Source organism: Trachinotus anak, unplaced genomic scaffold (genome assembly GCF_046630095.1).
Source record: "Trachinotus anak isolate AG129_WGS33_773 ecotype Australia unplaced genomic scaffold, CSIRO_AGI_Tana_v1 ptg000013l, whole genome shotgun sequence".
NCBI classification, from domain to species: domain Eukaryota; kingdom Metazoa; phylum Chordata; class Actinopteri; order Carangiformes; family Carangidae; genus Trachinotus; species Trachinotus anak.
Window position 1 is genome coordinate 4,282,269 of NW_027273864.1, and position 72,089 is coordinate 4,354,357.

Consider the following 72,089-nt stretch of genomic DNA (forward strand, 5'->3'; position numbering starts at 1 on the left):
TTGTGATATTTGAGCAGAGCCTAGACAATTGTATTTTTAAAACATGTGGGTACAATGTGAAAAAGTTACATATTACATATTTAACAGTTAGCTGAAAAGCTCAAAGGTGGGTAGGGTTGGGCATAGTCAGAAATGTGCACCTGCACCCACATGCAACAATGATGTTGTTGTGCATCACAGCAAGAGTTGCTGTACACTCATCAAAAGAATAAAGGCTATAATTACAGTACCTTAAAGTCTGTTGGTTATGACGCACAGGAAACAGCAACAATACCACACTACCTTTCTCAGTTTTTACTCAGAATCCCTTTTTCCCTGTTTCTCTGTTCTGCTCCACTGTAACAGAGAGAATCCAAATCTGTTTCCTCTTGAAACCCTCTTTTGGCTCTTCCAAACATTTTAGTCTCTTTACTCTAGAACAGACACACTGTACACATGTTTAGTTGCCACAAACAAACCAGTAGCCCCTAACGCTGTATTTCATTTTTTTAATGTGTCTTCACATGGCTCTCCAGAATGAGACTTCTGGTCTTAGTCACCTGACTTGGCAAAACGGAATTTACTTGAATTCTTGCGCTCCATTATATACACTTACATGAATGTGTGCTCATAAAGACATCACTGTACAACCATAACCAGCAAATGTTACAGGCCGTGTGTGTGTAAGAGCTGAGACGTCTTTATGTCAGCATGCATGTGTCTGTGGGATGATGATTGATGATTAGCATGATGATAAAAGCAGTAATCACCCTGCCAGGGAACTGAAGGCACAGTGGTTGCTGTTTTTAAAAAGTGGCATGTTCTTGTGTGTGTGTGGGTTCACAAACGGATAACAATTTTGTGTATCTCTCATCAACACCCCCTCGCCCAGCTGTCTATCAATCAAGATGTTCTATGGCACAAGCCTGTGTATGTGTGTGTGTGTGTGTGTGTGTGTGTGTGTGGCCTTTGGACTGTGGCAATGTCGCCTGCTACTACAGCAGCAGTGTGTGTGTGAAAGGCTTGCGTACGTGAGCTACCAAGTATGTGTGACATCTTAAATTAGACAACGGCCCTGGCCGCAAAACCGCTCAACCCTGCCAAACACAACGCAGACAGCACCATTCATGTGAGGCAGACTATGATGACAAGTGCAAACACACACACGCACACACACACACAAGCAGACATGGTGAGTCATACATCTTAATTAAAAGCTAAGCAGCAGTGTGTTAGCATTAGGGAGGAGAGGCGAGCCTGTCACCGCCGGCAAACGAGAAGGGGCACGGAAACATGCACAGACACACACACATTTATGCATGTGAAGCAAATGCATGGCCCAAAGTCCAATTACCTGAAGGATGCTCAGATGTGTGTGCGTATGTGTGTGTCCAGGACAGTTTGAATGCTTTACTAAAGTCTCAGGAGAAACACACCATTAGAAACTTTTGGAAAATGTGACACAGGAGTATAAAAGAAAAGTGAACAGAGAATCTGGCTGCGTGTGTTTGTGTGTGTTTGTGTGTGTGGCTTGTAAACGCGCTGTAAAGCCAGCACTCCTAACGCGATCTGAAAACCTTACCAAGACCCTGTTGTTTGGTTCAATTGTGTCACTGGTCAGTGGCATTTGTCGGAGTTCAGGAAATACACACACACACACATACACTTGCACACACACACACACACACACACACACACACACACAGATGGTGGCATTTGGTCAGAGTCATGTGGGGGTTTAGGGGGTGGGGTGGTGCTGGTGGAGGTGAGGTGTTCACTGACGTTCCTGTTGCTACGGGGACAAACTGACCTTAAGCAGCCTATAGTGAGGGAGGCACTGAGGAGTTTCCGGTGGCTGATCAGCTCACCTTAACGTCAAACACACACACACACACACACACACACTAACAAACATGTACACTATTGTTTAGCCAGTTATTCTAACCATCAGATAGATACCTCAACTCTATCCATAACAGGTTAGATCATCCACCATCCATCCCTCCAACCCTTCTCCATCTTCAGACCTCCTTCCACTTCACTTGCTGTATTTTATCTTCCTCCATTCCTTCTCCATCCTTGTCCTCTGTTCTATCTCCTCTTTATTGTACATCCTCCCTCCATCTGTCCCTCAGCTTTCATCCACCATTGCCTCAGTCCTTCCTAAACTTCAACCTCTCTTTCATCTCTCGTGTCAGTCTTCTTTCCTCCTTCCATGTTTTGCTCTTCTATCCATACATCCCTATCCCTCCCGCCTGTGTCTCTTTAATCTCTCAGTCCAGCCTCATCCCTTCCTCCAGCACATTTTTCCATCTCCTGTATGCACTCCATCTCATCCCATTCACACGCTGTCATTAATTGTCACACTTGTGTAGACAACTGTATATCCCAACCAGTTCTCCAACCTGAACAATCATACAGGTTGTTTTCTTCGACCCTCTGATATGGATACCCATAGGAGATTCTCCTGAAGTACCTTCGTCACCATGATTACTATTACAACTGTCATGGCTTGGTTAGATTTCGGAAAAGACTGTTAAAATAAGTACATCATCAACATTACACAATCTTTGTTGTCAAGGTTACAATAATAATAGCGACATGGTTAACTTTGTCAAACGGCCATGGATAATAGAAAAATCATAAACTGCTACTTTCACGTCGGTTGTTTTGTTGACTCATCCATCCACAGCCACTAGGTGTTGCCTAACAACCAAATGTAACTATGTGTAACAAGGTTGTTTTGTTTGTTTGAAGTTTGTCAAAATTCACAATGTTCACAATGTTTTGTTTATTTTTGGTTTATTTATGCAAGGCTTCCTTTTATTTTATTTTGGAGAGATATTTTACTTTGACGGATGTGGTTGGTTTAGTTACCAGAAGCCAGCAGCTGGTTCCTTTTGTTGCTTGGACTTCCATGTTATGGTATGTAGTGCACATAGCTCCGTTACTTTTATGTTTTAATCTGCAATGCACAAATGTCACTGAAAACAAAGTATATGTTGAGTGATATAGACATTGTTGAACTGTTTTGCAGCTGTTAGTAAGTTGGTATTGTGTAGTTAATTCTGTGTTTAGACTGAGCGAAGTTGCTAACTTGTTAGCTAGTACTGTGCAATAGTGACAATGTATTGCACAACTGACGTGGCTTCATTGTGCATGTTGTATGTCTCTTCTGGTGCACAGGGGCAGGAGCTGTGTGTGTGTGTGAGGACAACGCCAACCACACTATTGTGTTGTTTATCTGTTTACACAGGCATGTCTTATATTAAAAAGAGAAATGTTTTAGTTTATCATTTTATTTATTATTTTATTTATTGGTGAGAGCCTTTGCATATGATTTTTGTATTTCATTTTTTATATTCATTGTTATATTGTGTTTGGGATAAAAAATTCTTAAAAACAGGTTCATGGCTAAAAATAGTTAATGCTGCGAGAAAAAAAATTCATGAGTTCATGTCATGTTAAAATAATAATAATTCATGTTTGTGTAAAAACTATACGATCACATTGACTGTCTTAATCACGCAGCCCCTTTTGCTGCTTGGACTTCCATGTTGTGGGGCCGGAGCTGTGTGTGTGTGTGAGGACAACGCCAACCACACTATTTTGTTGTTTATCTGTTTACCCAGAGGATGACAATTAAACGCTGTGAACCAGATCAAAGCCAGTCTCATCAGTCTGCTGGAGTGAGTCAGAACATAAGGGGTTACATATGGGTCACAAAAACCTGCTGCACAAACGATCTACTGGCTCATTTTTTACAGGACAGTCTCATATTTCCCCCTTAAACATGGTGACACTGCAAATGCAATCCAGCTACTTGTTTTATTGATCCTGAGAGCTGGACACCAGTGTCCTGCATTTGAAACCAAATCTCAAGTTTGTCTTTGACAGCTCCTCTGCAACTACAACATGCATATCTGTCATCCATTATAAAGGAGTCTGCAATTTCAGGGTTATATTTGACTCCAGCCTTTATTTTGTCTCACTTGGAGCTCTCTTTATCCCTGCTTAAGCCATTAGTCAATTGTTTGCCTCCAGCTTATCCAAAATATTGCTGCTCAAAATGTTCAGATTCTAGGAAACAGGCCACATCACTCATTCTTGCCTCTTTGCACGGGCTCCCTGTGACTTTTACAGCTGATTTAAAATTTTTCTCTTTTTGCTAGGGATATCATTGAAAAAAACGAATTGGATATAACATGCTGTGCAAGATACAAACAGCATCTGAATACCTTGCAGAATATATAGAGATAGAGCTGTTCTCCAGTCAATAAGACCATTTCCAAATGGCAGAAAGGAACTTTGATTTAATACCTTTTCGAGGTATATGCACTGTGCTGCCCTATGCTCTTTTTAATTGATGTTTTATTTTGGTATCAGGATCATCAATTGTAAATGTCAGATACAGATAACCTCTGCTTTGAGATTTTGCCGGTGTGGGAGACTGGATAGATCCCAAGTGTTAATAGTTTCATTGCTCATGCTTTTCCTTCATTGACTGTGACAAAGGTCACAAGTTTCTTTATGATGTAGGTGCCCAGTGAGGTGGCATTAAGCTGCACCATAGTTGGCGGGTGAGAATAACACAGAAGTGGGATAAAACAATTCACTCTTCTCTCTGGCTTTAATAGACTGAGACAAACCAACTGTGCCCTTTGTATCTCTTGAAATGTTTGAATGCTGTTTCAGGGCTTTCCTTTATCGTTGAGTACTCGGGCTGTGCTGTTCAGGGGACTGGCTGTTTGAGTTGTCTTTTACACCTGCATGCAGATAAGTGCCACACTATACTAATGGTGCTTTTGCAGTGTTTGTGTGTTAGCATGCTAACTTCAATGGAAGAAAAAAAACATGATAGAGACAAGAATTAACATTGCCGTTGCTTTCCACCACTGGAGACAGCTCTTGGTGAGTAATGGAAGGAAGTTTGATGCTGAACTCACAATGTTGCTCTTAGACTGGTCAGTAAAAGCTGTTAATAAGACAGCCTTTATTAGTCCCACAGTGGGGAAATTGACATGATGCCAATGGGGGCCATGCAGCAATAGCAAAACTTACAAATAGCTCTTTTGATGGTCCCATATTTACATCTGGTGCCTTGATATCCATAAGAAGATATCTTTGTGGTTTTAAGTACAAGAACATGGTGTTATGTGTCAGTCTATGAACCTCTCCTCTGATTGGCTGACTCTTTTCAAAGTGACACATGGCCAGGCCAACCCAAGTAATGTATTATAACCTACTACTGTAGCTTGGAAATGGAGATGATCACTCAGCGCTGAAATGAAGCAAACAGACAGTCAAAGTTAGATTAAAATGCTTCCTGACACTCAATGATTGTGCAGCATTTTCTCAACATCTTTCTGTCTTGTTGCTTGCTCGCTCAGCAAAGGTGTTGTGATGTGAATGAAGTTTGGAAGCTGGGTCCGGATGGGTCGTGCTGGGGGCATAGATGAGGGTGGTGACTGTATAGTTGTGACATCACAAAGTTACAGAAGTCCTGATGGCTCGTTTTTAGGCCCGGTTTCTTAACACAGGCTGTGCACCTTTCTCTGTATTTATATAGCACCTAGACTTCTACAATAAGTCTCTTTCATTTAAATTTAGGAACAGTTTAATATTTTTCTTTTTTTTTTTTTTTTTAACATTTTTCCTGGAACCAGCTGGAATTTTTGGATCGTAGTACTGCTACAATTGTTAATATATTTGTAATTGTCATCTTATTTTGGTATTTTATCTCAGTACAATAAGGTGTTGACTACAATAAAGTGTTAAAATAAATGTAAGTGCAGTCCATTAACTAGGTTTCTCTACATAATTTGGTAAGCTTGCAATTTACAAATGTATCTCTGTAGCTAACTTGGTTATAAAATTAGCCGTGGGTAAACACAAGTTGAAGTGTTGTTTAGTCCCCTTAGTGCTTTATCCACCATTCCCTCAGGTCACACTCAGATCTTGTCTCATAATCATCAGATTCAGATGTTTCCTTCTGTATCAAAATTCAGTATCCACAATGCAGATTTACCAAAATGTAAACAAACTCTGGGGCCACCAGCTAAAAACATGGTGACATGGTTAGTTTTAAGGTTAATATTCAGGCATTTAATGAGGTTCATCCTGAATAACGTTGGGCAGTGCAGGATAAAGCTTGACAGACATTGCAAAGGTGTTAATACCTTGGAACGAGCTGTAGTAGATGAGCTTAAGTGAGGGACTGTCTCTAAATTGCATTAGAATAGCACAAAATGCAAATGCTCAAGAGAGCTTGGTAAAGATATTTGTCACAGTTTTTTAAATTTTCCATAAAACTTATTTATCTGGACCTCTCACTAATACATGTGCAATCTCCCTAAAAAAGATTTTTTGACAGTAGCATCCTAATTTTTCCTGTGAACATTTCATACCAACTTTACATTTATCTGGACTTTCATTTTAAAGAAAAATCACACAATATGGCTCAACTCGTTGACTTATATTCTCATCACTGCTTAACCCCCCTGGTCAATCTCCACTGTTCATACCAATAACAATAAAAGTAGCCTTTTATTGTTATTGGTAATTTTAAAGTTACCTTTACTTCCTCTTCTTTCTAACAGTTTAGTAAGTGGGATTTCACATACAAATAATGCTTCATAATTTAGTTATATTAGGTAGTGGTTAAAACGTTCTGTTTGTATTTTGTATATTTTGTGAACAGTTGCACTACATGTGAGTAGTATAATGATACAAAAACAACTGACCACATAAGAGCAGCCCGTTGAGACGACTGACAGCTTCTATTGCATTGTTGAAAAATTACTCCCCTCTCAACCGGAGCGCAGTCAGAGATCCTTGGGCAAGAGTCTCGTGGGTCCCGAGTTTATACAAGGTTGTATTTTACTCTTCCACTCTGGTCATTTTAACCTGTTTTTACTTTACTGTGTTCTTCATTTCCTCTTTCATTCTTCTTTCTTTGTGTCCATCTGCTCTCACTACCTCTTCCATACCTCCGTCATTCCTCCATTCCTCCTCCATCTTTGCCCCTCTGCTGTCCATCTCTTCATCTTTCTTCCATTCCTTAATTTGTTATTTCTTCATCTGGTATTGATTCCTCTTTCCCCTCTACTCTCTTATTCTCTAACCTCTATCACTCTCACATTACTATTCTATCTCACAGAGGTGAGATGTCCGTCCGTTCCTCCCTACTCTGACCTTCATCCACCCTTTCTACATCCTTTCTTTAGCCATATTGTATCTCTCTTCTTTCCTTCTCTCCTTCCTCTGCTTTAACCTTTTTCTTCGTCCCTCCACACATTGGCTATTCACCCATGTTCCCACCCCACCCTCCTCCACCCCACCATCTCTCCATCCCCCTTTTTCTCCACTGATGAGCTGAGATGAAGCTCCACTCATCAGATTGCCTGTCTCTCCTCCCTGCTTTCTTTAACACTTGTAGAAATGACCTGACACATCCAATCCCAGGTTATTACACAGATGTGCCAACTTTCTCTCTCACTCTCCTACACACACACACACACACACACACACATTCAGACCAAGAAGAGGCACATTCCCTGCGGATGCTACACACAAACACACACACCCTATTACAGGAGCACAAATGAAAATGAATTATGCATTCTGTCCTGCCACTCGTAACAAGTATATGATACATCCCCTGTTTCCACACAATTGGGCACACAAACACATGCAGAATGGGAGAAGTGTTTTTTTTTTTGCACGCACGCACGCACGCACGCACGCACACAAACACACACTCATGAACACACAAATACACACAAAAGGTGGTATAAAACAAAGGCAGGAATGTATTATTGATGCTAATCTCAAACAAGCATGAGGTCGTCATTCACAAACATGTTGCATCACTTTGGGCTGACGAAACACCTCACGACCGAATATTTGATGTCGGTGTTAACACTGAATTCTCTCAAATTGAACGCACTCACACACATTCATAGCCACACAAGGCCATCATTGTTTGCAGCGCTCATGTTTACTGCAATTTTGAATGATGTGCCACCCACAACAAGCTCATCCTCCTCCCGCTCCACCCTCTCCTCCCTCTGAGTCCATACCAAGGTCGTTGGCCTCCCTCCTGGCTTTAGCATTCCCCTCATATCCCCCATAATCCTCACTGTTTAAGCCTGAGGTACAAATACATTCTATTCAACCCGCACCAAGGGGTCTGCTAATACCCAAAAGAGTGTGTGTTTGTGTATACGTGTGCATACTCCTGTGCCGCTGAGTAATGTGTGCTTACATACACCTCCGTGTATGAGTGTGCGCACACACCGGCGTCTGTGCAGGGCTTTGTGTTTAACACCCATCGGTGCTTAGTATTCTCCCCGCCACGCGTCCTTGCATCCCCATGCTTATTCTTTCCCTCTCTGTTCTCCTCTTTCAGATGAGAATACCAACGGCTGATGGAGAGAGGAGGGAAAAGGGTTTGGGGGGGAAAAAAAGGGCAGACAGAAGGAAACGGGGGAGCGAGGAACTCAATGCAGGTAGATAAAGTTTATACAGCATGACGGATGTAACCTTGGTGCTATAGCGTTCATTAACAGACAGTTAAAATGGATGCAGCTGTTGGGAGGCTGAATATGACTTTATATGTCAATACACAGCAGATAATCCTACGCATCTTGACATGGGTGTAAGTAAGACAAAGGGATGTAGTGCAAGATAAACCAACCTACGCTCTGTTAACCCCCCCCCCCGTACATCACAGAACTGAGTTTATACCCATATAAACCCATGGTTCTTATCACAATAAACTGATACACATGCTTGTGTTTTTAGCCTACAGTATGCTTAGTAATCACAGGCGATTAGCATTATCCCAACAGTGAGAAAATGGGAGCTTGTAGCAGCATGAACACCAGTTTACTCCAAACAAAATCTAATTTGCTTCGTTCACCGTCTGCTGCTGAAATGTGTCCCCGCCAGATGGTGAGGCTTGCAAGTCATGGTGGGAGCAGAAATGCCTTACAACGTCCTCAAAGCGAAAAGTACAGGCAAAACAAGTAAAGTTAATCCAACATATACAGCCTCAAAATCAAACATGCCACATTGCTGACAGCTGCACGGGAAGGAGAACAAAGCTGTGGGAGAGGTTTGTCTGCTGCGCCTCCTCCTCCAGCGCCCGGACTCCCCAGGCACCTTCAGCAGGACACTCTGTGCACCTCAGCTCTGCTTTTAAGACCATCCAAAAGCTTTTGATCAATCCCATAGACTCTCATGTTAAAACTTTACAGCAGAAAGTAAACACGTTTACACTCTGGTACAGAAAACAGTTTTGGTCTCTATAGCTAATTTCCCTCTTGAATTTTTATTTAACTTACCAGTTTAAATTTTATTGAGGCCTAATTCATGCATACTTGAGGGCGAGGCCTCTTTGAGTGACAGGTAGGTGAGCGTATGGTTACCACAAACTGGCATTTTTGGATTAACTGGGAGTGAGGTTTGCCAAGATGAGCAGCCCAATTAAGCTTTGGCCAATATAAAGATAGGTGGTGGTGGTGATGATGAAACCTCTCCTGTGTGGAACCTCTAACACAGCTCAGACATGGCTGAAACTGATTAGTAATCAATCAAATACAATGTGTCGGATGTCTGAAAGTACAAACGGGAACACGTGAGTGAAACCTAACTTCAAACCACAGAGAGTCAAGTGGGCGCTACTGAAGTACTGACAGATGAACAGGGACAGTTGGAAAATCTCTCAGCTGAATCTCCCTGAACATCCTGACCAATTGGCTCAAGAAACATGGGCAGAAAAGTTATTATGCTGACATCAGAATTTGTGAATGAAAGTGATTCTGACAGCATGAGAAAACAGAAGTGATGGAAGCTATTAAAGCAGAAAAAATAAAGTTTTTCCTTACTCAACTTTCAACAAACCTTCATTGTGGAGATCAATGCCAAATGGGCCATGTTTTAATGGTTACAAATCTGTTAATCATATTTGCCAGAATATTTTCCAATTTCATTCGGAGCACTGACAGATTACAGGATCTAAGTGTGCATGTGCCCTCTACGGTGGCCCTGAGAGCTGCACTCCAACTTAAGAAGACACACATATAAAACACAAGCAAATTCAGAAACCCTCCTCATCAATTTGACAACATATGCACTGCAAATACTCATGACACAACCAAATACAAAAGTGCACTGCAAGTAGCACAGATGACAAGAGAAGAGTTTCCAGCTTGGATACACTTCTTCGATGCTTTTAACTTCAAAAGTCACAAACCTTTAAACAACAGGTGCGTCCCAGCCGGGTTCATCACTTTTTCATGAGACTGTCATCCTGTTAAAAATGAGCCCATGGGTCGCCTGTGCAGCAGGTTATTATGACCCATAGTTACGTTTTGTTGTTAGGCGACATCTAGTGGCCAAAGTACTGATGACAGGAGCAAAGGGAAAAGTGCGGTGACGTAGTTTATACAGCGATAAAGTCCACGTCAGGAGGAGGTTGGGGTGGATGGATGGAGAGCGGTGTTCAATTCCCATGTGAAAGTAGCAGCTTATGTTGTTTCAATTGTCCATGACTGTTCGACAAAGCTAACCACGTTGTAATTGTTGTTACCATGGCAACAAAGATAATCTAATGTTAAGGAAGTACTTAAATCACCATGTTTTCCTAAACTTAACCAAGTCATGGCAGTTATTATAGTAACCATGGCGACGAAGGTAGGTGCGCCAATTTTGGTATAGTCCGCATGCCTATTATTGTAGCCATGACAACCAATGTCTGGTACGCCTGCAACTGTAGGGCGCTATTTCGGTAGACACTCCTCTCCTGTGTGTAGGGATGAAACACTCCTGTTGTCATCTGCAGTGCATGACTGTATTGGGTTGTGCTGTGTGCGTTTGCTGCACGTGTTTTCAAATTGATGAAGATTTTTTCTGAATATGTTTGTGTTTTGTCTATTTGCATGTGTTTTCTCAAGTTGCAGTGCAGTGAGCTCTAAAGGCCAACGTACCCTCGGCCTCAAGAGTTTTTAAGTTGATAGAAACGTAAGTGAAAGACATTGGGATAGGGCATCACATAAAAACACCTAATATCATTTTTCGCTTACATGGGTGTAATTGCATCATCTGCTCTGCAGGAATGAAGTAACGCTAATGTCAAGTGTCAGCGAGACTCTTGACATTAGCTTCTAGTGGGTTGGTGAAGCTCAAACATTAAAAGTGTTGTAGACAAAGACAAAGTGTAACAGACAGAGTTACTGACAGAGTCCTCTGTTATCCTTTCGACACACACAGCTTCATCAGAACAATAAAAGCAGTGTTGGATTGTGGATTACAGTCAACATGTTCTAATGTAAGACTCTGATGTTTGTCAGTAAGTACGAAGGAGTGTGTTGCTTTTTCTGAAATGTCACGGATAAATAAGCGATGAAACAGTGTCCTGTCACTAGGTGTACATTGATGCCGTGATCGATGACTTCTCTTCACTGAAAGCTGGAGGTGTAAGTCGAACATCTTTCACGCCTTTGTGCTGTGTTCGGCCGTGTGATTGTAGCTCTGGCTCTGCACTACATATGATATGTTTTAGTTTTAGTTAGTAGGGTGATATTTTTATTGACATTATTCACATATTGTTTCATGTGGTTTTGACCCTGAAAGATAAATAACATATAATATACATGTTGTGCATACAGCAAAGCAGAATTCAGATGTGCTTAGTATAGACCAAAGAAATGCAAGTAATTGTAACATAAAACATGGTGTCTGTAGGTTAGTGAGTGATGGGCACTGGGTCAGGGTACATGCTGCATGTGTTCTTGTATAGTTGTTAGAATATGTCCATGATCCATAAAGTATGTGGATAACTTAAAGCTAGATGTTACACTACTTCCTGCTGACTCATATATTGTTAGGGGAGTGGTAGAGCAGAAGTTACAAAATGAGAAAGGAAGAAATGTCTAATTAGACATTGATTGTAAATTGTGAGTTACACTGGAAAAGTTTCTGGGAAAAAAAAGTTATTTTTAGAACTAATGACATAAAGTGACAGAAGACAAACTAACTCTGCAAACAGCCTCAAAATAGACACTATAGGCTCTATTTTAACAGTCAACCGCGCAGGTCTACGGTGTGCGGCGCAAATGCATTTATGGTGTGTGCATCTCACTTTTGCTATTTTAACAGAGGAAAAAACTGTTGCTGCTCCAGGCGCATGGTTCAAAAGGGCTGAAGGGTCCTAATTAACACGTGTGTTCTGGACGTAACATGCAATAAATCAATCACAGTGCCATCTTCCATTCCCTTTAACCGCCAGGCGCACTTGCACCTTGGCGCACTGTTATTATAATGGTGCAGTGTTTCACACAGAATTAGATTCTATTTGTGGTGAGTTGATTACATGTTGTGACTGACCAGTGAGCCCAGGCCTGACACACACACATGCAGCAGCTCTGTGTGCACCGAGGGGTGAGGAAGGGCTGAGTGAATCAATGTGCTGCACACAGCTCCACATAGAAATAACAGAAATATTATAGAAATAATTAATATTAATAGAAATATTTTGTTATCTAACGAGAGGTGTAAACAAATCTCCAGTTAATTATGAAACTGTGGTGGACCAGTTTAGTCTAGGTCATGATTGCACCTACAGTGCATCTGGAAAGTATTCACAGCGCTTCACTTTTTCCACATTTTGTTATGTTACAGCCTTATTCCAAAATGGGGGTAAGAATACTTGGCTATGAATACCTATGTACATGTGATTGTTTTTGTTTTTATTTTTAATATAGTTGCAAAAATTTCAAGCAAACTTTTTTCACTTTGTCATTATGGGGTATTGTGTGTAGAATTTTGAGGTAAAAAATGAATTTAATCCATTTTGGAATAAGGCTGTAACATAACAAAATGTGGAAAAAGTGAAGCACTGTAAATACTTTCCGGATGCACTGTATTTAGGTGCATATTACTCTCTTAACGATGGGCCCTTAAAACAGTGAAATACTGTGCCACTGACTTCATACCAAGTTTTTGTTGGTCAGTTGCTTAATCACTTTCCGTTTGCCTTAAGATAGCAATGTGCCAGCGATGCGTCTGACCACACCTCGTTTTAAGACCAACATACCCACGGGCCCTCAGATGGGGGGCAAGTGTATTTGCTATTTAAACAACATGGGTGCAGGACGGGAAAATGACAACTGTGTCAGTCTCATACTACCAAGGACACTTGCATCTACACCAGGTTTAAGAAAAGGCCTTGTAAGTCTCTTTAAAGCCAATATTTTAACCTTAATCATTCCTAAAACTATCTGCGAACTGCCCCCGCAGTGTGGTTTAACATGGCTGGGGTTAGGAATTAATTGTTGGTCCATGGTCTCCAGCATCAAACATATCATGCTCTTGCCTTTTACCACACCACACAAACTTGTGATTCTTGTGTTGGCACTGAACACAAAGACTGGATGTAACTTTCAGCAGCAACACTCAATACGAATGTTATTCCTATGCAGACTGGGCCGTATAAATAAGAATATGATCAATTCCCTTCTGTCTCAACCCCCTGAGTCTCTGGCTCAGTCTCAACTCTGCTCTGTCTTGAGCCTTTGTGTTCATGCTCATATTTTTACACACTGAATCACTCACAAAGGGCACAAATGCATGAAAATAGATCTCTCTCAGATTTGAGCAGTTCAATCAACTGCTTATATTAAATGATTTTACTGTGCTACCAGACAATACACAATGCACAAAGTAATCATAATTCTGTGTAGAAGAATTGAGTTTTTATTATATTCTACTCTGGTATCATCTGACCACCTCTAAAGGTCTGGAAGCAAACAGATCAACTGCAGTATTTTGTGACAGTTGTTACGCCCCACTAGTGACTCAAATCAACCACAGAAGACACCTCTAAAACAACACAGTCCAAAAATATACAAAACTAGAATTACTGCCTTGTGATTGTTTGCCTCTGCCACTCAGACTAGTTTTCAGATGATCTCCTTGTTTATCCAGAGTCGCTTAAAATATTAACATTTGTGTGAAATGTCATAATTGCTGTGTGAGGTCTAGAGTAAAGGCTGAGAAGTGTTTTATGAGGTCACACTGACCTTGACCTTTGACCTTTGACCACCAAACTCGAATCACTTCGTCCTTGAGCCCTAGTGGATGTTTGTATCAAATTTGAAGGGATTCCCTTGAGGAGTTCTTGAAATATTGCGTTCACAAGGCCAAAATCGTAATTTGTGAGGTCACTGTGACCTTGATCTTTGACCTTTAGCCACCAAAGTCTTGAGTTCAAGTGAACATTTGTACCTAATTTAAAGGTATTCCATTCAGGTGTTACTGAGATATCATGTCCACGAGAATGTGACGGACAGACAGACATGTGGACAGACAGTCCGGAAACAATACGCCTCCAGGACACTAAACCAGAACACAAAATCAAAACTATGAAAGACAAAAAAACAGAACACAGCAGAAACACAAAGGCCCAGGCTGTGGGGCAGCAAGACCAGCAGTCCCCATGCTACAACGTTGTAGAAACCTCTCCCTTCAGATGCTGGCACCAGAGGTGAGCTTTGAAGCATGTCCTTCCCAGGCCGGGTGCACCTCATGGAGGAGTGATCAGGAAGACAGGAGAGGAAAAAGGTCTCAAATCAGTACATATGTAGTTCACTGTGTGCACAGTATACTCACTGCAGGGTAGTGTTGCCCCAACCCCGGCTGCTTTGCTCACTTGACTTAAACTGAATGTTTTACTGTCCTGTGTCTGTGTCCACGGGCACCGACAACGTGTCCGTCTTCGGTTGCTACTCTCACAAGTTTGAAAATATGTTGGTGGACCCTTTCTTTCCGCCAAGATGGTGACTGTTGAGGGTGAGACGTGTTTGGCCACTTTGAGTGCACCATCCGGGTACTTAAAGTGCACTGTATGTTGGCGTGCTTGTCAATGTGAACGCACTCATGCACTCAAAATAGCAAGTGTGAGTATGGAAGAACACACAACGAGACACAGCAAGAGTAACACAGTAGAGAGTTTTGACGTCCTGTATGGGCTCCAGCTGCAGTCTATACTATTAATGCTCACAATCACTTCATTCATTCTCTTTGGTGACAACACATAAGGTTCAGTGAAGTGCAGCATGACTTGCCATCAGTCAGTGTGTGTCCCTGTACAATGATGATGCAGGGTGTTATCACTAACACTGTGGAACAAATGAACACAACAAAAACCGTTAAATCTTTTTTTTCTCAGTCTTACTTTATCCAAAAAAACCAAATTACACCTTTGATTAAACTTTGAATAACCCCCTTTGTATCTTAATCCACTGTAGCGCACCACAACAGTGGATTAAGATGATTAACACCTCCCACCCTCCACACATACAATTCTCCTCCTCCACACTTGACCACGGACACAACCTCAGAAACACAACCAAGTTCGCTTTGACTGAGAATAATGGGAGGACAGCCAGTCAGTGGTGCCATGAGCCAAACGCTCACATCCGCCACAGCTATAGACACACAAATTACATATGTAGCAATTATCTAATCACATGTCAGGGGGCCCGGAGCAGCACGGGGCCCTGGAACATCCCTGGGATTAAAGATATTTAAGTGAGCAGGGTCCAGAATGTGTAGCAGCACCTCTGGAGTAAAGTGACCGATACACCAAACTATCAGAAAGTACATTAAAACATTTAATGCAGTTTTTTATGCATATGAGTGGTGTCTTATAATGATCCACAGATGCAGTGCAGTGTGTGCGTGTGTGTGTGTGTGTGTGTTGAGGTGGTTACAGCCTTTATGAAGCATGTTATGAGCCACATAAGTGGCTGGATGGATGGCTCGGAGCTGATTGATGCTGGCTGGACCGGCTCTAATGCCGTCTGGCTTGTAGCATACAGAATGTGACATTGGTTTGGTCTGGAGAATATTGATCTAGAATGGTTCTTGCCAGGCGTAGATATGGAGGGCTGTATTGATGTTCACCTTGGCTCTCATTTCAAGCTCATCTCACCCTCTGTGCCTGTGCCTGTGTGTGTGTGTGTGTGTGTGTGCAGCAGCAGCAGCGCCGGAGGCTACTCAAGTGTGAAATCGTGTGACGGTTTCTCCATTGCGCTTCATTTAGCCACACATCGCCCATCTCTCATTCCTGACAAGTTTCTTAACTGCTCCAAAATGCAAGTGCCTCAGGGCGGGGTGGCAGTGTAGCCCTGTCAGTGTACAATGAGGTGTGTGTGTGCGTGTGTGTGTGTGTGTATGTGTGTGTGTGAGAGAGAGAGAGTGTGTGAGCATGTTTGTGGGGCTAAAGTGAGAATCTAATAAAGCCAGCAGCTGCCATGGAAACCAGGGCAGAGGCTAACTCATCCTCTTTGTCTAGGGACCCATCAGGGCCTCGGCCATGGTACAAACACATGCATGTACACGGACACACACTTGCACACACACAATCGTGTAGCCAAGGCATGGCAAATGACTCTTAGAGGGAGGCCTCTCATACACGCTCACATACAAACAGCAGATGAAGGGCTGTGAAATAAGCTGTGGCACCACAAAAAATAGGGGAGCAAGCTGCCTGTTCAATAGCCACTGTGACACTGTTTCCCCACACACACACACACACACACACGCTATACTAGTGCTCCAACAGCACGGTATGGGAGTCAGGATGGCTTAAAATGCTCAATATCCAGCTGTAATTCTCTTCCCTTCCTTATCATATGTTTGTACTTGTGTGTGTATGTGTGTTTGTGTGTGTGTGAGAGAGAGAGACTGTGTGACTGTGTGTGCGTGTTTGGGTGTGTGTGTCTGTAAAGTAGGTAGATAAGAGTGACAGCTCGCTCAGGTTGACATCACGACAGCAGCATTCACCATGTGACAGGTTTATTGCATTTCTAATCTCTGTTTACATAAACCCTCGACATCCAGCCACACACACACACACACACACACACATATATACATATACATATGCATATGCACTCACACAAACATCCAGACACACACACACACCTCATCATCCCTTCCCTCCCTGTCACTCAGACAATGAAAAGGGCAGAGGAAGCCAATCAAAATGATCTTTAATAAGAATATTACCCATCAGGCTGTGTGCGTTTGTGTGTGTGTGTATGTGTGGGGGGTTAGATGGCTTGCCAAGCTTCATCTGACATTTACAAAATGAATTGGAAGCTGTACATTGAGGAAAGAGTGCGTGTCTGTGCATTACGTGATGCAGGTTCTCCCCGCGGCCGCTCACTTGACAAATCTCATATCCCCGCTGCGGACTGACATGCCAGCAGAGAATTAGACGACTGTAATTGAAAGCATGATTGAAGGAAGATGCTGGTGGAAGTGATGTGCTGAGTGCCACTCCAGGTGCCACTAAGGTGTCATGAGATGGGGAAAGATGACCACAGTTAAGGCAGGCGACTGACTTCTTTCTTAGGCTGGACTGCAGATTTGGTTAGGTCAGACAGGACGAGACTTAAATGACCCCTATGGGCATATCAGCTCGACGCGGCAGCAGAGGAAACAGAGAAGATAAGACTAAGACAAATGTTGAGAAGAGACAGTGATTGTGAGAGATTACAGCTTAGTAGCGCCTCACAGAGCATGTTGCTGCTCGTTGTGTTATCTCACGTTTTTTTCCAAACACACAAACACATTTAAAGTATTTTTAGGGGCCTTTCTAATTATTTTATTTAGCCATAAAATGCAAGCTTTACTCTTTTTTGTGCTAGAAGAAATTAAGCATCTTTGTATTGCTTGCACTAACTGGTATAATCTCAGGGGGCTTGGTAACGCCTACATGATGAAACAGTAAATGAAAATGGCCCCCCACAGCTTTAAACCCACAACAAAACAAGGAAAACCACCCACCAAAACCTTATTAAGAAAGACAGAGGAGAAACTTTAGGGCAGGATTTAGCAGAGCAGTTTTAAAGTGCAGACAGTAAGAAAACAGAGATCAGTGGCAAAATGGAACAATCAAAATAGATGATAGATAGTTAGTCATCACCAGGACAACATCTATTAGACTATAGTACGTATCTATTATTCTCTGCCCTTTAACAGGAGACTGGGGAAACAACAAAACATGAACTGGCTTTAAGAAAAAAGTTAAAGGTTCCATATAGTCTAAAGGCAGATCTCCATGTCTAGGGTCTATATTAATACTGTGAAAGTATCAAAGCCTCAGTCCACAGAGAAATGCACACAGCCTGTATTCAGAAACTGAGCCTTAAAACCGGCCGTCAGGACTTCTGTAACTTTGTGATGTCACAACATACCAGTCACTGCTCTCAGCCATGCCCCAAGCCCCGCCCACCTGGACCCACCATCCAACCTTGCAGGATTTGGTTTCTCTGAGTGTTTACCTGAAATCTACTATATTTTTATTCGATTGCTGAGAAAACAGTCAGCCAATATATATAATATTTATAGAATATGATCTTCTTAATATAATAATATATCTTCTTATGGATATCAACACTTCAAATAAAACACAAAAGTTTAAATTACAGGACCTTTAAATATCATTTTAAAACATTTTTTACAACTAATTTTCACACGCGCAGTATTTCTGCAGGGATAGAACACTACTACACTACTGACATTGATAAATTTGCAACAACATAACTTAAAGCTCCACAGTGTTTGCTAGTTTTATACTGTCAAGTGGCATTGTTGTGAATGAAACTGGGTGCCTTCTATAACAATCAGGGATATATTATAGGAACTGGAAACCGCACTCAAAGATGGTGTAAACTTGCCGGTTGTGCACATCAGCCTAAAAGGTTTTCTAGCGTCTGTGTTTGGTTCTTGCGTCTCAGTCTAGCAGTCCAGCACAGACAGACTCAGAAGGTCGCATGGCTGTACAACTCCTTCGAGCGATGGCTGGGGGAAAATGACTGAAACTGACTGACTGGTTGACAAATGCTCCCCCGCTGAGCCGTGGGCACAACAGGCTTTTGCACTGTTCTATATCTATCCATTGTACATAGAGACAGCTCTATTTGTCTGCACATTACATTTGCATTTTGCACGACCTCTATGACTGGTAACACTTACTGCTGTGCAGTTGATTTTTCTATTTAATTATTTATGCCTGTTTTTATTGTGTGCTTAGCTTTCTTATATTGTGCTTTTGTTTTTTTGTTTTTATATTTGGTGGGTAGTAAGTTTTATGTGTGACATGTGAGCTACTGGATGCCTGAATTTCCCCCAGGATTAATAGTATCTATCTATCTAAATGTGTCTATCTATCTGTCTGTCTGTCTCTCTGTTAATGTTCTCCCACTGGCCCATAGATTTTTTCATGTCTATTTTTTTTTAACAATTATTAAACCTTCATTGTTTAAACATTCACAATACAAAGAGTAAAAACTGACCTTGTTTGCAGTTTGAGTTGCAATACTGTTCTATGGGGGAAATGTTTTTTGAGCCACAGGGGATTTTTTTTGTTGCGGTACCATGACTGGCCCGGGGGATAATTTAGTAGCAAAGCTGAGTGGTGTCATATCCAGCTGTGTATACGTTGAATAGAAATCGGATTTGGAAGACTTGTACAAACCTCAAGGGAAATAATGAGAGAACTTTAGGATAAGAAAGATCCGTTGTCTCGAGGGACTTCAGCAGAAACAGTTCCACAGCAGAAACAGTGAACCTGAATGAACCAAAACTTACCAAAGGAAACCCAAAAGAAATCAATTAATGTGAGTTAAAGGAATGGCTCAGGTTAAATAAGTCCAATGAAATGAATGCATGGATACATCACATCCCTTCCTGTCAGGTAGGTGGTGTTGGGGTTATGGGCAAAGATGAGGATGTGCAATGTGATGAGGCATCAGGTCAAACAACACGTCTACTTTCAGGGCTGATTGCCGTGGAGGTTTTATTTCATGCACTTTCCTGTGATCACTTGGCAAACACACAGTGAAGACAACACTGTGATGTTGTTTTTCTTGAACTGTCTGTCGATGACCTTTGAGTTTTTGAAGATACTGGGTACTGTAGCTCACTAAACAAGTTTTATTTATTCTAGACACAGCCACTGCTCCCACAAACATAAATTAGATCACTTCTTATATGCCAGGGTGCTTTTTCTTCTTGGGAAAGAACTAGAACACTGTGAGCCACTGCCATTTTTGTTGGCTCAAAGTCCAACTTTTTTTTTTCTTTTTTTTTTTGCACTAGCACCTGTTTGTTAATTCGGTGGCTCCAAACAATCCTGCATGCACCGAGCTACATGGAGTGGCGCAGCTGTGGTTGTATTCATGCACATCAGATGATGCAATTTTAGTACTTGTTTCATGAAATTGCACCCCTTATTACAAACAAACAGACAAAGAGCATTTTATTTGTGTGGGCACGGCCATAGACCTCACATAAAATCTTCCATGCATGTTTCAAGTTTTGCCACATGAACACAATTAACAACATGGAAGACAAAGCTCTGGTGATTTGTGTCTTGAACAAATTCTGGTTAGTGACTACAGCTTGTTTGTGCTAGTGAGAAAGCCGTTAATCGGACCCTGGTGCAGACTGAAGAACCAGACCGAGAGTGAGCACCAATCTGCTTCCACGTGGACTCTGGTGTGATGAATTTGTGGTCTGAAAGCAAACAAATCAACCACAGTATTTTGTGAGAGTAGATATGTAGTTTTAGCATGAATCCGAAAAACTAAACTGTCTATAAATCCAACTGTTGAACATTTAGAAAGAATCAACACGTGATTTTAACCTGATCAATCAGACAGTGAAAAGCAGTTACAACTGCAGTCTATTGTGTCTGTAGAGGATACAGACATGTGTGCTTTGACAGTTCATTATATCCATTGACAAGACAGAAAAAAAAATACCCCTGTAATATTACTGTACAAGACTTCATCCCGTATCAACCTCTTGTCATTACTCTGAACATACGATGGATTTGCAGTGTAAAGATATTATTAATCCTCATTATCACTTACTCCTCTGCGAGCTCTTTGTATCACTGGGGACCATAACTGTAGGCCTACACATAAGTGGTATTTAAAGTGCATGCTGACCTGCAGTCAGTCACTGGAATTTGATTTTCCCACGTGGGTCCTGATGATGCAGGATGACATCACCAAACCTGGCCATTCAGTGAGTTTCCTGTTAGTCTGTATAACTTCATGTTCACGCCTCTTGGTTCAAGTAAATCTAGCAAAATTATTAGTGTTTAATTCAGTCATAATTATATTACAACACCAATTAAATCACAATATAATGAAGGTAACTGGAGTGTTATGTTGGAGCAGGAGCAATCATGGCCACGGTTTATTAAAAATATATAAGAGGTTTATTATGCACTAAAAACATCAACCACACAGCCACTGCTATATGAGTATAACAAAACATAGGGCAACAAATGATAAATTCTTCCAAGGTTGGTGAGACTGTGTGTGTGTGTGTGTGTGTGTGTGTGTGTGTGTGGCATGTGAAGCCCCTAAGAAATGAACCGAACAAGAGCTGTAACAACTCATGGCCCATTTGAAAATCACAAAAATGTTGGCGGCCCACATCCGACACCATAACAATTCAGAGGTCAAATAATACGTTCTCAGAACACTTTTTTATTTTAACGATGATGATTGAACATTCAGGACTGAACTGAAAGGGGGAAGATCAGTTGTCGAGTCACCGTCCCTCTCTTGACTCTCTTTCCTTTTAATTCTGTTGCTGAGCAGCTATCCATTTTGATTTTCAGGTTTTTGCCATAGATGTCATCTTTTCCGCAAAATCAAGCTGAGATAGCAAACAAGTGTATGATGCGGTCCATTTGGCAACAACATAAAAGTTCCCATCACTGGTTTATCACAGTGATAATGATGAATTTTTAAACATCTTAAATGTTTTTAATCACATTGTTTTACCAAACTTGTTTTGGGGCCAATGATTGCAAACCTTTTGTGGCACACAAATGGGCCCCGGCCCACAGGTTGGGAACCACTGCCTTAGATTATGGCTACACATCTTTTTAGCTTTAGCTAATGTGGCACATTAATTCAATAATTAAACAGAACACCTGAACTATGAATAGCACCATCGAGACATAACATATCACATCCTGGAGTGTGTGATACTATTTTCTGCTGTGGAAAGGCTCCATCAGTATGTGATTAAGTATATGAGATAGAGTTGTTCTATTTTTATCTTTAAACCTTTCTGTAACTGCAATTTAACATTTTTAAAATGTTGTCATGGTAACACCAGAGGTGCCTGTCCTCCTGTGGGATTCCTTCTTCACACACCTGAGCAACAAGGGGGAGTCTGCATGTGATGTGGACACTCAGGGTGCTTGTTTGTCAGGACAAGGTGAACAGCTGAAGGTGATCATAACCATTAACAGCTTAGCCATTCTCACAGCCTTAAACAGATGCTTAACAAACACTTACAGAGGACATGTCTCCTATGAAACTGATTAATTCCACCTAATTGTGGCTTGCCCACCAGCGATGTAATCTCATTAACGTGTTCCCATACAGGAAAATTACATGATTTAATAGTTCACAACATAACAGGAGCTGCAGACGTAGATGGAGTCAAAAGGTGTTTCACCAACCACAGTTTTGTAGTGTGAAAAGATAGTATGAGCATATTTTCTATCTTATCTGTTACAGAAACTGACGAAACCCTCTGGTCTGCCCGGACATATTCTCCTCCAAGCTGTTGTCTGTCCTCTTCCTCACAGCAGGTTATAAAATATGTCACATGTGACACAGTGGTTGACGTTTTCACCAAAATGCTTACTGCATTTTTACCATATTCTACTCTCCCGTCTGTATGCTAAAGCTACAGCTAGCAGCCAGCTAGCTGAGCAAAGCATAAAGACCGGAAACAGCAGGCGGTAGCTCGTCTGGCTGGTTTCAAGTTTACTAATTCACACGTCGTATCTTGTTTGTGTAACCTGTTCAAAAACCAATATGTCTAAATATAAACTTGTACTTTGGTTTGGTGGAGGAATCATTTCTTGTGCAGGCTGGTGTTTCCTTGTGTCCAGTGGTTGCCTGGCAACCTCTCAGTGATGACGGGATCGTCAGAGCCACTTAAGCATCATTGATGTGTTATGATAGGTGAATTACTTTTGAATTTTAGACACAGCTGACACAATTAGCTGTTTACCTCTCTCAGTCTCGCTAAGCTAAGCTGCACGTTTGCTGCTGTTAAGTCATAAATATGAACATTTTGATTAACAGCGGGTCGCGAGTGAGTGAAATGACACATAACATATGAGGAAAATAAGATTTGAACGTATTTTTAGCTTGAATTTTTGTCAGTTTGTTCGGAGATCTGAACTCATCGGGCCCCGTCTTACCAGCGCAAAGCACAACACAAGTGTCTCCTAGTTTCAGGGCGACGCAGATGTCATTTTCTCGTCCAGCGCCAATGTTGTATAAATAGCAAATAAATAATATAAATAGCAAGCACAGTGGAAAGTGACTGACCAACAAAAACCTGGTTATAAGTCAGTGGTGCATTTTTTCGCTGTTATTTTAAGAGCTCATTGTCGGTAATGTACGTATGTGGTTTCACAGCGTTCCTGTTACACAAGCAGAGCGCACTGAAAAAAATGTGTTATAGATGTTTGTCCGGTTTAACATTAGAATACGAGCGATGTTTGTGGCATATTGTGTGTTGCACAACATGCCATGCGTCATGGATGTCTCTCGGACAGTGTGGCGACTGAGACACTTCCTGTCAAAAATAAATCTGAAATGAATTTATAATGAAAAGAAATACAACATTTGAGTAGCTTCCTGATGGCCATGATGCAAGGTAACCCTATGTAGGGAGATAGAGCTGGCAGTTCACCGACGCGGCCGCCATGCACACACAGCACAGGCAGTGTGTTCCCCATTATCCTCATGTTGTTGTCTCAATCAGTGACTAAATCAGGATAAACTATGCCTTTGAAAAATGTCATTTGAATTGTGTCAATCTGATCTGACAAAATAGTCGTCATGTTGACTTTTCTTGTGTCTGACGTCAGAAAAATGATCTGACTCACACAGAATACACGAGCAACAGATTTGTCTGTCACACCAAACGACTTTTCAAGCGATTTCACTGTCACCGATAAATCTCCAATGTTGGAAGAAAATCACGAGAGTGTTGCTGGCGTTGTGGCGCAGTCTTGTCATCTCGACCGTTTGGTGTGAGGTGATCATTTGAGCTGTCTTAAGTCAGTCTTGTTTTGAACGTTCTGATAAAAAAAACATGTTTAATATTGTCATAAGTTTTTCGCCTTGGCTCAACAACGCTTTCTCCAGCAACAAACAGGAAGCAGTAAAAATCATTAAATATAGTAGGGAGGCAGGGGCAATTGCACATAAGGTATATAATTTCAAAATAAAACAGGAAATCACAAATGAACAGTCAAAACAGTCATTTTAGGGTCAGGTCATGACAATTACAGTATATAATATATATATTGAGCTCCTAACTTTATATAATAATAACAATAATTTTAAAAGGCAAAAAATAAATGTAAATGTAAATGTCCACTAGGAGCATGATAGGAAATAATCTTAAAGGAATTTGTTTAGCTAATAGTTACCCTGTAAGATCTCCAGTCTTTACAAATTCTATAGTGTAAGACTAAAAGCTCTGTGACTCATGACACAGTGTCCTCAGATGTGAGACGGTGTCAGACTTTAGTCTTTTAAATGTCTTCCCATGTGTTCGGCATAAGACGATCTAAATTCTGTTCCAGACACTTTCAACTTCCTAGCAGGGAGATTCTCGGGGAAACACTGAATCCTTGTCACGTTTTTTTCTTCTTTTTTTTTTTCAAGTTGAAATTTTGGCCGACGGCCGTTTGAATCCTAAAATAGAAGAAGAGCTCAGCTCGGCTGAAGCAGATGCTCGTGTGGATCGTTTCAGAAACTTTACAGCAAGAAAAAGCTCACATGCTGCTATTTGTGCGTTCACACTCTGGAAGGATCTGAACACACACACACACACACACACACACACACACACACACTCACTCACACTCACCAACACACATTGATGGGGAACAATAGACGTCAAGGGGACACCTGCTCGCCTCCTCCTCCTCCTCCTCCTCTTCATCCTCCCTCCCTTTCCTCTATTAGGATTCAGTTCAGGGCTCAGCTCTGTCTCTGTGAGTAGGTTAGCCATGCGTATTATGGCAAAATCCAGTGAATAATAATGAACTGTGTGTGTGTGTGTGTGTGTCTGTGTGTGTGTGTGAGGGAGGAGGAGAGGAGGTGGAACGCTTGCTGAATCACTCCCTCTATCCATTCCACCATCCATCTATCTATCTATGCATCCATCTATTCCACCTCCTCCTCCTCCTCCTCCACGTCTTCCTCGTTGGTGGTGTGTCGGTTAGAAGGACAGCCCCCGTGCTCTGACACACTCTCACACACACGCAGACACACACCTCCGCGATGTGTCACTACCCATTCCACCTGCCTCTTCCCGTCATTTTCTGCTCGCTGTTCCATCTACCTACACTTGCTCTTTTCCCTCCCTCCATCCTTCAATTTCTCTCTTTTTTTGTTCTCTCTTAGTCTTTCTCTCCACCCCTCCTCGTCCTCAACCTCCCCCCCACCCCACCCCACGCTGTGTGTCACCGCTGCCGGGAAGAAAGAAAAATGCTCTGGCCAACGACAGTGAGAAGAGAGAGGAGAAAACGGAGAAAAGAGTCAAAGAGGAGAAGGTAGTGAAAGCTGAAGTGTGTTTGGAGCGCAGCGATGCCTCCATCCACCATGATCCAGACTTGATGGAATATCCTTGACGGCGGAGGGCAGAAGGAGGGAGAAGGAGAAGAAGTAGAGGAGAAGGAGGACTGATAGAAGAACTGAGAAGGCAGGACGGCCGGCGCTCGCCTCAGGAGGGTACGGAGACACAAAAAAAAGACCAAAAACAACACATAGAACATGCTCTTGCCAATCATTTCTCTGAGAACTTCAGCTCTTCTGTCCCTTTCGGCGTGTTTCATTTGGGTTTTGATCTCCATCTCTCTCGCTCTCTCCAGCACACTCTCTTGCTCGCTCGCCCGCTCGCTCTCCACAGTTGTGTCCACAGGCTCTGTTTGGGACTTTGACTAATTGCAAAACTATTCTCCAGACTCGAGCGGAGAAGAGACAAATTTCTTCCCTCCATTTCTTTCTCATCCTAATTAATTCCCCCTGTGCAGACACTCAGAGACTCCATCTCTCTCTCTCCAGTTCTAACTCAGTGTCTCTTCACCTCACTCTCTGTTTTTTTCCCCCCTCTCTCCATCTGTCTGCCTTTGAGAAGCAAATAATTGGATGTGGAGATTGGCTTCTCTGTGGCTGAGCTGGAGGATTGAGGCTGCTCAGCACTTCACAGACACACAAACACGCAGTTACGCACACTCACATACACCTGGAGCTCAGGGTGTGTGTGACTGTGTGTGTGTGAATGTGAGTGCTGCTGTCACAAATCTTCATCTTTTTGTGTAGTTTTTCAGGGATAAGGCTGATGTTCGTCTATGTTCTTCATACTGTCAACAAATCCCATGAAAAGTTCAATGTGTCAGAGCGTCTGTCGGTACTTTTTTCCTTCTCTGAGCCCAACAAAGACATCATCAAAAATATATACTTTCATTTTTAAAGGATGCCAAATAATATCTTCAAACAGCTGGGGACTGTAGTTTTTTTAGCAAATATTAATCAAAGAGAAGGAAACAGTTAATTTATTAGGGACTATTTTCAGCTGTGGATGAATACACACTTGATGCTCTGTTGAGTTTTTCAGGTTTTACAGGTGTTTGTTGGATTAACCAAGAACTGGCTGCAGACAAAAGATGTAAAATTAGCCTGTAGGGCTAATTTATAGTCTTTTTCTGTTGATTAATGAGCAATGTCCCTATCAAATACATAAATAGAAACAAATAAACTTTGAAGGAATATGTCATTGATGTGTTTTTTGGGCCACAACAGGGTATATGGCTACAAAGACAATACTTGATAATGGGATTTGGGACGGTAATGGGAAATGGGAAAATGGGAAAAATTTAGCGCACCAATCTGCTGCTTCTTTCTCGCCTGCTTCACGTTGCAAATTCTCCGAACAAGATCCTTTTTCTATTAGTATTCTATATTCTATCTAATATTCTATTAGTACTATCGGAATATTTTCACCTGTTTTATGGAAACAAGATTTTTTTTTTTACAGTGCAGAGCTGAGTGAGAAGAAACTGAAAGAAGGAGAGAGAGAGAGAGAGAGAGAGAGAGAGAGAGAGAATTTGGTAGCTCGAGTGGCCCAGAGACCTTTGAAGAGATTAGTGGCAGAGGTATTTCCCTGGAGAGGGAGAGAGAGAGGGAGAGATGAAGAAGACAAAGAGGAGGCTTGAGGAGCTTCTGGGATAAGAAGACATAAGATGCGTTGTAATGGTGGCGAGCTACAGGCTAGCTGATCGAGAGGGCGACACGCACGCACACGCACGCGCGAGATGTAAAGCTGCACTTGCTGCAGGGCGCCAAGTCTCAAGTGACGAACAGGAGACCCTTCAGAGCCTTCTCAAACACACACACACACACACACACGCACACACACATAGATGGTCACCTTAACACATTTCACACACTAAAGACACACACATACACACAAAAACACAAATGGAACAAGAGGGACTCTGCTTCACTGGGACCCTTTTCATGTTTTTTTTTCCTCTTTTTCAGCCACTTCTTTTTTTTCTTCTGCTGTATTTCATTATTCTCTCTCTCTCTCTCCTCTTCACCTTCCCGCCCAACCACACATCTCCCTCCTCACTCCCTCCTCCTCCTCGCTCTCCTCCTCCTCCTCCTCCTTCTCTTCTCACCGCTTAGCTCCATCCAGTCCAGTCTCATTGTCCTCATACACACTTCGCCGTTGAGTGTGCGTACGCGCGCGTGCGTGCGTGCATGTGTCTGTGTGAGGACGGGAGTGCAGTGGGTCGTTTCTCCACCACCGCGCAGCTGAGCACCGGGTTCCACTCTGAGGTGAGTGTGTGTCGCCTGATTATCCGGTAAATGCAGTTTTCACTGTTTTCAGTCTTTCTTTTACTTTTAAGAGTGTGTCCCACTTCAACTGTAGAGAGGATGGTATAGAGTGTGTGTGTGTGTGTGTGTGTGTGTGTGTGTTGTTTATGTTAACAGGGGTCAAAGGTGCTGGTGGTGACATTTGGATGGCTGTAGCATTGGATATGGAGCTGAGATTGTGGCTGAAGCCTGTCCAGACTGCTGGTGTGATTGTGAGTGAGTGTGTGTTGATCCACTGTTGTGTGTAGGTGTGTGTGTGTGTGTGTGTGCGTGTGTGTAGCCGGAGGGTGAGCTTGGCTCAGTCTGTACGTGCTCTGCGTATGAATTACTGACCACGACTTGAGTCTTACTCCCCGCTAGTTCACATTGAGCCTGCAAAAACTCCCTCCTTTGTTTTTTTTTTCTATATCTATTTTTTCTATCTTCCTCCTTTCTCATTCTGTCTGATTTGAGTTCAGTGACTTAATTGGCACGCCTGCTCATAGGAAACCACACTGCCAAAGCTGTGTACTACATGCAAATTCTCTAACAACCAGCCAACAGTTTGTGTTCAATTTATCTCTTCTTCTTTCACTCTCTTTGCTTCTTCATCATGCTCTCCCTCTGTCACGCACACACGCACACACACATTCCACGGCAGATTTGAATATTTCCCAGCGGGGTTGGAGGGTGAACAGAAATAGATCTAATTCTAAATCAGGACGGAGAGCTCGGCTCAGGCAGCCTCGCCACCCTCCCTCCTGCCCTCCCGTCGTTCCAGCCAGCAGCTACAGCTACAGCACTCAAAGAGAAGAAAAAAAAAAGTTCAAATTTACTAGTTAGATTATACAGAGAGAATATGATGTGACAGTGAGAAATGGAAATGCTGAGCCACTGTGAAACCCCGTATGCTTCGGCCTTAATGCTGGACATCAGAGGTGTGAGGACAAAAGAGTGTCTCAGTTTCAGAGAGATTTTTTATTTTTTTTTATTTTAAATTTTTTTGTGTGTGTTGATTTGTGCTGCACCGCCCACAAAATAATTATAAAAAATAAACACAAGAGTTGTTAAGCTGCCTGATTTGCTTCATAAAAACTTGACTTTCTAAAGACTTGTAAGCTGCACAGCTTTGTCCACCCCTGGGTGCTACAGTAGAAGGCTGCAATGGAGAGGAGTTCAGATACAGCTCTGGAGTTGATGAGGTCCTAGTCACCTGTCTATCTGCCTACCTGTCTGTCTGCCAGCTGTGTGTGTGTGTGTGTGTGTGTCTTAGGGCTGACCAGAGATAGGATAGGTCACGGCCCGTCAGTTGCCTGGAGAGAGAGGGAGAGAATGACGGAGATGTGGAAGCGGGATGAAAGGAGGAGGAGGAGGAGGAAGACAGGCGAGCAGGCTGAAGGAGTGTGTGGCTTCATATGTGAAAAGTGTGAGGTTATGGTGCTGGTGAGGGTGATAAAGTGGTGGGAGTGTGTGTGTGTGGGGGGGGTCGGGGGGTGGGGGGTAAGATGTGCTGAGGGCTGGATAAGGAGCACCTGGCTTTAGAGAGAAAATAAAAGATAAGGACACAAAACCAGAGACATGGGGATGTGAAGGTGGGGGGGGGGGCACTTCCAATATCTTTCTACGGTGAGGACGGACGTCACGTCAAGACCCACTCATCCTCTACTCCCCACCGACCCTCTGTCTCCCTCACTAACTGCACTCTTCCTCTCTATTTGTTTTTGTTTGGGACAATGAGTCGACAGCAAAGAACAAAAGAGGCCATAATACATGCAAACCCTCCTCTCTCTGCAGTCAGGAAGGAGAGGAGGAGGAGGAGGAGGAGGAGATGGGAAAGAGAGAGGGATGAATGAGGCATAACATGTAAGGCGTTTGCGGTAATCAAATTATTGAAAAAATAACGTGCAGTGTAGCTGCTGCAGAAAAGTCAAACGGATTTACTTTTGAAAAGAAAGAACAAAAGTAGGTGAAGTTTGGGATTCAACACGTCGTTCTACATCGTCATCGTCCAGATGAAGCTTTTAATGAGCTGATATGACCTATGTTATAACCTATGTTTACATGTTTCTGACGGGTAACCTCCTCCTCTCCTCTCAAAAAGCAAAGTGTAGTCTGGTGTTTTTATAGAACTGAGAAAACTGCCAAGTGAGGAGGTTGGCCAGGTGCTTCACAGAGCCTATGATTCACTGATTTCTTTTAACCATGAACAAAAACCTCTTCCCAGTTTTAATCAAGAAGTTTTTAGTCATTTAAACTTTGTACAACCTTCACAGAGAGAGTTATTTTTATTAGCGCTTGACATATTTGTCAGAATGTCACTGTTATTGCTTTGATGCCTCATTGTTTAGGCCATTTTTACGAGCAATCTCACAACTGTTCACTTCAGCTTCCAAGTTGTAATTCAGCGTCAGAGAGATTATATGTTACTGACAGTGACGATATCTCCTGCTGGGTGAAAATGAGCTAGAGATGTGGCGATCACTGGTAATTACATCCATAAAAATCCAATATTAACACTAATACAATCAATGTAGCTATTTTAAAAGGAGAAATAATCAAGTTTCACTGGTTGACAAACCATACAAATACTTGAAAGTAGCCAGTTTAAGCTATTTAAATGAAGCGGCTGTGAGGCCATCCAGTCCAGGGGTGGGGGTGGGGGGTGGGGGAGTGTGAACAAAGGAGGCTTCATGTTCATCCCACTCTGTCAACACTGTGTGAATGTAGCATAATGGCTCAGAACAACTATGACACCACAGAGCAAAAAAACACGAAAGGTCAGATGATCATACAGGGTGTAAACAAACACACAACAACAACACATTCAAGCTGTGGAATTGTTAACCAAACTGCTCACTGTAACCAGGTGTAACCTCCTACACCTGGTTACACTTTTTTTTTTTAAATCATAGCTTGTTAGCGACATAACTGATATGCTCACTATCGGTTTTACCTTAAAATGAATGGTGGTGGCTCAACTGACAAAGCTGTCTGGTATTCTGACCATTTACAAACCATTTTATCCTTTTTTTTTTTTTTTGTTTTGACATTTTTGTTATGGCTGCAGTGAGAGAGAGACAGGAAAGTTGGGGAGAGAGAGGATGACAGGCAGCCAGACCCATACCCAGGTCGCTGCCATTACCGAGCCTGCATGGTCTGTGTTCTGCCAGGGGCGTTTTAGCACTGCTGCAATTTTATCAGTGTTATCATAAATGATGGAACCAAAGGAAGCCATCCATCCATCCATCCATTATCTATAATACTTATCAGGGTCGCAGGGGGGCTGGAGCCAATCAAAGGGAGCCAGAGCAGCAAATATAAAACCCAAGTTGTAATATATGTGATTTTCCCTCTGAGGTTTGGCTAGGAGTCAAATCAATCTTTTTTTTTGTCTGAATATGATGGGTCAGTGACATATGACCAATGAAGCTGTTCAGTTGGACTGACTAAAACTATATTAACTATTCAATTTGACAAAGTAATATATGATTTGTTGCTGTGTCCTCATCATTATTGGGTAAATGTTAAAAACTATGCTCGTGCTACAGTTGTAAAGTGAAATAAAGGGAACATAATTAATGTTTACGCACAATTCTAAATGGGTAATTCATGGATGCTGGGATTATATCGCATCCACAGGATTGCTTGGCTTGTCCCTTTGGCTGGCCTCACTTATTCAGCCTAGTTGATAATTAATGGTTGATGTGCATTACACATATTAGACCCCCCCCCCCCCCCCCCCCACACACACACACACACACACACACACTCACACACAGTAATCATACTAAGGCAGTGATTTCAGCTGTAGTAATTAAAGAAGTGTTAGTGATGAGTGAATAAAACATGCATCAATCCCTCTTCCCTTCATTCGAACTCCCCTCCTCCATTCTTTCCTCCGGTTCTTTCTTCTCCCTTTTCTCCTCTCTTTTATCTCTTTTCCTGTTTTTCCTCTTTTCTTCTTTTAATCATCCTCCTCTTGTTCTTCTTCATCTCCTCTTTTTCTCCTGTTGATCTGGTTTTCCTCCCTCTCCGATTATTACACTACTTCTTTACCCCCCTCTTTCCTTTTTCTTCTCCTTTGTTGCTCTTCCTCCCTCCTTTCCCCGCATTTCCTCCTTTATCAATGTCTCTCTCCTCTTACTCTTCACCTCCCCCTCCCCTCTCTCAATCCTTTTTTCCACCTCCTCCTTTCCTCTCCATCATTCCCCATAGGTGAACCAGTGTGTGCAAGCTGCTGCAGCAAGGGCAGTGCTGGTGTAGAAAGAGCTAGTTTAGCTGGGATGATATACAGTGTGTGTGTGTGTGTGTGTGCGTGTGTGTGTGCGCGCATGCATATAGACACTTTGTCTTTTTAGCACACACACACACACACACACACACACACACACACATCTTGTAGACACTGCAGGTGCTGCATCAAGATAAATGAGCCGTCATTAGCCAATCAGGTCAGCTGGTGGGAGGGCGATGGAATACCAAGGAGCGAGATCAGCCAGTGGAGGTCAAGCCTCTGTGCATTTGTGCTCGTGTGTGTTTCTGTGTTCGTGTGTGTTTCACAGAGAGACTGAGAAGGAGGATTCCCTGATTAGATGTGAGCTCTCACAAAGTTTCTCCTCCTCCCCCTCCTCCTCGCTGCACGAGCTTCCCCTCTCCTTCCTTCCTCCATCGTTTTTTCTTCTTTTTTTTCCCACCACTGCTCCTCTGGGAAGCGGAGGAGTACTGAAGATTGTTGTACCGCCGTTTGACGGCCTAATTGGTATCTCCAGCCTGTTGTTTATCTCTTGAGCGGCGACTCATCAGAGTGAGGGAGACAGAGGTAGAGTAGGAATTAAAAGCGTTTTTAAAGTCTGGTTTCCACCTCAGAATTTCTGCATTTCTGCAAGAGGGAAAGGTAGATGTCACATTATGATTTTTTTCTTCTCTTGAAGTTCCCCGAGGCACTTCTCCAGGGAAAATGCTATGAAACCAATTAGAGAGAAAGTTAGACTGGCATATATTCTCATTACAGAGGTATAATCAATCAATGTGCATGTGTGCGTGTGTGTGTGTGTGTGCATGTGTGTGTTTGCCCTCTTAACATTTACACTAGGGCTAATGCAAATGGCTTTATGCATAAAGTGCTCTTTCTCATAGACAAGGTGCTGCTGGACAGGAGGAAGGTAAATGATTAACACCATGGAAAGAAAAAAACTCTAATCTCCCTTACTCTCACCCTCTCTCTATGAATGTGTGTGTGTGTGTGTGGGGGGGGGGGGGGGGGGGGGGGGGGGGCTTTCAGGATGGCCGCTGGCTGTCTTTGATCACTAATCCTTTCTCTGGCCTGACTTTCTGTCCCTCGTTCTTTTTTTCCTCTGCCCATCTCTGTGCTCTTCTCTCATCTCCTGTCTCTCGCTCGCCTCGCACGGCCCGTTGCCATGTCTGCATTGTGAGCAGCTTACAGGCAAATATCTAGGGCAGGGTGCCCTCTCTCTCTCTTTCTTCTCTCTCTCCCTGTTTCTGATTCTCTGTTGTTCGCCCTTTGCTGTTCACTCCTGTATTAGTGTCCTCTGTTTTTTTGAGCAGTTAATGACAGGTTCACATTTTTGAAACTAAATTTAATACTCACATGGGATGCCACCTGTAAGTTGAGTTTTTGGTCACTGGAGCCATTTCTCCTCCCCATACTGGCTGTGAAGCAGTCTTCCTAACAGTAACCTAACTGTGAAGGTGTGTTTCTGAATGCATGCTAGGTATAGTTTTTCTATGGAAAGCCAGGGAGGCCAAAAATACATGAAACTGACTTCTGAAGTCAGACTTTGTCAATACTTTGATTGTCAATTTCACATACTTCTGGCCTCTTTGGGCTTCCATACTTTATTGTCTACAAAGTCAATGGTAAGAAACAAGTGGCTGCTAATAGACACAACAGTAGAGTCTGAGCTGTCACAAATAGATAGGTCAGATGTATGGTGCTAGCTAGCTAGAGCTAACATCTATACAGTCACTGCAGACTAAACTGGTTGGATATTTGTCCTCATTTGGGGAACTTATATTACTTATTTACTACTTGTGACACTAAAGTGATTAATAGAAAGAATGATGGAGAGGTTAATCAATCCATGCACACACATAGTCACACACCACACACAAACATATTTGGCATATGTTGCTAGCTAGCTGCACCTATACAGTCAGTATATTGGCTGCTTTGGGTGAATAAACACAGACTGCAAAATCATCCCCAAAGTAAAAATTGTGTGTACAACTTCAGGACAAAAATTTGCTTCATGTTCATTCAGAACATGCCCTAAAAATCTGTGCTAAAGTTTAGCTGAAGCTAATATGAGACATAAGCAAAATAAAGTGGGCCTTTTCAAAGTTACAGTCTTTTATGTACAAAATTACCTATTTGTGACTTCTTGCCAAGCTTCACTAGTAGGTTCAATAATGCTATACATGGAGATACAGAATCATTTGGCTGGACATACTGCAGCTGGACTGTAGAATGAATCTGAAGCAAAGACTGTGGCTTTTGTCCTCATCCCTCTAAACTACATAAGAAAGTACTGTAACAAGATTTGACTTTAAATTTCTGAACCTGATCACATGATCAGGAATCACATGATTTGAAAAAAACTCCCACACACTGTCTTACACACAGTACGAAAATGTATTAATGACATGTTGGTGCACAGACCTTCATCTTATTATTTTGAGAAAACCTAAATACCGAAATACGTAAAAATACATCTGAAAAAGTAAAGAATACCTTGAAGAAAGTCTATGCACTGAAATGTCGTTAATACATTTTCTTACTACAAGTTTAGTGGACAATGTGTGGGAAGCTTTTGCTCAACCTCAGTCGGCCCATATTTTTCTTGAACCCACCTGTCGATTCACAGGTGTGCAAAAGTTCTGCTTCCCACTGATCCACTTAAACCTCTTAAAATGTTTTTGTTTTTGTTTTTTTTGCTAGGCTATACTTCCTACCTCCCAGTCTTCAATCCTACATCCTCACGAATATGTTTTCATTTTAAGATGGCATTTTGAAAAGAAAACATCTCCAAACTAACACACCTGAAAACACTCATCACATGACCTTTCACACACACGTGGACGTGTGTGTACCGGTGTGAACAGGAAGCAGGTTGTCTACTCTGCAGTTGGTTGCTTAGTTGAAGAAAATACTACGATAGAGGAGCTGCAGTGGCAAAAAGTAAGAGGTTTATTAGCTCGATAAAATGCAGACTTGAACTACTGCTGACAAAGTCAACAAGGTCAGTGACTCTTGTAATTCATTATCCATGTTGCATTCATCACTGGGCTATTTTTACCCGTCTAGACTAAAACGAAATCCTTTTTAAACTAAAACAGGGCCAGCAGCGTTTCCAAAAAGCCTTTTTTAAGGGCTCAAAAACTGCGGGGTTAGGAGTCGTGGGGGCATCAGACATAAATGTAGCAGAAGTGATGCATTTCAAAACTAAAACATATTAGTGTGGATGTAGCCTTTCTGTCTCTCTACTGACGTTCTTCCCCTTCCTCTCCATCTGTCTCTGTCCCCATCCTTCTTTCTCTCTCTCCTCTCTCTCCACGGCTCGGAGATCACGGTGACCTTTCTGTCTTTTCTCTTGCGTTCTCTCTCACTCATTATGTTTTGTCCTCCCAGTTTCAGGTAATCTGTCCAACCAGCTGAGGCGAGAAATCTCTTGGCTGCAGCACATACTCTCTCTCTCTCCCTGCATCTTGTCTGTTGCTCTCTCGCTCTCACTGTACACAGCACCTCTTAGGCTCCCGCCAGTGCCTTACAGCATTATTATTCAGCATGTTCATAACTTCATGGAGGAGCTCAACGGTTCGCCAGACAGTTGTAGTGCTAGTGAGACCTCATAATCCCTCTGCTCTCTGCCCAGGCCTCGTTAAGCCTTATTCCCCACTGGGAACCTGGAGGTTATAATTAACGTACCTCCAGTAGACCTCAGCAGCGCCTCATTGGTTCTCTGTAGGACTGATATGGCTCCACATTGGGGGGGGGGGGGGATTCCTACTGGAGCCAACAGACAACACAAAGTTTAGTTTGTCAATAGCCTTAGGGAAGTCAAGAGCCAACTTTTCTTGTGTAACAGAAAAGTTACACTACACCCCCCACATTTTGATGCTGGAAACCTGGGGGGGGGGGGCATCAAAGGTCCGACAAGCACTATCACTCACGCCATTAATCATTCAGCCTACAGAGGTCGGTGCAGCACGTTTTACCCTCCATACAAGATCCCTCTTTCACACTGAAGCAACTTGTGGATTGATGAAGCTGTCAGTTCACAGTATTGACAAGTAATCAACAACTATTAATGACAATTGGGTGATTTATCTTAACGAACTGGTTTGACCACATTTGAAAGCCACAACACAAATTAAACCACAACACAAATATAACAGAAACAACATCCGCCTTGTTGCTTTAGTACTTGTGTTGTTGCTTTTGTATTTGTGTTGTGGCTTTTGCGTTTGTATTGTGGCTTTTGCATTGTGTTGACCCATCTGGGCCACCATATGAACCCCAATCCAAATGAAAACAATGACGTTGCAGCCCTAGCCTATTTATTCTTATCAATAAGAAGATTTATTCTATGCACAAGAAATGTACATTTCCACTGCACCAGGTAACTTTACTTACTTCTAAAAGAAGCTGCCAAGTTGGAAAATTTTCTTGTATTCAATGCCTTTATCTTTGAATAACACGTATCACTTCAGTTTATCAAGACAACGCCACTTTTTTCATAAAAACTGGTTGAAGTTAACTGTGTTTGCAGTGGGAAGTTGCAGAATTATTGTCACTTCAATATCAAAGTTCAATATTAAAGAAAGTACCTTTTAAAAAAGGTGCTTTTAACAGCACATGTGACAAAATGGACATATCGATGTTGAGTATTCAGGCATCCTGGGGAGAGGGTGGAAGGATCCAGGGGCAGGTGGAATGGTGGCGGTGGTGGTGTACGTGTGTGTGTGTTTGTGTGTGTGTGTGTGTGTGTGTGTGTTGGGGAGAGCGAGCACAAAGCACTGGCCTGTGGAGAAGAGAGAAAGCTTCTGTGTGTTGCGTAGTCAATAAGCTCTTTGTTCACTGGGCCTGGGAGACCGTTAGCCATGAGGACAGACTGAGACTCCAACGCACCATAGTATACCTGAACTTGCACGCACACACACACACACACACACACACACACACCATACCTAAGCCTGACAGGTCGTCATTCAATCCTCAATGTTCCTGCTTCACCTTCTTTACTATCTTATCATTTCCTTCATTTCCTTTCTCCTCTTTGCTCCTTTTTTCCCTCCCCTTTCTTTCCATACATATATCCATCTTTCCCTCCTTCGTCTTCCCTCCCTCCGCTTGTTGTCTTTGTATTGGAACAACAGAAACTGTTTCCCTGTTTTTTCTTCTTTTTCCAGCCCTCTCGGTTATCTAGGCTGGGGGCGGGGGGGTTGATGGTGGGTGGGAGTTTTTACCTGAAAGCCAGACAGAGGGCATTTTGTGTTGAACAAGGGAGCGAGGGACAGCGAGAAGGAGAGGAGAAAGAGAGATTTGGGAGGAGACGGTACAATTGGCGGGGGGGGGGGGGGATGTATGAATGTAACAGATAGAGGTAAAAGCTTTGAGCAGGTACCAGAAACAGGTGAAGGAATCTAGGACACGCAGTGGCTTTAATGTCTGAGTGATAGTAAAGAAAAGGGTGGAACCAGAGCTTAAAACCAGGAAAGAAGAATATGGAGACGATCTGTGCATTCGACTCGATCAGTTAAGAGGTTTGCATGTGGCCACACAATGACAGAGTGAAGGAAATCTGGAGAAAAAAAAATGCAGGACACGGCGAATACGAGATGTAAGTAAAATAAAATCTGCAGGCATTTCATTTCATCATTTCATTTTTATGAGAGTTTCCTGCTTTTACAAAGTAATCTTTGAATTCTGTGAGCTGTAATATGCCTCTAAAGTGTACCCCCTGCCTTTAATGACCTAAAAAAGCTGCACATGAAAGCAGCTGCTCTGGGATTTGCTGTATTCGAGACCGCTGCAGAGCAGAACTTCTGGTTTATACCCCATTTACGGAGTGCTGGTGCCTGCTTGCTGGGTAATGTTCTGGAAGGAGGTTTCTCAGTGGATACTTACAGTCCATGAGAAGATGTCAGGCTCCTGTCAACATGAATCACACTCCCATACAGTGTGTGTGTGTGTGTGTGTGTGTGTGTCTGAAGGCAGCCATAGTATAAATAATGGATAAAGGTCTAATAAGCTTTCTGTGGAACATCTCTGGGCTGTTGACCATTGGGATCAGCATTAGGATTCTGTCACTCAAACTCAAAGGCACAACATGCCTGGCTTATCTATTCCTCTACGCTCTCACACACACATACAGGTTTGAGCACACACACATATATAAATATATATGCGCATGCTCGTGTGTTCCCGCGCACCCTCGCAAACATTGATCACCTTATCTCATCGTCCAAACAAGAAGATAACAAATAAACCACATTGTCTGTTTACACAGAGGATCTCGATAAGACGCAAATCAGCTTACACACACACGCGCGGACAAACACTGACACATGCATAAACATACACAAGTGCATATAAGGAAGCACAGCGAGTTTTCACAGGGATGAGGTTGAAAAAGATGGATTAAAACAAGGATGGATGACTTTGACATTAATCCTACCTGCTTTAAACTTGCTCTGAGTGCCCCTCTTGTTCTGTTCTCAAACTGCGTTCCTTTATCTTTCGTTTCTTCTTATCTCGGCATGTCTTTCCAGCCCTCTGACTTTCCCATTCCCATGCTTGTTGCTAGAGCAGTCTCTCAGAAAGAAGGGATTGCCCTCTAAACTGTGAAGCAGCTCTTTGTTCGCCAGATCCAGACGAAATACCCAGATATTGTGCATACGTCTGTGGCGTTTAGTAACCTCTAAGGTGTGTCTATGTGTCTTTCTACCCTTCATCCTAAAGGAAAAATAATTTTCTCACCATATCACCAGAAAGCAAATAAGCGTCTTTCCCCAAAATGTCGACCTATTCCTTTTTGTGATATTTGAGTGATATGTTCTGTGTTTATTTCCCACACCAAGAGTTGCATGTTATGACAGTATCAGCCGGCTCAAATAATGGCCTGACGAAGACACACTGGGAATGGAAACTGTCTCTTTAATTACTCGTAATGTGTCGTCGTGGAAAGGAGTCAAAGCAGCCTCTGGGTCACCTCACGACTTTCAGACAAAGATAACAGTGAGCCAGAATCATTTGCCGTCTGCCGCCCAGTTTGATGACTTCTACACAAAACTCGTACTCTGTGATGTTGACCCCGAGAAGCACAGAGCACTTTTCCTGCCAACAGCTATAAACACAAAAAAGCAAAAGACGGATGATGTTATTGCTGCTGTCAGGTGGAACAGTGAAGTCGTTCCCTGGCACCTCCGCTCCGATCAGCTTCGTACATCATGCAAGGCCTGAGAGTCAGTACGTTCAGGGTCCAGTGTGAGTCCTGATCTGATACAGTGGCATGATTTCCAATTCTGTAGGTATGAACAACTCTGTGACTATCAGACAGAGCCCAACACTATCTGTGCAGTCATACAGTTTGGGCCCCTCACACACACAGTCTGTGGAGGCCCCAGCAGCTTGCAGATACTTCAAGAAGAATTTGGGCTTCACACAGTTTGTCCACCAGAGAGCACTCAGTTGAAAAAGCAAATTTTTTCAACTCTAAAATGTACAAATCTTCATCATCAATTTTGTTAAAGCACAATTAAGGAATACTTGTCAAAATGGTATAATATAATATATAATATAAAATAAAAAAATTAAAAAAGTTTTTTTAATCAGCCTGAAAAAAATATGCTACCATTTGAACTATACAACTGATACATCACTGTGGCTTATGTATGTTCACTTCCAGTAACATAGTGTTAGTGTGTATGTACTGGCCAGTATGAAACAAAAAATTACAGTGCATTAATGCCACATTAATGCACACTGCTTCATTTAATGATTATTACATTGTAATGTATTTTTTTTATTATAGTTCAAATTTGATGTGATACACTTTGTATTTTATTAGGGCTGAACGATATGCAAAAAAAAAAAAATATTGCGATTGCAATGAGTACAGTTTCAGTTGGAAAGTTTATTTTTGCATTAAATTTATCCTGAAAACGATGATGATGATGTGATTTTTGTTTGTACCAAACAAACACGTTCCTCTACATCTGGAGGATATGATTTGGAGGCCGGGGCGTCTCTGTAGCAACACAATGTTTCATTTATGGTCTGTCGTGACACATTTCACCTTTATCAAAAAAATTGCGGCTCCTGCGATTTGGATGTTGCACGTGGCCACATTGGGATTCGATCAATATTTTTAAAAACTGTTCATTAATTATTTAAACTTTTCTTCATTGATTTTATTTTGTAAATGTAAATATGTTTGTTGCTGCTCTTTATCCAGATCTGAAATGTTTGTTAATGTGTTTATGTTAAAAATGATCAGATATAGTTGTTGGCCGGTCAAACTCTCTGCTTGAGCCCATTATACTACGTTAACTGCAGGAGTGACAGCTTGTTAGAGCAGAGTGAGCCACCCAGCCAGTTGGGTATATCACTGCCTTGAGATGAATAATTTACAAGTGAAACTTTTATCAAAGTCTTAAATTATTTACATTTCTGATTTCCTTTTTCATTAGCTCGTATCATCGACCGAGGATATCGCTCTGACTCCAGTTTGGATCCCACCATGGTTGGTTCACGCATGGTGCCGCGCTGTTCTCTGGCCTGTGGCTGTTCATTTATGTGTGTATTTGTGGACGCACGTGGGCCGCTTTGCCTCCCCCTCTCTGTTAACGTTGACTCATCCATTTTCAGCCAGTTAATAATTCAGAGGGTCTGCAGGCTGTGTTTTCATCTGTCTCATCTCTGCGCTCGCCTGTGAAAGAACCCCTAGTAATTACACACCGCCAAAACAAGACACCGACTCCAATGGCTGGCAGCGTGGCTTGGGATTGAGGGAGGGCCAGCGAGTGGAAGAGGGAGGCGGGAGGAGAAGAGGAAGAAGAGGAAGAAGGGAATGGGGTGAGAGAGAGAGAGGGAGAGATCGAAGGACAGGAGGGGAGGGATTGGAAAATACACGAGAGACAAGAAGGATACACAGTGGAGAGAGGTGTCTCAGCACTGTTGTAAATCCTCTGCAGGGCCTTGTAAGCTGTCAGACAAGCTGAGGGTGTTAAAGGCATGAAGTGAGAGGGCTGCACACACACAGACACACACACACACACACTTCGTTGTGTGGAGAGAAAAGTTTATTCCTGCCACCAGCATGACTGGCTCGCTGCTGTGTTTTATGGCTTTCTATTCCTATGTGATTTTTTCTGGCATGTCACATAGGGTCTAAAGCCATTGGGTACAGAGTGGGAGATCTGCAGACCAGGATTAGATGGATATATGGAGTGACAGAGGAGGGATGAAAGAGGAGCACGTGGAGGTTTAATAGCATATACAGTATACTAACACACATACACTCATGCCCATATACACTGAATGGCCTGAGGCGTTTTGGTCTCTGCTTGCAGGCAGCCCAGAGTCTAGCTCGGCTAATTGCCCCCATATGAGACAGGTGGAAGCCACATCAATCCCTAAAGCCACACACACACACACACACACACACACACATGAACGCACACACACAAAGATGTATGAATGCAGACACTTTATGTTTGGTCTTGCCAATGTTTTTGTCACCCATTCTCTCTCACTTGCATTACACACACACACACACACACACACACACACTATACACTCCCCAGCCAGGCCTGCCGGTGCTGCTGACTCAGGTTGGTATTTAATGAAGCTCTCAGTTTCACCTTGCGTCTCTTAATCTCAACACCCGTCTGTGATTGGCTTCCAGCACGCTATCAAAAAATGTTAATGTTGGGAGTTTGGTGAGCCTTAAGATGACTTCTGGCTGTGTGTGTGTGTTTGTGTGCTGAGAGCGAGAGTGGAAGAGAGAGAGAATGATTGAGAAGCAAATATGGATGTGAGGAAAAATGAGAGAGGAAGTATAATGGTAAAGTTTTTCTCCTCCCTGAGTGACAGCATTCAATACACCGCCATGCCAATCTTTACAGCAGTGTGTGTGTGTTTGTGTGGACTGACCTATTGATTGAACCTCAGTAACTTTCTCTGCATTGAGTTTCTTGCTGCAGGGACTGTGAAAACGTGAAAGACAAGCTCACATAGACACACACACACACACACACACACACACACACATTGCCTTGAGGATTATATCGACATCTGTCAGATACAAATCAGTGGATTACTCCAGTTTACCAGCTGTACGCCTGTAGCTGATATAAATAATGATAAATCTCAGACCATTTGAAGTCAAGCAATTGACAAATGTATTTCTGGCCATGTAGTCTTCAGGGCTGACACTAACGCGTCCATCAGGCCTGGTTCACACGCTGGCTTCGTTGGGTCTAACTCACACACCTCAGTTTGAGTTACTTCCAGATCGTGGTCATTTTCTGTTGTTAGGTGACAGGTGGTTAGTGCACCGCTGAAATATTTGGGTTTGGTTGAACCCTGATGCAGGTTTCTTCTCCGTTGCAAAGACGGCTGAGGCTTAATGATACCGTAGCATTTACAGCCATCCCCCAAACCAAAGTGAAGTAAGAGCCAATTCAGAAAGCTGAACCAATTAAAACTGATGGCTACAACATAAAGGTATCATTAAATCATCAAGTCAACCTCTGCGTTTCTGTGTTCTGTGGAAGATTCATTAGAAAACTCTAAGTGGGGAAAAATCCCATGTCTGCCTACTTAGCACCTTTAGCTACATCTGCTTCTATTACAAATGAAATATACAAAGATGCAAAAGAAACATTTTCATCCACTGAAACAGAATCTATGGAAGCCGAGAAAATTCCCAAATATTTTTTTATCCCGTTATCTCAGGATAGCTTTGTTTTCTCCAGACATATTCACTAACTATCTATAACACTGTTATCATGAGATAATAGATAATGGAGCTTTGTTATTTCGAGATAACAGAATAATTATCCCACTATCTCGAGATAATGGAATCAGAGAGTTTTGTTTTCTCGAGATAACAGGTTAATTAGTTGTGATGTCAACACAACAAAGCTCAGTTATCTCGAGATGACAGGATAAAAAAAATATTTGCAAGTATGGCCTTCCTTGGCTTCCGTAGGAAACACCATAGCAGCTCGGATTGTTTTATATTTGGTCCATCATTGCTAGCTGCTTAGATAACTAACCTCTTTCTAACTAGGTAGCCAGAAAAAAAATACGAATCAGTTCTCAATATAGAAAAATGTGGCTCAACATGAACACGATTATTGCCTGTATAGAATTATGTTTTATTGAAATGTCATTGCTCATATGTTTCAGCTTGAGTGCTGCTACAGAACAGTTGTTCTCGAGTTAATTTAGTAACTTGTCACGATTGTGTGTGCGTGAAGCCACAACAGGAACAAGCCCAGGCGTAAACAGACGCCTGTATTGTACTGGGAGGATGAAAGGTTCCACTGCACAGCATGAAATGGCAACTAGTTGCTCACTTTATTATATATTTTTTTACTAAAGGCAAGTCCTCTAGGCGAACTGTTAGGGAATCACATTAAGCCAAATGAGTGAAAATCTCTTCATCACAGAGTTCAGTTAAAACTTCGCCTCAGAAAGCTCACTTTGCCTCAGCAGGCATAAAAGAATGAAAACCCTGATCTCCTTTGATTCCAGATATCTACGTGTGCTCAAAGGAAAACTCCCCACGAGCAGAGCGATGTCTTGGCAGATTACTAGATGAAGGAGAAATGATTTAACACCTCCCCTCTCCTCCTCCCTCTCTCTCCCTCTGCAGGTTTACGTGGATGCTGTGCATCAGATAGACCATGCCCTTCACCTGGGCCTGCTTCTGTGGCCTCAACGGCTTCTGCCGCCGACGGAAGAAGAAGAAAAAGGAGCAAGAGGAGGAAGAAGAGGGTGAGGAGGTAGAACGTTGGAGGGATCGGGAGACGGAGGTGTGACGGCGGTTGCTGTCGGCCACGCCCTCCGTACCTCTGCTGGGGCTTTATCCTTTAACGGACTGGAGTGTACAGCCTGTGCTCAGTACAGACTGTCTGATGTTATGTAATGAAGATACTGTAACAGGCACTGTGCACAAGCTCTTATTCAAAATTCTGACTTAATTGGGCATTTTTGATCCACTGTGGTCAAACGCAGTTGTTGAAATCATTGAACCGGATATTGCGTCTGTGACTAAGGCTTCAGGTTTAACTTTGTTTCTACTTTTTAAACTCCTTAATACCTTAAGGCAACAACCACAAAGCTGTCTTGAGCCATATTTCCCAAGATGAATCGGACTGATGGAAAAGAAAAAGCCTGTGAACTCTTAGCTCATCTCCATTACCCATTTTCTGCAGCACTCTAATTTTCCCTTGGCAGCTGACTGAGAACTTCTGCTGATGTGATCCCAGATTTCTTATCCGTTTGATTCCTTGCCATAACTGGTGAACTGTACAAGGTGCAAAGAGGCAACAGGCTCTAGAAAATCCATTATTTCTCTCGGTCACACCTCTCACCCTGACGCCCCACCTTTCCCCTTCTCCTCCTTAATCGCAGCTCCTCCACGGAGGCTGAGTCGCCTGAGGCCTCCCCACCTGCAGTACCTGCACGTGTCAGATCAACTTAGTGAAAACTTCAGCCAAGTGAGAAAGTGTATAGTAATTTCCAAAGTCACCCATGGAGGGCTGGAGCCCATCTCGCTTTTCACGCTGAGCTGGGCCTGATCTAAAGCCGAGCAGCTGTCCAATCAGCAGCTTAGCTGGAGTGTGAAGATAGGAGTCAAGGGTCAGAATGAGCAACAGTGTCTGAGAGAAGTTCCCTCTCTGATGCCGTGGCGTCGCCATCTCATTAACAGGCAGACGAGTAATTACAAACACACATGCCAAAGCAGACCCATCAATTAATGTCCCCTGGTGGGAGCGGAGTGTCTGTCCGTAAATGCCACTGTGGTGCGCTTCACAGCTGTCACCTGTACGAATGTGCAGCGGCGTACGCCCGCACGCGTGTGTGCATGTGCCTGTCGTTCTTACGGGCTGCAACAATAGACTTTCCAACCTGAAACAAGTGGTTAAGATATCCATTCAGCGGCTATAGAGCTGCCTTTTCAGAATGCACATCGAGACACAAAGACAAAGACGCACACAAACACACACACACACACGCACGCACAGGTCTCATTAGCGTGTGTGATTATGCATGGCACGTCCAGTCAGGCAGTGGAGATGTAATTAACCTTTTCCAGCAGGAAACAGATGCCTGGATGTCACACACAAACACACACAATGACACGCACACACAGAGACACACACGTCTGCTGTCAGGGAAACAAAGCCGACGTCACGGTGTCACGGAAACAAAGCCCCAAAAGCGCCGCCTGGCACTCTGTGATAATCCCCTCACGCATATTTACATTCAGGGCTTAGAATATGCCTCGGTGCCGCCGTCTCCACCCCCCGCCGCACTCCGCTTCCAACACCACCACCACCACCCCCCCACCCCACCCTTCAACCTCCGCTCATCCATCTTCTCTCTCCTCTCCGTCTACGTCTTGGCCCTCCACCTCATTCACTCTTTTCCTTCCACCATCTCTGCCTCTCCTCCGTCTTTCACATCCCTCCCCAAACTCTTCTTTTTCTTCTTCTTCTTCTTCTTCATCGGGTTCATCTGTTTATTATCAGTGAATGGTACACGGCCTTGCTTGGCAGCTCCCATAGATTAGCCCCCGCTCTCTCTTTCTCAGACTCTGAATATCAGGGATTTCTTCAGGCGGGCAAAAAGCTGCTTTAGGACAGATTAATGGACGGCCCTGATCGTGTCTGTTGGTGTGTGCCTGTGCCTGCGTGGAATAGATTGTCTGTTTGCTCATTCTCCCACTACAAGCGGCGAAATGAGACAAAGCTAAAGCCATTTCACAGTGTAGAGCACCTATTATGATTCACTGTGTTACGACGCAGCCCTAATGAGAAAGAGAGAGAATGAGAGGAGGGGCCGGAGGAGGATAGGAGTGGAGGAGAGAGAAAGACGGTAATGAGAGCGAGAGTTGGATACGGAAGAGGGGGGCTAATGCTAGACAGAGCAGTCAAGCTAATTGGCTACAGTGGATAACTTTCTGAGGCGGGGGATGAGTGTGTGTGTGTGTGTGTGTGTGATGGGGGTGGGAGAGAAAAAAACAGCCCGATCTGTCGGCATTATTCTCGTTTAGCGCTCTCTCCATTTCACCTCTTTAATGAGAGGAATATTCGCTCCAGTAATGGCGAAAGACTTGAAATTGGTAACGATTTGTTGCTCACACACACACACACACACACACACTCGGAGGTGATAAGGTGGTGGGGGGGGGGCTGGAGGGAAATGGTGTTGGCAGGGGTGGGTGTGTGTTTTCCCTCAAGCACCACAACCCAGTCCTTTATGGATCATGGCAATTTTCAGGGATTGTAACTCAAGGACAAACAGCTAAAAATAGAGGGGTGGTGCACGACTCTTGCGATAGCGGGGAGGGGAGGAGGTGTGTGTGTGTGTGTGTGTGTGTGTGTGTGTGTGTTTGTGTGTGTGTGGGTGGGTGGGGACAGCGAAAACGAGTCCTGTCGCATTAGATTTGGGTCAGAAACGAGGGAAGAGCCGATGAAGCGGAGAGTGTTACAGACAGCGGGGAGATTCATCACTGGCTGCTCCCTGTACCTCTCGCTCGTCTCCTTCAACACCTCGCCACCCGCCCCCCCTCCTTCTCTCCCCCACCTCAGACACACACACATACACACACACACCCACACCTGGAGGAGACAGAGCAGGGAGGGTGATGGGAACAAGGACGCCGGGAGAGAGGGAGCAATTGGTGAGAAAAGATGGTAAACTGCTGGAAAGACAAAGAAGAAGTAGCAGGGCAGAAAAAGAGGGAGAACCATAGCTACGTTAGATAATATTATAATATTAATATATGCCATTCTATCCAAGGCCCTCTGCTGTATAATGAGTCCATACATAAATTCATGCTATGAATGATCCCAGTAGGAGATGGACTCTAATGGCAGAGTCTCACTCTCACCTATGAATTGAGTCAGAGGGTCTGTTCCCAGTTTAAAGGAGCGGTCCGTCCTTAAGGTATAGACACTTTTGGAATCTGAGTTTTTCTGTTCAGAGTTACATGAGAAGAACAACACCACTCTCTATGTTTAGAAATTGATTCACTTAGCATAAAGACTGGGAGCAGACAGACCCCTCGGTAAGAAAGCCAGTGAGAATATTTCCCAAAATGTCAAACTCTTCCTTTGATTCAGAGGGCAGCATGTTGGTCAGTCAATGACAGTGCCTTGCTCAAGGAAATGAAACTCCCTGAACCTGACCACATTATTTCCACTGAGAATTAAACCTCATGCAGAATAAGGTAATTTCAGACACCAAATGCAACCACAATCACAGTCCCTTATACATTGCAAATTTAGTCAAAGTATGATATGCTTTCGGCTGCTGATATTCACCAAGTTAGTTGATTATAGTTAATTCTCAACTGTAGAAATAATAGTTTGAAAAAAAAATATTAAAGTCATGGTCCTCATCATCAGCAAATTTTATTGTGAAGGTCCACTTTTAGGTGCTCCATAAACTAAACCCAGATGGCAAAATGAAACTTCTGGCCCAGTATACACCCTGGTTCCATGGCCCGAGTCTGGCCTATATACTTCCACATCTGGGTAGATTCCAGCTGTTATCCTCCGGTGTTGGCTGACAGCCAGATGATTTTCTGTCCATGCACCAGATTTGGTCCAGATGTGGAAGTAGCATCTGACCATCGTGCTGTATATGGGCCAGACTTGGGCCGTGGAACTGGGGCGTATACTGGGCCAGAAGAAGCACAAGCATGTGGCCAGATATATCTTGCTATCTGGGCCTTTATAAGAACCCACCAAATGCCATCCACTGATGAAGACATGAGATGCAGCTGAAAGCTAAAAAAAAAAACAGCCAGTAATTGGGACTTGATTAAAAAAAGACTTTTAAATATCTATTTTGTAAAGTCATTATGCATCATTTATTGGCCTATACTTACAATCAATCCTTGAAGCTGATGTTTTGTGTAGTTCACAATGCTCCAATACCTAGTGGTTAAGAGACATTGATATAGATAGTTGACCTTTATTCCCCTCTCTTTCTCCCCCTGTGTCCGGCCCATATATCTGCCTACATGATCAAATAAAGGCCAAATGCTAGTTACCATCAACACAGATGGCAGCGGCACATAACCATGCATGTGTTCATGAGTGGCAGCTGCCCAATCTCACTTTCACACTACCACCTCCTTGGTAGCAAGGTTACCATCAAGTGGGAGGTGGCAGCAGGAAATGCTTGCCTGTAGACCTATAAGAGTGTTCGTGCCTTGCTTCAGGGGAGTAGAACCCTCAACACACACACACACACACACACACACACACACAGAGCTCTCTTTCCCTTCAGCATCTTCTCTCAGGCATCAGGCTCCTGTCCCTTCATTACGTCTCCTTCCCTCACCCACATCTGTTCTGTTTTCCTAATGAAGAGGAAAGTGATGGTCCCACCAAGGCTAATTAGGAGAACTGAGATGCTGAGCGCTGATAGACCGGTGATAGAGTCAGGAGGGAGGCACCGACGCCGACCGCTTCAGAGGAGGGAACGGGGGGGAAACGAATGCCAGGAGAGGAGATAAAAATGAGCGGAAGAGGAGGAGGAGAGAGACGTATAGCATAATTGAGACTGTAATGGGTTTTGCCAGGAGCGCCTGTCAGGGTCAAGTTAAAATGGCTTCAGTTAGAGAGGAGGAGAGGGATGAGAGGACGGGAGAGGAGAGAAGGGGCCAATTGGAGTCAGGATCCCGGTGAGGAGAGGCCCTCGTCCATGCCAGCCTCACCTGATTGCCAATTTGCGCCATTTTACAGATATCAAACGCCAACGTGAGCCACTTGCAGGCACACCAACAGCTGATTGGAGAGTGCTAACCAGCTAAAAGCACCCATACACACTCAGTCACACACATGCACAAGCCCACGCTGACAACCCACCTACGCCGGCTGATTGGACACATCTACCCGCTTAACAAGGTGTCCACGGTGCAGACCTAAGCCGTGTGATTGGAAGATAAAACTGCCGCCGTTAAATATCCAATTCTGCCCCATGTCTAGATGAAAATAAGGTGCCGCGCTGATTAGATTGCAGCCTGCTGTGCCAACCGCGGGTCTGCGGCATGTTCATTACCAGCCCTCACCCCCCCCAACCAATCCTATCTGTGTTCGTGTTCTCCTCCCGACCCCAAACACTCTACTTGTGATAGAAAAGCTTTTCTGACACCCCCGAGAGCTGAGGTCGATGCCTGAGGAATGATGAAATTAAGTTGAGTATAAATTTATTTATAAGTCGCTGTTAAAGCTGCACCTGGCAATTTAACATGTTGACAGCCCCCAAATGGCAGCGAGACATAACTGATTGAAATTTAGCACCTCGCTGCCGAGAAACTCCGTTAAAGTGGTGTCAGTTAATGTCCTGCTCTGGGTCCGCAGAGGCTGCAGGTGATGAAGAGGTGTAGCCATCATCCTGAGGACAGAGTTCTCACTTGGTGCTGTTGAGGATTTTTGCTGCCATCAAACATTTTGCTGCCAGGCCTCAAGCAAAAACCCTTAACATTTTCACTTTGGCTGATAGGAGCGATGTATTTGGGCACAGTACAGCTTTAACAAATGTGCTGCTTACAAATCAAAAGCCATACATCAGATATTAAAAACAAAAGAAGATTTAGGACAATCAACTGGCTTTTTTCAGCCACTGTAGTAACCTGGGGCAGATTATATTCTACTCTAGTGTTGGGCAGTCAATGAGTAAGGTGATATGAGCGCGCAGAATCAATGGGTATGAGTATGAGAATATGAGTGTTGTCCCACTTCTCAGGCTAAATAAACAACAACAAAAATACTCGATATGAGTGTGGAAACATGGCTGTTTTTTTACTTGAAAAGGTGGAGATGGAGATATGTGGTTTTCATAGATCAGAGACGTTCCTGTTTGGAAATAACATACAATATGAATGAAGGGTTAACTGAATGAATGAAATGTTAAAGGGGCACTCAAGCAATTCAGTGAGACACTTCCATAGAAACAAGGAAGCAGCAGAGGCCGACATTTAGTCGCCTGTATGGGACATGCTCCAAAAATGTGGGATCCTTCAGTTCCCATGATGCAACTCAGTAGCATCTTGCACTAGACCCCCCCGCTGTCTCCGAATGCCCATGTCTTTTACAACCCAAATGTCCAGTTTCTAACACAGTATGTCTGTTAAAAATTTTCAGGGTTATGACTGTGTAGAAATCTTCAGGATCACTAAATTAAACTCCATGTGTATAATCGGTGGAGTGCCCCTTTAATTCCTTTTTTTTTTTTTTTTATGTATTTTTGGTTTCGGGTCAATTTATTTTAGGGGTTGGGGAACTTGGACTCAGGACCTCAGTTTCTTGCACTGGTGTCTACTACTTTTTGTGATAATCTTTTTTTTTTTTTCAACTTTGTACAATACTTAAGGTCTATTTTATGTGTTGCAACAAAAAGTAATTATTTTTGTTTCTCTTTTCTATTCCTTGCCTTCGCCACTGACAAAAAGGACCAAAAAAATCTGCAAATAATTTCCAAAAAAGCTGCAGTGGTTTTTACTCTTCTGCAATATATATATATATATATATATATATATATATATATATATATATATATATATATATATATATACATATATACATATATGTATTGCACCACTTACTGCACAAGTCTGTAAATACTCACCAGGAACATTACTGGGACACTCTGGAAGACAACCTGGTTCACTGCCACAGTTTTGGTTTCGGATCAGTTTTGTTTAATAGTGTAGAGTGTGATAATTTAACAGGAGCAATGACAACATATTTTAAAAACCAGCAGCAGAGAACTAGCCAGAAAAATATCCAATTTATGTACAGTTGAAATGCTGAGAGTCTCCTGGGGTCTTGGGTTTCAGTGGGCTGAAGGTTAAAGGAGACGCTCAGTGAGACGGACGCTGTATTTTTCTCATCACTTTTAACAGAATCTATAACTCTTTAACAACTTCTCCAACTGCTGCAGGCTGTCTGAGCTCTCTCTCACACACACTCACACACACACACACACACACTCACACACACTCACACACACACACACTAAGTTCAGCTGCTGTAATGCTATTTTATATTTACCATGTAGCCTAGAAATTGAAAGAAATATGTGTGTGTATTGAACTGTGTTTTCAAGTGAACAGAGAAAAACAATTCTAATTGGCCCGAGGCTGCAAACAGGTCAGGTGTCCCACATATCTGATGCCAAATCACCATCATCAATGGGAGATAAATCAATTTCTCTCCCCTCTTCTCCTCAGTCTTTTCACTTCCTCTTGCTCCACCTCCTGTTCTCTCTCACACTCTTTTTCATCCACACACACCCCCACCCCTCCACACACACACACACACACACACACTTACACTGAGCTGGTCGATACCGGAGCGGGTATTGAGTAGTAGCTGTGGTCTAAATGAGAGTTTGATTTCTCGGGGGGGTGTTAGCCCCTGTAACCATGGTGTTGAGTCACCATCAGAGACCTCTTCGCCAAACGCTGATTGATGAAGTGCGCACGTGCGTGCCGTGTGTGCACGCGCTTTAAACACCTTTTGATTTAGTTGTGCTCAAGAACAATACTTTTCATTAGAGGCTGATAGCATTCATTAAGAGCAATTCAGCAGGGCTGCTAATTAGCTGATCTGCTCTTGAACACTTTATTCTCCTTGAGAAACAATGAAGCATGGCATCACACACACACACGCACAGAGACAACACTTGTCCCGATTGCACCTTGAGTCCATTCTGCAAACTGTTAGTTCATCAGAGCTCCAGATACGTGAAAACTAGCTGCAGCCAAGTCTTTGTTTAGGAAGCTGTGGCTTTGCTTTCTCTGGCGCTGAGCCTTTCTGCTCAAACTGCAAATACACTCGTGTAATTTTGAACCTATTCATAACATTTACTAAGCTACTGATTTTGTCTAAACCAACAAAAAGCCTGTGCCTTCGATCCAGTGTGTGGCCAAAGCCTCTGAGCAAACCGCTCTGCGTTTTCCAGAACCTGGCCTTTAAGTGTCCACCTTTTGAGTTTGTTTGACAGCCCAGTTAACTCTCTGCACTCGCCACCACCTGACAACACACAACAGCAACTCAGCGTGTGTAATGCAATCCTCCTCCTCTTCTTCTTCTATATTGTTTTGATATTATTCACATCTCTGGGCCGTTGTGGCGAGAATCGAGCGAGGCAGAGATGGAGAGCGAAAAACAGAGAAGGAGGAAGGACCTTTGACAGAGTAACATTGACAAACAGCTCGACATAGTGAGATGCATAAACATGAGGTCAGGGAGTATCGCAGTGGGAGACTGAGAAGGGAAGAAGAAGAAGACTGGGCAGGAGGAAGAGAGTGTGTGAGGGGTGAGCTCGAGAAAGACAGATATACTGCTCCAGAAAGGTTGTCTCTCATTGACAAGCTCTCACTCTGTTCAGGAAATCCACCAATCTGCACTGCATTCACACACACACACACACTTCAGCCTGTACTGAGGGTGTGCATGTGTGTGAGATGGAGGAGAGGATGTGCTAGTGGTCTACGTGGCGCAGGAGAGTGTGTGTTTGTAATGCAGAGCACGTCAAGAGTCCTAGGGTGCTCCTTTTGCAGCAAAGCCTCATTAAAGAGACACTTGCCTTAAAGCAAGGATATACTGCCAGACCACACACACACACACACAGGCTCAACACCAACACGACAGAGGCTAACAGAAACCGACACACACACACACACACACACACACACAGAAGCTGCTTCGGACAAATCGCATAGAAATCTCAGCGAGGAAATAAATGTGGAGCGAGCGGAGGAATAAATGCGGTGCAGTAAATGTCCTCCACTTCACTCCACTCCCCTCTTTTTTTCCCATTTCCTCTCCTTGTTCTCCATATGAATAAAGTTTCATTTATCCACCGGCCGCCCCTACCCCATCTCACACTAATATTATATTCATGTATATTTGATTGTGTCAACTCTGTGGAGATTGGCTATGCTGTATCTTGTGTGCCTTTTAAAAATGCATCTATGAATAAATAATGTCTGTATCTGCTGATTGAAAAAGCCATATTGCCAGAAAGCCATGATGAAATGATAATGTAATATCTGTCCCTGTGTTGAATAAAGCAAAGCACCTCCCCCCCCCTTTTTTTTTTTTTTATTTCTCTCAGTAAATGAAACCTAAATCTCTTGCAACTGCACCTTACGCTGCCTGATGACATCCTCTTGTGTGGTTTGCACTGCTGCTCTGAGTGTGTTTTAATAAAGAGAAAGCCTCTTTCTATACATCTGAGTGCCGTGTGGTTGTTTGGCGATATTAATAAAGAGAAGCAAGCTGTTTCCCCGAGCAGCTCCCTTGCTAATTGACAGTGATAGCACAGACTCGTCTCCTGGGCTGATGTTGGGAGCCTAATAAAGATGCATTACTACGAGGATGTGAGAATGATGCAGATCGCTGTGTGCCCACCCCCCTCCTCCCTTCCCTCCCTTCTCCCATCTTCCCTCTCCATCCCCCCTTTCCTGTCCTCCTCCTCCTCTTCATCTCACCGCACAGGCTGGTTAAACTGATAAACTGCGCCAGAAAGAGGGAGAGAAGGGGATGTAAATAATGAAATAGGAGCGAGTAAAAGGAAGAGTCAGTAGGCGAGGTACGAAGAGAGGTGGGGAAAGAAACACGCCGTTGAGATAGAGAGAGAAATCCCATTAGGAGCAGCTCCGTGCCTAATGAATAAAATGCTAAGTTGGCTATTGCCTGCTTAATTTCACAAATTCTTAATTGGCGTGACATTTCAAGTGAAAACCTCCAGCCTCTCTGTCACCCCGCGGTGTCAGACTGTAAATAAAATACTCACACATGCACACATACACTCGACAGGCAGCCGCTGCCGCTCGTGGCTTTGATATAACTCTCATTAGCATAGCAACAGCGAGCTGACCATCCGCAAGGGATACAGTAACCCAGGCAACCGGAGCTGGCCAGTCCAACTCTGGGAACCAGAGGCACAAACGGAGCCTTCCTCCCAGTCTCCATCCTAATGTATCAACACTCTTGGGTCTGAGCAAACACACTGCAAACATTACACCCAAGGGTGGAAGTAATGATTTGCAATTCTTACCATAAGCGAGCAACATTTTTATGTGCAGTTCTAGAAACTTTCTGGATCACATGTTCCAGTGTGATGAATTTTGAATCGAGTACAATAGCTGCAGGCTCTTCACAAGTCAGAAAACAGAAAGTTTTAAATTTACATGTGATTAGAGGGCAAATCTCAGAACACTGGATACACTTTATTTCTTTATGTGCCCTATTTTGTTGTGGTGAGGGGCTGACTGTTGAACCTCAATAGAACTGAATATCACACGGTGTTCAGTATGAATGCTTTGAATTTTTCTTTTTATGTCCAAGGTCAACATTTTTAAAATTTGTGGTTAAGGTTAGAGATTGTGAGCGTAGCAAGTAAACTATGGTTAAGGTAATGATTCAGAGTGCTGCAGGAATGAGTCCTAAAACCCAATAATTAGTTGCATTTATGCACCTCAGGTTCCCTTGCCCTGAAGTCTGTGGGGATTTTTTAATGGGTTTTTGGTTCCATGCTTGAAATGAGGTCTTTTGTTAACATCAACCCAAGATTTTAAGCATTTTATTCTACAAAATAAAAGACCCCAGTCATGATTTTTTCAGATTTTACGTGTCATAAAAAGGGTGGTTGCTAACAAGTGGCCAAATGAGACCACTGAGGTTGTTGGAGGACGTTAAACATCATCACACTGAACACGAAAGCTGATCCACTTACCAGTCCACTTCTACAGCCTCGTTGTTCTTATACTCGTGCTTTTGCAAACTATCACTGACTTTGTAAGAGGGAAGGCTTTTGTAGCAGGGACAAGCACGCTACACCACATAAGACGTTGACATTGAAGTCACGCAATCGTTCGCCTCTTACTTGTGGTGATTTATGGGGCTTTCAGACAGAACGCGGCAGTGGCACTACTGCGCTCTGAAACCTATTATCTGTGACTAACACTTGCGCAGCCAATAGAAACAAGGCATCCAGCCAGGCACGGAAAGTAGACTCTAAACCATAGACTCTAAACACAGCGGGAGCTTCCTGCTTTCTAGTGACGTGTCCTGCTTGAAGTGTGGAAAACTCCACCAATGTTTGCACCGTCCCCTGTGCCACCCCTGGACAGTGTGCCGCCCTGCGTGGGCGAATCACGTTCCACCTGAAAGCCCCGTCAAAAACGAAAGAAAGGCGGTGTTCCTGTGTGAGGATGATCTTGCTGAAGAAAACATGAATAAAGTATAACCTTTAATTTGTCACACAGCTCAGCTCTGCTTGCCTATCTGTAAAACCGCCCGTGACCAATGAATCTTGAATTGTGCAACAACACACCGCTGACAATCAGATGATGAGTAGATCCTACGGGTAATTTTCTGCCAAGTTACATCTGGAATTTGTTCATTTAAATCCTCTCCCCATTTGTTTCTCAAATGATCTACAGGTGTTGAGTTGAGCTGTCGATTAAGAAGGCTGTATATCCTTCCTGTAATCTGCACTCTACCTCTGTTTGTACCCCTGCACCTTAAATATAGACTCCGCTCTGGCAGATGGAACAGTGTCAATCTCTCACCATCATTTGGCACGGAAACCCAGTGGAGTTTTTGAAATGCATATGGTGGATCCTGCACAGATGGATACCTCGCACTGGCAATTTTATTCCACCTGTCACTGTCTACCCCACCTGCCTGACACATACACACACACACAGTCTCACACACACACACACACGCGCGCAGTAGAGCGTTGGAGGCGGTAGCGTTGTAGTTAATGAGAATTTAACAAATCAAAATGCGTTTTCTCAGTCCCTCGATGTGTGGGGGGGGGTTTAATTGTGTGGGCAGAGTGACTAGCTTCATAGCTGTTTGTGTTAACTCAATACAGAAACACAGGCTAAGTATGGGAGCTTCTAATAATAGAGACATGGACAGATTGGAAAATCCTCTGCACAAGCAGAATAAAAGTGCTTTAACTACATCTCTGAGTAAGCAGAGAGGCAGTGGGAGAGAGGAGGAGGAGGGAAAGTTGAGAAAGAGAAGATGGAAAAGAAGGAGCGGGTTTGTTTTTACTCTTTGTGATTGTGAAAAGTGGCGCTGCTCAGTTTCGGACGGTGTTGTGGTGACATAGCGGTGCAGTGTTTCAGTGAGAAGCTTTGTGAGAAGCCTTGTGTTAGACCCTCCGCAGGCCTCCCAAAGACACAACTCTTTAATGAGCATATCGATCAGTGGTTCTCACACCTTCCTTTCCCCCACAGAGAGGGAGAGAGAGATGGGGAGGGAGGAGAAGAAAAGGATAGCGAAAAAAAGCAATGAAGAGACGAAAGCTTTAGAAAAGCTTTAGACTCACAAAGTGGGGCTTTTTTTTCTAAAGACCGCAGGGGAGTCGGCTTTGTGCCTGTAAAATTCAATTTACCTTTTCACAGATGGGCTATACTGCAGCTGGTATTGAGGTGCCCAACTCATAAGCTGCTCTGAATGTGTATGTGTGTGTGTGTGTGTGTATGTGTGTGTGTGTGTGTGTGTGTGAGAGAGAGAGAGAGTTATGTGTCTGTTTCTGTTTGTACTGTATGTGTGTGCACACAAGTGAATATGCATGCTGGTGTGGGTGTCTATGTGTGTGTGTGTGTGTGTGTGTGTGTGCAGGTGCTTGTATGCCCATTTGTGTGTGTGTGTGTGTGTGTGTGTGAACAGAGAGTAAAGCAGCGGTGTAAGCCACCCCGGTGTGAATCAGGGTTTTTCTCTCAGAGCTCCGTCTCGCTCCAGTCACTTCTCTGCATTACATTACTTCTCCACCTCCACCCACCCAGCACCACAGACAGAGAGGGAGGGAAAGAAAAACATCAAAGACAAGCCAGTGAGACTGTGGAAGCAACTTAAATTGCTGGAATAAGACTTCTTTGTTGACTCGAAGGAGGACAGTTAATGCCGCAGTTTTTGGGGAGAGGGACGTGCTGTCAACAGTCACCCCTGTGTCTCATTGGTGGCACTGGTGCACTTAGGCAAACACCACGTTGAGTGATAATAATACGCTGTGTCAGCGGAACATCCGGCTCCACTTTGTATGCCCCTGTAGTTCTTTCAAGTGACACTGTGCAGCAACATTTCTTCTCAAAATCAATTCTTCCTCACACCTGGCTACTGGGTTTGGCACAAGCGGCAGAAAGCATCTATGAATAACATGTTTTTTTGTGCCGGCAACTTACATGAATTACAACCAAGAAAAGGGAACGTTTCATAGACCAAGCAGTGGGTCTGTGGCCCTTTCGAAATCTCTTATTGATCATGACTAGAAAATACATTTAGAAGCAGAAATACAGTTGTGTGCAAGTCCCATCCCACATTGTATTTAGGCCACATGCAGAATAACAAATTATGAAGGAAGAAGTAGACAGTATATAGACCCGCTGGATTAAAACCGCCAAAACTGTATTCAGTTTTTGACTCCACCAATACAGTCAGGGTCAGTAAAATAAAGTCATGAGAGCTTTAATTCAGTCTTTAGCTTTTCCACACAATAAACGTAGTGATTGCCTTCACAACACACATTACAACTGGATTACAATGAGATCTCACTTTATTGTTTGATTCCACATTAAATGAAAGCGTGTGTTCAAATATCCATGTACACAGAATTGCAACGTGACCCAAGCATGGTGTGTCCAACATGGACAGATCCATGTTCAGTCTTAAAACAATCTCACCATCAAAGGGAAGTTGCATTATTTAACTTTTTTTGTTTGGTTATCCATCAAGAATATTCCAGATGGCTGTCCACCCTGAGCCTGGTTCTGTTCCAGGTTTCTGCCTCAATCTTCCTCGAAGGAAGTTTTTCTTGCCACTGGGAACTGTTGTGTCTCTGTAAATAATATTATAAAGAGTACGGTCTAGGTCTGCTCTACATTAAAGGGCCCTGAGACAACTTCTGTTATGATTTGGCTCTGTGTAAATAAAACTGAATTGACTTGACATGGTGTCAGCTACAGTAGCTCCTGTCCATGTTAACTGTCAGTTACGGAAACCCTGAGTGGGAGTGAGAAAAAAATAATTCTACTGAATAACTGGTTTTCTCTGCTATATTTATGAGCTAGGAGTGGGTGAAAAAAAGATTTTACCGGGATCATCTTTCTAAAGTTCCTGAATTTAGTTTTTCATTGTTCATGTAAGTTTTCTTCCAGGTGATTTGTGTGTTCGTGTGCTTGCTGCACACGCTCCTGCACCATGTGACATCTTCACCGCCGTGGCTCAGTGAGTTATTTTGCCCTCTCATTCCTGCTCTGCTCGCGCTTCAGGACTTTTACAGTGAGTAATCATCGTCCCTGCTCTCTCACAGCAGCAGGTGTGTTTTGTGAGTGGAGTTAATGCTTTCACCCTCACCATTCAGACCAGGCGTGGAGAGAGGGAGAGGGCCACAGTGAAATTTAGGTTCCTTTATCTTTAAAGTAAATATAGTAAATATACCTTTCATGACTTTATATTCACTTAATAAATACATAAATATCAGCTGGATGGTAATCTGCATGACAAACAACATATGTACCTTGTGTATTTTGGGGTGGAGGAGAACAACTCCTGTAATGTTTGCCTCTATTTTTGCATTAATGCTTAGAGTGAGTTAATATCAGACTTTACATTCATCAGTTCCACTAGCATCTGGAAGCCAACGCTTGCTGGAGGAGCACCTCAAAGATTTATTTATTAGGAAGAATATGGATTTCGATGAGAAAAAGAACAGCCTCAGTGGAACCTGGCAGCAGTGGCGTGAGGAGTATTTGTTCATCAATGAACTCTGTCCTGCAGACGGTAGTTTCTGTCGGCCATGCTGGAGATCAGGCATTGATTTTCCAAAATTGCTTTGAGCACTGAGACTTTCCTGTCATTTGAACTTAGTATGAGTAAAGTTGGTTGGTTGAAAATGTTCTATTGTATTTTAATTTACCTTTATTTATCTGTTGGTCAAATTTTTATTCGTTGCCTATTTTAACTGTCATCTTAATTATGCTACCTCTATGGTTGAATTTCATGATAGATAGATAGTCTTTTAACTTCAAACAGCTTGTTTCTGTGCCCACACACATACAGTGGTGTAGCCTCACTAATGACAACGTTTCCTGGGGGGATTTCCTTGTCAGCGATCATAAGAGTGGTCTCCTTGATGTTTCTTGTAAAAAACATATGTCTTGTAGGTGCATCATTAATCAGAGCACTGCTGAAAATTTCACAGCTGTATTTGACCCTGATGTGCTGTCGTGCTGATGTGGTGGAGACCTTGGTCCAGTTATTTAATGAACCGTTCTTCTGTAGTGGCTCCTTTTAAATCTAAACAAATCTCCCCTGTCAAATCCTCACCTTGAATTTTTACGCTCTTTTTCTGGGCATTTTGTGCCTTTACTTGACAGTGACAGTGTAGGTAGACAGGAAATATGGGGAGAGACACGAGTAAGTGGGTCCAGGTGGCCTGGAGCCGAACCGGGGACCTGCCTCTCAGGGCTTTTAGTCCCGTGTGGTATGTGCCCTAATCAGCCTCACCTTGGATCACCAGTTTTAAATAGTGGTCCAATGGCTGCATCTTAGACTTTTTAATCTGTTGGAATGAGATGAAGAGGGATGCTGGGGCTGCTCATTTTGCCAACCTCATTTCAACTAACAAAATAAATTCTCTTCAAGACTATGAACAATAGCATCTCTCCTACTGCTCCACAACTGCCTGTCACTGATTGCAACAACCTTCTTGAAGGTTTTGTGGACAAAGTCACTGATATCAGAGCAAATATCCCCCCATCATCAAACCATTTTACCACTGGTGTTGCTTGCTCCACAATCCTGAACTCAACACATCATCAACATCAACGAACTGTTGCACAAAAACCTTCATCTTCCCCCTTGATGTTATTCCCTTGTACTGGTTTTTAAAATTATCTTAATTCAATTGGCTCCACTCTTGTAGCCATGATCAATCTCTCCCTTTCAACTGGCTCTGTCCCCAGCCAGTTTAAATGCTATGTGCTATGGTTCAGCTTTTTCTGAAAAAAAGACCCCACCCTCCGAATGAGTTATAGGCCCATATCTATGCTGCCTCTGTATCCAAACTACTGTAAAAAGTTATAGCTGTTATAGAAACACGCAGCCTGTATGGCTCATTTACATCAGGCTTTTCACATGATCTGAGTCACATTATTATGGCTCCAGATGATGGGAAATCCTGATTATTGGTGTTAAATTAATTCAGCTCTGCTTCTCATTCTGTCAATCGTGATTTCCTATTGAACAGGCTAAACCAGTTGGTCTGCCTTGGACTGGTTCTCATCAAGTCTTGCTGATTGGTGTTTTTCAGTCTCTGTGGGTCATTTCTTTTCAGACAAATCATGCAGGGTCCTGCAGGGTTCTGTTGTGGGTCCTACATTGTTCTCTTTATATATGCTGCCTGTTGGACAGATGATTATCATTATTATTAGCTGTTATGGTGGTATCCCTTATCATTTTTAATCAGATGATGTTTAGTTGTATTGCACTTTTAAACCTAACGAGAATGACCGACTGTCCATTTTAAATGAATATTTGGATGCCTGGATAGCAGCATATAGGATTAATTGTTTTTAATTAATTGAAAAAAAAATAATTTAGACCAGACTTGGATCACCAGAGGCCTTTCAGGGTTTCCATAGTCAGTCAACATCAAAGACGAGTTTGAAATTATTTATGTAAAACTGAAGGTTTTTTTAGAGAGCTTTGATTTCAGTGATTTCACCGTGGTGGTGAGTGCAACGTTTGCTTGATGAATAGTCAGAATGGCCAAAAAAAAAAGAAAAAAAAACTTGACAATTTCCTTTAGGGGCCATACTTTGATGACGTACGACACCACCTCTGTGTGAGCCCACTCTCACAATGAGACGTGTCAGTGTGTCAGAATACACCACTGTCCTATTTACCAGTGTCGACACATAACGCTCCAGGAAATCAGTAGTTTTATCACATTCATGTCCCAGATCAGCACATCTCAGCTACATTACCTTCACTGCTGTCTGCCTGTTTGACACTTTTGGTGTGTGCTGAGGGCATCAAATGACGAGATGCTGAACGACATCAGTGGTATGAGTTTGCCCTACCTAACCACATATTATCACTGGAATACAGCGAGTCCATTTTAACAGTGTGATGAATGAAGGGATGTGTAAGGTCCTAAATTTGTTGAACTCTATTTTTTTTATTTGGTGGCTAAAGCAAAGTCCTTAATTATCGATGCAATGCTACCATCTATAGTTAATAATCTGTATTCATATTCATAATAGCAAACAACTTTAAGGGCCCTATTTTATTGGGGGCGCAATGACCAGTGCAAGCAGTGTGGTAATCTCCTGACTCTGACCATCTGTGTAGCCTTTTGGTGCCAAGCACAGAGCACATGGTGCAGCACAAATGAGGCAGAGCAAAGTGGTCACAGTCCGAGCGCCCAAGACTTTCGACTTTGCACTTGTCATTGCACTTGCACGGTTAAAATAGAGCCTTCAGAATAAAATAACGGCAGTTATCTTTAGACAGTGTTATGACTAACTATACTTTCATGTCACACAACCTTCAGCAATAGTCATAACATCATAGCATAGGCCTACAGCCTGCTGATGCCGAGCCTGACCTCCATTTAAGATTGAACTTCAAAGGAAGGATGTCCTTGACGTGTTGAATAGCTTTGCTTGCTGGTTAATGGTTAATGCTATTAATATTTTGTGCATAAACTTTTTCTGCATGGGTTTCATTTTGAATTACACTCATTACACATTACACAAAAATGTATTTTTTAAAAACCTCACGCCCTCTTTATCCTGTTTTCATTTGGCTCATGAATATGTGATTAATGAATTCTGTGTGATCACATGATTTAGTTTATAGCTCATGGTCCCATCAACTTGGATGGAATTCAAACAGTCCAGGTGTTCTTTTAATAGTTGGACTTTATGTCCTTTTTGCTTAGAGAAAAAAATGAAAGAGGCTGAATCAGTAAATAAGCTAAACAAAATAAGAAAAGTGGAGACAAGAAGCAATGGGCAGATGTAGCAGCAGAGGGAAAAAACAAGGAATGCAACAGTGGAAAAAAAAACAGGTGGGAAATGGTAAAGAGGATGTGAGGACGAAGGTGGGAGGGAGATGAAACAGAGAAGAGATGAAAAGAGAGATATATCCAGAGCAGCATTTGTGTGACTGTGATTGCTCTGTCAGGTTCCGTTAGCTTGACTTAACCTTCAGTGTAGCTGCGTGTTTATGTTTGTGTATTCATGTATGAGTCCATATCTGTGTTTGTGTGCACCTGCCAGACACTGCTCCTCTTACAAGGTGAGGAGGAGGAGGAGGAGGAAGATTCTCTCCTTGGCATCCCGAAGTCTCTGCAAACTCAAATATGATAAAAAAGAGAGAGAAAGAGACAGAGAGAAACAGTAGTCTTCACACTACAATTACAGTGACACTCCCCCCATTTCTCTGGTAGTAAAGATACAGAGCAGCTCCGCGTCAGTCACAGCAACTTCTTTGACATTTCAGAAACAAAAAGTAGCTCACTCACATCGACAGTGCAAACATCAGAGTTAAAAGGGAGTTACAAGAGCAGGGGGGAATCTATTCCCCTCCTCTGTTTCTCTGTGGGTCTACATGTCTGTCTTTTTCTCACACATTCTCTACACATTTGTGTACAGGCTATGGGCCGTACCTGCACCTGAACGGCCCATAGCCTGTTTATTTCTATTTAAACCATATTAAAGGTCCCATATTTTACACTTTTCTGGTGTTTGATATCAGGTTGAGTGTTGATATCAATAAGACAATTTATTTGTGAGTTTAGGAACTGAAAACCATCTGAATGAAATAGATTTTCTCCTCTCTCAGGCTTCTCTCTGGAGCCCTAGTAACAACAGGTCGGTGAGCCAATCAGAAGAGAGGACCTGAGCCTTTCTTCTTATTGGCTGACTGTTTGCTGAGTGAACCAATTAAAATATAGCAGATTTCAGGAAAACACTCATAGAAACTAAATCCTGTAAGGTTGGATGATGGGTCCAGGTGGGCGGGGCTTGGGGCATGGCTGAGAGTGGTAACTGCTTTGTTGTGACATCACAAAGTTCCAGAAGTCCTGATGGCTAGTTTTAAGGCTCAGTTCCTGAATACAGGCTGTGTGCATTTCTCTGTGGACACTAGAGTCTGGCTCCAAAAGTGAGTCAATCCCCATAGACTCTCATGTTAAAATGGCCAACGTTACAACAACTTTCTGCATAATTGTTGCTTTGAGTGACAGGTGGGTGAACATATACTTGCTACAATCCATCATGCACCAAAGTCTCAGCTCCTCACACGCCTCACCTCTTTGCCCGTTTTTGGATTAGCCAGGAGTTAGACAAAGCCGGGCACTGCCAAGATGGCGACAGCAGAGCTTCAAAACCGCTCTTCAGAAACCTATGGGTGACATCACTGAGGCTACGTCAATCTTTATTTACAGTCTAGACCTGCTATATAAGCAAAAGACATTTCACTTTACACAATATGGGACCTTTAAGTAAAATACTGATGCATTTAGCCTGAGACATTTGGTGAAAAAAAAAACATTGTTAGCAGCTTCACCGTCTCATTTTTGGCACTCTAAAATCTGTCAATGCACGATTTTATGCACATTTTCAATTTAAGCATAAAAAAGCCTGTGCGGCAACATGAAAGATTCAAATTTAAAAAATGTTGAAATATCACAAAAATGTTTTCACACTTGGCTGAGGTGGAAAAGTTGATGCAATGATAAGAACAAAATGGAAACAGGCATAACTGAATAAATCACGTTGTTCATGCAGCATCATCACTGAAGAGACGAAAAATGGCGTCAGAAGAAAACATGAAGTCTGTGTACATCGATAAGGAGACTGTTCCTCCAATTACTGCATGAAACAAACATAAATTGTATTATACATCATGTTTTCCAGAGGGTTTTTGATTGTTTGTGGTTTAACCAGTGTCCCTTTTATTTACATACGTCTGGTTGTGCCTTGTTACTGTATAGTAAAGACGCAGCAGGACCCTCTCACACAGGAAGCTGCACATCTGGAAAAGGATGACACTTCTAAAGGATCCAATATCCTTGCTTCATATAAATGTGGAAGATTCCTCATTTTGCCATGCTGGAAAAAACATCATGAGAGCTGTAGTTTTCTGTATGCTAATTAAATAATTGTAATTTAAAATAATGATTCTGAGAGTGAGTGCTGCAGCACTGTAGATACTCATTTATCTTAGAATATGGATAGTAGATGCAAGAACAGCATTTTTTTAAAAGAAAGACTCGTGGAGGAAACCCTCAGGAGGTAAGTGTGAACCAATTTTTAGATAATTTTGGTTAAGGTTAAGGAGGTTAGAAATTTTATAATATACAGTATAAAAAGCATTTAGTATTGCAGCAGGATTCAGCTCAGTACCATTTAGTTTTTCCAATTTTCCCACAGACAGCTGTTAATTTAATGGCCCATGTAGGTATTTTTGACTGAAATGTACATGGATCTGCCACAAGTTGTATTTATGACATACAAATCGGGATGTATGTCCAAGGGGCTCATTAAACCAGCAAGACTCCTCCAGTAAATCACCCCCAGGCACAGAGAGGTTTGTAAATGAGGAACACATAGATGATAATGAAGTAAATATTGGAGTTATGGACCCACAGTGCAATCGTTTAGCTTCAAGGTGTTGACACAAGGTGTTTGGAGTATTTTTATTCACTCTTTGCCTTGAATGGAAAGTCTAAAAATAAAGGATTTGACCACCTCTGCTGTTTTGTAGAAGGCTGGAAGACTGACATAAGGATGATTTCTTTTTTAACCAAGGTCTATTTATTGAGTGTACAAAAATGCAAACACAACGTTGTATTGAGTCCGATACCAATTGTCCGCCCATTCCACCTGACTACTCAACCACCCACCCAGACCTGCGCCACTGAATAAAAGTTAGTTATTTCTGACGAGTACCAAATATTGCAGGGTTAAATTCTCTGCATCCATTTTTTTCTAAAACTGTCAAGTATAGCTGCCAAATTTCAGAGCAGAGTGTTTTATATTCTGTAGCTTGAGATATGGCATAAACTCTTTCATCCAGTGAGATTACTGAGGAGTTCTTCCAATCCGAGCCACCTGACCAGCAATCCAGAAGGCCAGCATTTGATTGTTTAGATCCACATCCTGCGGCACAGTGTCGTAAAGTTATAAGAATGGATGGATGCAATGGCTCTTTTAGTATTTTGGAGAAAGTATTAAACATTGACAGCCAGAAGTGGTGTAGCCTTGGACATGTCCACAACAAAAGTATGATATATTTATATTCTCATCACTCGAGAAAACAGAACTCTTGGACCTTTGTTTAAATGCTGAAGACAACATCTTCCTGCATCCTGACCTCCTGCAGTCTTGGGAATAATCCTCTGTCAGTAGCAAAGGCAAAGGTCATGCTACAGGGGGACTGTCAAGGGTGTGACTTTTACACTGGACTGTGGTCTATGTCTTCAACCAAAAAACAGAGTTGTTTTTTTATTAATCATTAATCAATAATCATTAATCTTTCCTTAATCTTGAACATGTCATAACTGATTAATTTCAAGTTTCTGACCACCTGACAAATGGAAGTCACTTTCCTTTTAGCATTGTTTTTGTTCTCTGCCAACTGTGTCTCTCTGCTGTTTGGTGCTGAGCAGGTAGTTTACATGATGGTTTTACTTTTAACTAAACAGCTGCTTGCTGCATCTGAACATGATGCCATGAGAACAGTGAGAGTGAACAGTAACAACAGCTGTCGACCAAACAGCTAAACTGAAAACTAAGCTGAAACTCAAATAACGCTCCACATAACTATGAGTGACCCCTTTCATATTGCACATATTCATTTTATTTTTGTTACTATATAAATATTGATTACGGCAGCTTCAAAAACCCCCTCCAATGAAAGTCAATTTTTAACCTTGTTAACATGCCCATATTATGTTTTTTGTATAAAACAAGACATATCATGACCGAAATAAGCAGTCAATGCCATGACTGAGTGAACCAGTGACAGTCTCACAAAAACAGATTCAGACGGCCAGGGATTCATACATCACATAACCTAAGGAACCAATCCCATCAAAATAAACCTAAAACCTTGTCAATGCAAAGAGCCAGAGTTTGCATTAGCACAATCACTCACACTGTGTCAGCCACTGCCAGTTACAAGCTAACAAACAGCATAAACAAATAAAAGTAGCTAAATTATGCTAATCATTCGCCAATTTTAGTCACAACGGGCCCCTCATCTGTGTCTGGGTCTGACTGAGGCTCAAACATGAGCCTGAGTCTCTCTGAGGTTTCCTCGTCTAACCATCTTGATGCTCTCTGCTCTTCCACCTGTCAACCTGGCACAAGCAGCGGTGGTGGGCGGGGCACAAGGCCTGATCCAGATTTCCCAATGAGGAAGTAAGAGCAGATGTACTTACAGCCGCAGTTTTCTCTTTTTTTTTCTTTTTTTATGTTGAAAACCATGCTAAACAAAATATTAACCAGGAGAGTATTTTTACATGGTTACAAACATGTCTGGAGGAACTCTAACCAAATACTTTCATATGTCTTCGTCCTACCACTCAGGGCCATTTTTTGGATGTCAACAACCTATTCCGTTGTTTAGTTAGCTCGTTGCCCTGCTGGGATATTTGGTCTTCGTAATGATGGAGGTACAAACACACGTACACATACAAAGGAGAAGAAAATAAATCAAAAGGAGAGCTGCTGGATTTCATTTAGACCTCCGGTCCATTCACCTTTTCCCCAGGCGTACTGGGAGCAGAGTGGAGAAAACCTCATCAACAGGGTCCACAGACATGCTGTTGATGTTACTGGGGGAGCAGGGACACCCAATGGCAGCTGGCAGTACTGCAACTGTCTCACACATAAGATCCTCACTTTGACACTGATGCTGTCAGGCTGATTTAAATCCTTTGGGATTCAGGTTGAATAAATACAACTACAAACTAAACTTGTCCTGGGTCTATATGTAATCAACCTGCTTTTATCAAACTCCTGATCAACTATGTGTATGTGTGTGTGTGTCTGAATGTCTGTCGAAGACTGAGTCTCTGAGACTGTTATCAGTAGTCAGATCCCAGCACAGGCTGCCTCTGTTCTCTGTAGGCTCTGTCAGCCGCTTGGGATTTCAGGCAGACAGCGCTGTTACATAGAAGTCCAGACATCAGGACTGAGGGTGTTCCCCTTGGGAGATAAAGGAGCTCGATGGGTGACTGCATCTCAGCATGGCAAGGGCCGGTTTCCAGCCGAGGATAAGACGTCCGGCTGCAAATCGTTCTACACCTGTGAAGTTGAAGGTCAAAAACTAAAGTTGTCAGGACTCACAGGAGGAGATTTCATGAAAATGTGACAGACGTGTCCAAATTTTAGGATGTTTCTGCTGACTTCCCTTTGGCCTCTTACTGAGCATATCTAAATGTGTATTATTATATATGGTTATATGGTCCCATTTCCCACCTACAAAAACTGCAATGTACACAGTTCTTTATTTGAGGAATATGGGGCGGACAATGATACGCACTGGGATATTTTGGCGTATAAACACCATGTATCTGAGACTGAAATGTCTCAGCAGCTACTGGATGAAATGCCATGAAATATTGCAACAGACATTTATAGTCCACAGAGGATGACTCCAGTTGACTGCGGTTTTCAACTGGTGCCACCATGAGGCTCATATTGTGGTTTAGAGTAAAATATCTCAATAGCTGGGGGATGGATCACCATGACCTTGGTACACATGTTCATATTTCCCTATGTAATAACTCTGATGATCCCTTAACTACACAAAATTCAAATTTGTCCAGTACTTTGGTTTATGATCACCTGAACTTTGTGATAATTAGCAAATGTTAGCATGCTAGATGCTATAATAAGTGCTGTATCAGTATGCTATTACAGGTTTTTTGAAGCTGATACCAATATTGATATTTGAGATTTTAATGACGGTAATGATGTATCAGTTGATATTTTTTTCTTCATACAACCTATGACATAAAAAAGATTTTTGATATGGTTCCCTTAAATTTGAATAACAACAGCAAGAAATGTACGGGGCCAGACATTTTATAGTCGAAACTTGATGCAACTGGCAGACAAACATGACACTGTTTCAAAAGTATATTTATAATATGTATTCAGATGACTTGTGCATGCAAAATCATGTATCTTTACAAACAACGAAATGAATCCAAATGTTTATTATTTTTCACATAAGAATAACATTCAGTCGAGCACATACTTCTTCCAAGGCAAAACTTTTTCCTCCACCACATTATTATTAGGACCTGCACCAAACTGCGCAAACTCATAGATCTGAACACTTTAAATATATCTGTTTTTTTTATATCAAGTTCCAAAAAATGTTTCCTGAGAAATTGATGAAAATTATTATTATTTTTTTAAATTTAATTAAAAAATGCCCAATGTTAAAGGAAAAAAAAATCCTGGATCCACTCCTTTAACTTGATTTGCTTCAAAATTGAATGGGTTCGTCACTGGCTCCCCATCCCTCTAAGTAGTGCAAATTGGTTCAGTCCTTTTTGCATAATCCTGCTGACAAACACACAAATCGACAGACATGGGTGAAAACACAACTTCCTTGGTGGCAGTAATAAACAATCGCTCTGTTTCGTTTTGATAATTTCATGGAGTCCTGTGAATGAATAGTTAACACATCAAAATACTGCAAACCATCAGGCAGTCTCACTGTATACAGGTGCATATGTGCAGAAACTTGCACCTGGTCATTTCATCTAAACACTAAATCCTCAGTCTTAGGACAAGGCCAATATTTGGATTTTATATCGTGGACTCTCAGCACTGCGGCTGCTAGATTTATTGGAATGTTTCAGCACTCGTTACACTGTGGATTCACACTTCCAAGGACATAAAAAGACAGAGCCGGTAATGATACATCCCTTGTCTCACAGCAAACAGACAGGAAGGAGATTTCACTGTCTCTCTAATTCTGATGCAATGTCTTATTCATCACAAGCCTATTGCAGCCTTTGGAGAGTCTCTCCCTCTTCTTTTTTTAGATCCTCCAGGGAAATGTACATCTGATATGGGCTGGATTTGGAATAATTTTTTTTTTTTTCAGGGAATGACTATCCCTTGTATTGGTGTGTTGTGGTGCAGTGCGGTTTTAAAGCATTAAAATGATAATGCTCCCTATAGAAGTAGGTGTGCGCCAATAGACACAAATCCCTGGTGTTTCCCTCATGCCTGCTGTTTGATTTTTCTCTTGTTTTTTTCACTCTTTCATCCTCCCCTCTCTGGTACATGGTGTGTACCCCATTCTTCCACCCTCATCTCTGTTTGTTCTGATAACGAGCATAGTGGCATACACGGCCTGCCCACAGAGAGAGCGACAGAGAGACACACACACAGAGCGCGAGAAGAGAGAGTCGGAGAGTAGAGAGAGAACACTCTGTTTTCATAGGAGACTCCTTGTGTTCCACTTTTGCCATAATGGCCTATTTGTGTACGGCAATCTCACTCCAGCACCTCGCCTCTGAGGCCTGGTTTATTTTAAACAATGCAGCGTATGCTTCCCCAGACATAATTATGTGTGTGTGTGTGTGTGTGTGTGTGTGTGTATGTGTGTGTGTGTGTGTGTAAGTACAATTGTTTTAAAGTGTGTGTACGCATGTCTGCATGTGTGTGTGTGTCTTTTTCCAACTATGTGGGAGGCTGACTCCCATGCCTCTCATCTGTCAGCTCAGCAGGGTTGCTATGGGAACGACAGAGGGCCCAGAGAAGTAATGAAGATGCTCTGAATTGTTGCAAGATGACCTTGAAAAAGCCAGAGCAGCCTGATCTGATGCAACGCTGTTGATGGGGTACAAGCTCGCAAACTTATTTTAAAAAGGATGACGTCCCACAATGCATGGCGATGCAAAGTGTGTCTCTTGCTTACATACTTGAATTTGCTCCCTGAAGTTCAAATCTTTTTTTGTTGGGAGCTGTTCAATCAGCGCCAGCAGATGCTTCCTTCAAATATTCAACATCCTCTTTCCATCCCGATCCGAGGCCGCATTTCTCGCAAAGGAGTACCGCAGATCACCAGAGTGCTGGTATTAACACTTAGCTTTTAATCAGAGGCTGATGGAGTGGCATGGAAGCCAGGTGGAGGCTCTTTCTGGGAAATTAGTGCCATTAACTGATCAAGTAAAGCAGCCGAAATGCACGACAGCAGCAGCTGTACTCCCTAATGGAGAGAAACTGCTAATAACTCCCTGTCTGTGTGTCTAAGCGTGCATGTAGGTGTGTGTATGTGTGAGTGGTGTGAGCATGCTATCGTGCATGTGTAAATGTGTGTGTTGGCAGAATTGAGGTCAGAGGGAGAGCAGACCTACTTTGAGAGATTCCTGTTCGTTTGTTAATGTCAAGCAACAACCATTTAACACTGATCCCACCTCCTCATTGTCTTCTTCAGACTGACCTCTGTGTCACTGTGTGTGCAGATGCGTGTGTGTGTGTGTGTGCATGCTCTGGCCACCTCCACACTAATCAACCAACGAACCATTATTGATTGCGCTGCACTCTGCTCACCTTTCCACTTGTTTACTTGTTTTAGTGATTAGCCTGGACCCCAACAAGCTGAAGCTCATCACAGTGAAAAACAGGAGGGGAAGCACTACAGGTAGGGAAGGTCAGGAGGGATGTGATGAAAAGAGAGGAGACAAGGTGGTGAGGAAACAAGGAGGTGAGGAGATGGGGGGGGGGGCGTGAAATCCCATGATGGTTCCTGCTCAGCATCATGAGGATTACATCAACATCCACATCCACCGGTGCAGCAGAAGGGAGCGTTCCTACACACCAGCGCTTTTCAAAATGAAATATCCAGCACTGGAAAGAAAACAGATGCTTACTTTTAAAAGATAATTGTGTTTTGTACGTAAACCAAGGTTAAATGTGGTGGGCTATATTTGCCCAAAGGATAAAAGGCAGATTGCAGGAGGGAGTGATGGAGCAAAATAGTAGAAAATATCCTCATCAAGGCTTATCAATATATTTAGAAGCTACTGATATGTGACATGTTGTACCAGTTGACCATTCACTATATTAAAGCTGGTCTGGGAACACAGAGGCAGAATTCAGCCAAAGGGAATTTATTAATAGCTCTGTTGTGAGGACTGGGGCAGAACTGAGCAGACTGATGGTCGGGAGAAAGGGACAGAAGCCGAGGCAGGGACTGTAGGGGGGTCATGGCTGGGGTCAGTGCTGGGAGCTGAACGGGGCAGACTGGGGTCTTGCAGACAGAGGAAGCCTGGGAATGTGAAGCAGGAGAGAGATGGTGGCAGGAGTCAAACCGAGGGACGGCAAGAACGAGGGGGGCAAGAGTTAGCAAAAGGCAAAGTTTCACAAGTTGCTGAACTACTATGGCTGAATGTGACTGACTGTAAAACAGGGTCTATGGTTTGGCACAGGGTTGAATCTGGAACCAGGTATTCATAGCAGAGCAGTACGATGATGGTCAGCTGGTAGCCCGACCTCCTGCACAACTGTCTCCACTCCTGCAATTAAAGTTTACTTTATGTAACTTTTCAACATTAAAATGTCTAAAAGTGGGCGGGCCGGTAGTCGAGTGGTTAGGGCGCGTACCATGTTGAGCGCAAGACACTCTTAGCAGGCAGTCACTGGTTCAACTCCCGAGCGGTCCGGCTCTTTCCTGCATGTCATTCCCCTCTCTCTACCCCCTTTCCTGTCAGTCTCCACTTGTCTATAATAAAGGCATAAAAAGCCCCCCAAAAAAAAAAAA

The 72,089-nt window shown here is 42.8% G+C and overlaps 1 protein-coding gene across 3 annotated transcripts; it reads left to right on the forward strand.

Moving 5' to 3' along the window:
• The first annotated feature begins 25,393 nt into the window (after positions 1 to 25,393).
• Positions 25,394 to 49,872, forward strand: LOC139630745 (uncharacterized). Of its 3 annotated transcripts, XM_071494429.1 has the most exons (3): positions 25,404 to 25,850; positions 27,810 to 27,962; positions 43,886 to 49,872. In XM_071494429.1, the coding sequence occupies exon 3, from the start codon at positions 43,917 to 43,919 to the stop codon at positions 44,049 to 44,051; it is 135 nt and encodes a 44-aa protein (XP_071350530.1). In that variant the 5' UTR covers positions 25,404 to 25,850; positions 27,810 to 27,962; positions 43,886 to 43,916; the 3' UTR covers positions 44,052 to 49,872. The 3 variants fall into 3 exon arrangements, with proteins under 3 accessions (XP_071350531.1, XP_071350530.1, XP_071350532.1); XM_071494430.1 differs by lacking the exon at positions 27,810 to 27,962 and having other exon boundaries at positions 25,394 to 25,850; XM_071494431.1 differs by lacking the exons at positions 25,404 to 25,850; positions 27,810 to 27,962 and adding an exon at positions 37,593 to 37,840.
• The last annotated feature ends 22,217 nt before the right edge of the window (positions 49,873 to 72,089 follow it).

Coding starts and splice junctions, on each gene's coding strand:
- LOC139630745 (XM_071494430.1), top strand. CDS start 43,917: ATGCCCTTCACCTGGGCCTGCTTCTGTGGCCTCAACGGCTTCTGCCGC.